Below are 70,871 nucleotides of genomic sequence, written 5' to 3'. Positions count from 1 at the left end.
TCCTGCTGGTCGCAGCCCACAAACTGGGGCACCTTCAGGGCGATCTTTCTGAGCAGATGACTGGGGGAGACGGTGGAGCCGGTGCCCGTGATGTGCATCTTCTTGAGAAAGTCGCACAGCGAGGCGGTGATGGGCCCGCCCTCCGGCAGCACCAGCTTCATTGTCTCCCCGTTAGCGCTGACTGTGACCTTTCGCCCGGAGCGGCTGCTGATGTCTAGGTAGTGCGTCAGGTAGTGGCACTGGCTCAGACACTGCAGCACCGAGTTCAGGTAACACGAGTTGCCCAGGTTGATCAGACCCTTGACCTTCGGAAGTGACTCGTTATCACAGTCCGCTTGAGCCTGTTTCTCCTTAGCGGAGGCGCCCTTGGAAGACTTGGGAGGCGGAGTGTCCTCCTTGGATGGCGTGGTCCCGGGACGTAGAGTTCCCTGCTTTTTCTTGACAAACTGCACAGCTTCGTGAAGTTTCTTATTACTCTTCAGTGACACTTTCTCGTTACATGTGAAACACCAGACGCCCCAGTCGGCGGCGGCGTTGACGGCCAGCGTGTGCGAGTCGGAGCGCGGCGTGTTAAAATGCTGCGTGGCGTGCCTCGCGCAACCCTGGTGGCCGCACTGCATGCACAGCCAGACGCCGTGCGGCAGCTGCGCGCCCGACGGCACCGACTGCTCCTCCCCATCCGCGGGTGCCGTGCACGGGGTCGGCACCTTCTTGTCGCAGGCGCCGATCCACCGGTTCGACTTCAGCTGCCGCTTAATGTCAGCCAGGCTGACGCTCTTGCCCACGTGCTGGCACATGCTTATACCATTGTTGGGAAGTCCCATGTTCAATGGATCCAGTATCTCCTGTTCTGCTGGTCTGGTCTGGTCTGGTCTGGTCTGGTCTGGTCTGGTTTGAAAAATGATTGCTTGCTAGGAAATGATTTCCTGTCAGAGTTTGGTGTCCAGCTTGATTTCGGGCAAAAGACGATGAACATTGACAGTTACGTCATTCCTCTACGGCCCCAGCGTTTGACCTGTCAAACCACAACTTCTTTAGTCAGGTTGACCCAAAAAGTTACCGTTAAAGCTCAGTCGTACGTTGAAATTTCAGGACAAGTGAACAGAGCTCAACTAGTTGACCAGGAATGCATCGTGCAACCTCTTCGCAACGCACCGATTCTCGGAGAGGAACCAGGGTTATGTTAAGTAGAAAGTGTAGGCAAGGTCAATCAAAATCATAGGATTCCGGTAGTCATAGTGAACACTACAGGTAGGGACTACACGTTTTCAGCCCGTTCAGTGGTCGGATTAGCGGAGGTTATTGATGATCCAGACGCGCGCATTGCCACTGTTGAGGAATTTGTTGAGTCAGAAAATGTCAAAGCGGGTCAGACAAATCAAACGACTGAAAGTTCAAACCCAGAGGATGTGCCTGAAACACAAAAAGCCGATCTATCACACATCACTTCACACGGCAGTCAGTGTGGCGCACGCTCGGACCATTGATGGTGACCGCCAACCTCATGTGCACTTTCAGGGAAGTGGGGTGGGCCCGTCTCCTGTCTCTGTGCCCCGGCGAGAGCACAGGGTTTATGACGGCGCTTGAGACCGTGCGAGACCACGGTGCGAGCGTTGTGTACAAGCGTCCTGAGAGCATCGCGCAGGCCCGCTACAAGAGAGTTGCCCTGGCAGCTATATTGGTGGGCCAGGTGGCGTACCCAACACTGCACGACCTTAATGGACGCTTCCGGACAGCGCCCCTGAGCGCTGCGCTCAGGCACTGGATCCGGGACAACAAGGGTCTGGTGTCTCAGGATCACGCCGATGAGCTCTCTGAAGACTTCCTTGAGAAGGTCGGCCGTCTGGTCCAGGAGATCGGGGGTGTGAGCGGCATGGAGTAAGCCTCCGCCGGAACCACTGAGTTAGAGGATCGGCCAGTAAGACAGCGGGGGGCCGCATTCAGCGGCAAGTAGTTTACTCTGGCCCGTTAACCGAGAAGGCAGCGCCAGCTGCTACGAACGTTTTAAAACTCTCGTATCACCTCTACGAACGTTTTAAAACTCAAACTGAACTTTGGTCTCTGATTTCTCGCAAACGGGTTCGAATTTCGGAAAACCGACTTCAGTCTGGGACATAGGTGGCTCAGCTCTAGTGAAAAACGTTTTGTGAATTTTTTTTCTAAGATAGTCCGTTACCCATGATCAGGTAACCAGGAGTGCCCCCTCCCACAGTCCCGGCGACGCACAGAGACCTTACTTTAACACCAGGTAACATAATAAATTGATCAAGTCGCGGCACTCCCTGCTAAGAAGTGGAAAATATAAATAAAATATAACGCATGCAATACTACTAAAAAATGTTAGTAAGTACGCCAAAAAGGAGGAAAGTAGTCATTGCCAAGTGAAGCAAAATGACTGCCCACTATACCAACACAAGCAACTATCATTTATACCAGTGTTAGTAATTAACGCAATACGCATTCATACTCAAGGTGGGGAAAAGCATGCCTGGTCATGTTCTTGCAAGGTTATTTTTATTGCCGAAACCCTTGGCTCCGTCCGGCTAAGCTAGGCTTGTTGCCAGCTTAGCCGGACGGTAGGCTGGCAAAAGTACATTAAAGGTAGACTGCCAAAATGGAGGCAGTCTACCTTTAATGTACTTCAATAGTGACGGAACAACTGCCGTCCTCGTCACATGCGCAGCCACCCATTTCCGGCACATTTGTTTCAGGTGACGCTCTCCCGGGGGTCGTCTACAGCTTTGACCTGTGGCACGCCACCAAGTTGTTCGGAAAAGAGCTCGATAAGGCGTCGGACACTGCAAAAACGAAGGCGCTGAAGCCATGGGTGCGTCACCTAAAAAACCACCTGTGGTGGAGTGCCGAGACCTGCGCTGGGGAGACCGATGTCATGCAGGTACGGAAACGGAATATTGTTTTTTAGAGGGTATTGTTTGAAACACATGTATTATCTGATGGCTACATATTATACATCACACACCCAGTGTTGTGATTTGAAACAGGCTTACTCCGCTTTGCCGAGCAACCCTCGTGACCTGGCAGGAAGCCACGAGCGTTCCGAGCGCTGGCGTGTGGAGATGCTAGATTTCCAATACGCATTTCCAGTGATCCGACCTTTACCTTCCATTGTGGGGCTACCCGACAAAGCGGGGTGAGCCTGACTCAAATCACAACTCTGCACACACCTCCCTGGCCACCCTGAAAGTGAATTATTGAGACTATCCACAACTAATGATTTGGCACATTTGTTTTCTTTCATACAGAAAAGCGTGGAAATGTCCGCCCACCATGTGTGCGGCGTGCACGCAACGCTGCTCAACCGCTGCCACCACGACAGCGAGGAGCCGGCCGAGCACCCACCGTACCTGGAGTACGGCAGCGCCGCCCACACGGCGATGACGAAGGTGTTGCTGGGCGACAAGCTCAAAAAGAAGCTGCCGCACCTTCAGATGGTTATTTTTCGAATATTTACAATTCTTTTATATTTCGACTGCCAATTCCGTTAGTGTGCCTACGTTTAATAAAGAGGGCAATCCTTCTCTTGATCTGGTCGAATCTGAATGACAGGTAAGTTTTTATGACTAAATCCATTTGGGCTTCTTTGTTCTCAGTCCGCTATGGAAGAATCCCAGGTCTCAGGTTCTGCTGCTGGTCAGACGGCCACACCAAGTTCGAGATCAGACGACTGCATAGAGATGCCGTCATCTATGCCATCGACGTCCAGGATGCCTTCGAGACCGACTTTAACGCCAAACCGGGCACCGGCTTCAACAACACCAAGTCTGGCAGCGGCTTCAACGCCAAACCGGGCACCGGCTTCAACAACACCAAGTCTGGCATAAAGAACGCAAACATTCGTATTCTTGGTTATTATACCGCGGGACCGGCGGTCAACGTCCAGTCATCTCGTGATGTTACAGACGGCGGTACTGACCACGTGCCTTGTATCCTTGTGCGCGGGTGGTGGACGGCAGAATACCAGCTCGACGGCTGTCACCTGGAGGTGGATTTTCCACCAGCGGCGGCACGGGATGAAATCCGCGATTATTTTCTCAGATGTTTTTGTTCTTGGTTAACAAAATATACTGAACTGAACTGAACTGAACTGAACTGGCAGTGGCTTCAACGCCAAGACGGGCACCGGCTTCAGCCCCAAGTCTGGCAGAGGCTTCAACGCCAAACCGTGCACGGGCTTCAGCCCCAAGTCTGGCAGCGGCTTCAACGCCAAGCCGGGCACCTTAAGCGTTGGACATCCATGACATGATCGATTGTAACTTTGTATATACGAGGTGTATACAATAATGATGTCTATTGTAGATGATTTGGAAACCGTAACCAAACCAAATACTGATCCGAATCATGGAAAAATAGAAAAGGAATGCCATTTTTACCGAAGTTCAATGGTTTTGTACAATTCAATTTATAATTTATAATTATTTTGTACCAAACCAAATACTGATTCGAATCATGCAAAAATGGAAAAGATTTTCTTTGTCACAGTTCAATGATTTTGTACAATTTGAATTATTATAAAAACAAATAATTTAAAGTGACAAGAATAATCTCATTTATTGTCATGTAGGAAAGGCTATATCCCATTTTTGGTGGCGGCTAAATAGAGTTTGCAGCGGAAGCTTATTACGTATTGATCAATCTTATTATGTAACAGCTGAACGCTGTGACATTTTTTTCAACATCAAAAACTTATCTTTTTCATACATATAAACTGCCTCACATAGTACCCTGTCTGCCAGGACGCCGGGGCCAAGGAGGAGACCGGTCACACGCCTACCGAGCGGCTGTGCCCCATCAAGCCGGCTAATGCCACAAGATCACATGTTCGCCGACGGTAGCGCAAACAAACCCCACCCGACGCCGAGCCAGCTTCAGACACCCTGGCGCCCTCACATCCTTTCGGGGCCTCTGGCCAGGCCAGCTGCGTCCGACGTCACTGGAAGTCAGCATCCGGCGAAACATCTGGTGCTGGCTAGTGCGAAAAGCACCGCGTCCGGCGCAGCCAAGAACCGACACCCGGCGGAAATCGACTGTGAAAAACGTCACGTCCGACCAGGAAACAGCGGAGAGGGGTGATATCCGAAGCCTCGGCCACGCCGGACGCGCTTCCTCTCGAAGCCCCGGTCAGGGCTGCCACCGGATGAAATTGCGGTAGCAAGACAGGAAAATCCGGCTTTGGTGGGCCCGGTCACGGATCTCGACCCCCAGCCGGAACCGGAAAACGAAAGGAATAAAACCGGGCCGCAGAGGAGGAGACACAGAATACCCGGGGAGTCTCTGCCGGCCAGACCAGTGGTGCCCTCTCTCTGACTCTACTCGTGCAACCCTCATCAAGAACAGCAACAATCTCCATCTTCGACGCCAAAATCAAGTGAGTCGCCAGCAGAAGGCTGCCTGCCACTCCCAACCCTTCAGCCATGCCCACCACACACGCATTCTCTCCCCCTCCCCATCTCTACCGGGCGTCTACCCCAATCTCGGTCTGCCGTCCCGTAGGGTCAGGCCCTGCCACCATTAGCAGATAGACAGCTGTGGGGTAGGATGATGGGAATCGTGGGATGGCGCCGCACTGCCGGAGTGCGGCAATGGTGCATGTTACAATTGCTTAGTACGAAATTCATAGAAGCTAATACATAAAAGACGATCAATGAGTTGAGCGGAAATCCCAAAAGTATTACGACCTGAATGCCAAGTGCCAAGTTGGTATCGGTTTGGTAAAACCTTGGTATCCGATTGGCATTTCTTGATTAGTATAAAATGTCCCTTCGTGTGAGGCAGTTTGGAACCATTCATGATGGTAATAATGAGCTGCTGTCCTTATTTGTTGCCAGGTGACTATTGGGCCATGTACAAAGATCCCAGCCAGACGATACTTGGGCATCGTCTGGGATGGGGATGCGGCGAAAGCGGTGCGGGACCTCCTGGTGGCGGTGTTCACCCGGGAGGTCCTGGCCAACTCGACACGCGGCGTTCACCCGGGAGGTCCTGGCCAACTCGACACGCGGCGTTCACCCGGGAGGTCCTGGCCAACTCGACACGCGGCGTTCACCCGGGAGGTCCTGGCCAACTCGACACGCGGCGTTCACCCGGGAGGTCCTGGCCAACTCGACACTGACCGGCACGGTCGGAAATGCCTACCAAGATGGCGCCAGAAACACAAGCTCCCGATAAATATTCAGAACTTGTGCCTTTTTTACCTCGGCAATGTTAGTTCTTGTAACGTGCTCCGTCCAGTGTGTTCGTGTATGGAAACCTTGCGCATGAAACTGTTGGCAAATTGATAGGTACTGGAACTTTTCCGTACTAGTCTCAGTCAACAGCTCTTGTCAGTACACGGATGTGGGTAAATGAATTAATGATTTATCTTCCATTCTTGCTGTTGATGTTGTTCTGGTGATTTTTGTGATTATCGTTCGATATTGTTCCGCTTCTCATTCGCACTAATTGCTCTGTTGAATTGTCGATCTCCTAATCACCTGTGATTTACACGCGCGCTAACGGCGGCGGAGGCGCGGCACCGCGAACACTCAGGTGACTCCACATTGCGCGCTCCGATCAGGTCGATTGGGCCGAGATCGTTGAGCGTCAACACCGACTGGGGGGTTTAGCTTTCCCTGCTTGGCCTCCGGGCGCCCTTCTCGCGCGGAGTCACCTCCCTGTCCCTCTTCTTAGGTATCCCTCCTTGCATAGACGGTCTCCATATTGCGCGCTCCGGTAAAGGCCCCGTGCCAACAACCGTCGCAGCGCCAACACCGACTGGGGGCTGAAGCATTTACTGCTAGGCGACCCCGGGTGTCCCTCCCCGCGCGGAAACGTCTCCCATCTCCCTCTTCGTCACCCTCCTACACATTAGCTTAAACGATACAGGGTTTTTCCCGCGCTATTTTGGCTTCAGCGCGGGGTTTTTCCCTCTGCAATAGGCGCCGGGTTTTTCAGTTCATAGAACTTTTTCCCTGGCTATTACACCCCACAACTGAACACTGACACCTTGCACAAGTATGACTGTGTGTATGAATGTTAATAAATACATGAACCAATGTTGTGTTTTCGGTTCCAGTACCTTCTTTCGGCACTTCGGCAACAAGTAAGTACTCCGTTAGCTTTGCCACACTTAAGATAGGCTCCCACGTTGTTATTTGCGCCCGGGTTAACATAAACCGGTTTAACGTAACTTTTGCATCCCGGCCAAAATTGCCGGGTTAACTGTCCAACCGCTCGAGACTGGCGCGAATGCTAAGTGTATCCATGGTACTGCTCTCTATTTGTAGGTATTCCAAACGCTTGCTTTTAACACGCGCAGTGGAAGGGGGGGGGGGCGGATTTCGCCCACCCCTCCTGTTTTTCGCCAATAACTCGCGCCGCAAGCATAATATCAATGTGAAATTTCGGCTACCTGTCCAGAATTGAACTGCGGATCTTCTCGTGCAAGAAGTAAGAAAATCGGTTCACAACTTTTCTAGTAATAGCGGTGTAAAGTCAAACATCCTGCCGCCGCGGCGGCGCGGCGGCGCGGCGGCCGGCGCTAGCCGTTACGCGCCGCCTGAATTGTAGACTGTGCCGGGGCGGGACGGTTCCGTCTTTACATCGCGCTCCTTACCGCTGATTATATTCGATTTGCGTCAAATTCAGTGAGAAGACTGAGAAATGTACAGGCAATCATATGGTCAAAGAATTTTGAAAATCGGCCGGTAACAACTTGAGTTATGAGTGTGTAAACACACAATTGTGATTGCCGCGTTTCCCGCGTCGGCCGAAGCCGCTTCAGCCGGCGACATCTTACCCTTCGCAGGCTTCTAACTGCCATATTTATTGTTGGATTATCTAGAAATTCACCATACATACTCACAAATGTTTGCCCTTTCGTATAGTGAAAGATTTTAAAAAATCGGCCGGTAACTTTTTGAGTTATCGGCGTGTAAACGCAAAAAAGTCGCTAATATGGCAGATTTGACCACATTTGACCTCATTTGACCTTGAAGATATTAACCTAGGGTCATGAAATTCACACACAACAGAGTTCCCCATGGCCCCCACCTACCCTCCAAATTTCGTCTTTCTAGTTTCAGTGGGAGCTGAGATCTTAGGGGAGGGGCGACATCCGCCCCCCCCCCCCTTCCACTGGGCGTAGTACTCGCAACCCTTCCACTGCGCGTGTTAAGACGCGTATCATTCGGTCATCTACCTCTCTCTCCGACCCCGGCTCAGCGCAGGCACGTACATACCTATTGACGCGCCTGATAAAGGAGGTGCAGTATTCCTCTGATCTTTACCTACGAGATTACTTCATATGTGTTAAGTAAGCGCAAGGTGTATAAAAACACTAGGTGACACCGAGAAATTCCTTCAACATGAAGGCAATGGGTTCAGGTCTTGACAGCTGTTGAAAGCACCATTTGCAAAAAACTTGCTCCGTAACTACATTACAGATTTTCCTAATACTGTGCCTACTATAATATTTTTTGTTTCTATATAGACAGATTTTTTTGGTATTCCTATCTAAATTTGTTCTCGCCAAGAAACTTGTAATTTTATGGCATTCCATCATGCCTTCAGTAATTCTCATATATCTCAGCACCTAGACGTACAAATTATATAATTTTGGGACTTTCTGAAAGGAAATTAATTTTTGCATCCAACGAGTGTGCATTTATTGGGAAACAACAGCATGATATGAAACCAGTAAAACGCCTTTTGGGCGAAGAACGAGCGAGCGAGATAGTGGGCCCTGCACGTGCAGAAGGGCGAGAGGGTACTTCCAACGGGCTTCTGCAAAGCACCCTTCTAACCGGTCGCTAGCGGTGTACCAAATTTGAACGCAATCGGCCCAGCCGTTCCTGAGATCTGGAAGCGGCATTCTGCACGTGCGCACGTGCAAACGGGGTCCAAAATGACTTTTGCACGGCACCCTTCTAACCGGTCCCCAACCGTGTACCAAATTTGAGCGCAGTCGGCCCAGCCGTTCTCGAGATCTGGAAACGCCCCCTGCACGTGCGCACGTGCAGTAGCACCCTAACCGCAACACATGGGAATGCATTGCCTGGTGGGTGCCTACCTGTATGCCAAGTTTCAGCGAAATCGCCCCAGTAATTACCGAGTTACTGAAATGGGAACAAATTTGGCACCTCTTATTGTTGTATTTTGCACGTGCAGTGAGGGTCACTCACATAGATGAAGAGTATCCGACCTTTGGTAGAAGGGATGCAGCTACCCTATAAAAATGACCGCAAGACAATTGCTCAAGCCGCTACTGAGATATGGGCCTCTCAAAATCATTACTTTTGCAAAACTGCTTGAACACCCTTGACTTTTCACGTGGCACGTGCCACGGCGGTCACTGAGATGTATCAAAAGTAGTCAATTACGGGGTAGAAGGGATGGGGCTACCCAGCAAAAAAGACCGCAGGCCATTCGGTCCAGCGGTTGCTGAGATATAAGCCTCTCAAAAGCGTTACAGGCCGGGCCGGGCCGGGCCGGGCCGCTCATACTGAGATTTTTCCGTTATATTGAAAAGACTTCGCTTCGCTCGCTGCGCTCGCTCGCTCGTAATCATAGCTCTTCAAAATGTCATTTTGTGGTGAAATTGGAGAGAGGTGGCTTAGACAAAGCCTTCGCATTAAAAAATCTAGAGGGAGGCGGCCTCTATAAAAATAAAAATTTATATCTTTATTCGATTATCTTTCAGCCGCTGGTCCCAATATAACTCGAGGATTTACGGAAAAAGGCGAATTTCGGCACTTAATGCTTTAATGTCGGAGTGAAAAACAGTAAATGGTAAAGAGGTAGGTGAAAAATGAGAGGGAGGCGGCCTCTATAAACTGTTAAGTTTGATAGACTAGCGCATTTTCTATCGATTGCATTACCTCCCGCAGCTAACTTTTTTACGGAAAATGGCTAAATTCAGTCTTAATCTTTTCGAAAAATCAATAACCCGTGTGTTTCAAAAGTGGTGACGTGCGCCACTTCCGTAAACGTACGAAACGTGCGACGGACGCCATGTTGCCCATGCTTGCCGTCTCCTCGATTATTTTCTCATATTGCCTGTGTTGCTGGGTGTGCTGAGCAGGGTTGTGCTTGACTCATGAGTCGAGTCAAAAATTTGACTCAATTCTGACTCAAATGAGTCAGATTTGAGTCGAGTCGGATAAAATGTTGAGCTGTTGAGTTGAGTCAGAGTTGAGTCGGGCAAAAATATTAAGGCGTTGAGTTGAGTCAGAGTTGAGTCAGGAAAATAACTTTTGACATTGAGTTGAGTCAAACATTAGGAGCATGAGTTAGCTGACTCAACTTTCTAGAAACAAGCTTTTCACTCCCCCCCCCCCGGTTAACAACTTCGCCCTGGCCCTGCTGCCGGATTTTTTTCACCCCCCCCCCCCCGCTCAACAACTTTTTTATCTGAGCCAATTTTGAGTCAACTCACTTGACTCTACAAAAAATTTGAGTCAAGTTTGAGTCGACTCATATTTTCATTGAGCCGCTTGAGTCATGAGTCGAGTCAAGGGAAAAATTAAGCTCCTTGTTTGAGTCAGAGTTGAGTCAGGGCTTTCTGAAGTTGAATGATGAGTCGAGTCGGCAAATTTTTTTGAGTCGAGCACAACCCTGGTGCTGAGTTGTGCTGAGTATAGATAAGTGGTTGCGATTGTTTAAAGGTATTATCAGGGTTTTTTCCGAAATTTCGGAGTTACTCAGTGAAACGTGTAGAAGAAGGTGGCTGAGGCCCCAATCCGAAGTCATTCGTCTCAAAATTGCCTAATTTCCAAATGGTGGGCCTCCAAAGTTGATCCGTCTGCCAGCCAGTACCTGGAGGAGGCAGTACCAAGTACTCGGATACATTTCCCTATAAGTCCATAGGCTTAACACTAGCTAGAGACTTCTAGTGATATTTTTTTATGCCAGATAAGGCCGTCGCATACCAGATAAGGCCGCAATGGCCGTTCAACGTTACGTGGGGAAATGGGAGAAATCTAAAGACTTTTTTTCTCTGACGTCTCCACTCCAATATCTCTAGCGCAACTGGCAAGCGTTGTTAGCATTGGCTCGTGTCGTCGTAAATAAGATTTGTTTGACGGATATTCCGTAAGTTGAGTGTGTTGTTGTAATTTCTGAGGCTGTATGAGTTGGACGGAATGGCGCCATCCCGCCATGTGCGAAATCTGTGCGAAACAAAGCTGTTCCTATTCATATTTGAATGTTCAAGACTTGTGGGCTTTGTAGCCAGTGCAAGTGCGTGTAGCTTCTGGATATCCTGTGGGTTATCAAAATAATTAGAAAATTATGTTGTGTGCTTTCAAACTAAGCTCATCCCGAGTGTAATTCAAGAATGTCTTAGTTCAAGCAATTAAACTTGAAAGTGATATAGCTCCAGCAATGAAGAAGCTTGGATGGAACGTTGAATCAAAGTTACCTATCATTTGTAATGTTAACGCTAAGTGCTGAACGTTACTAATAATTCGAGACATCCGTTGTAAGATGTATGACGCAGATCAACTTTGATCAAGTGAAGAAAATAGATTTCAGATGAAATAATGTCAATGTTCAAGGCTGAGCGACTGGCAGATTTCGGAGTGATCACGAGTGGCCTTGAGACATTCTGTTTCTGTAGGTAGGTACTCAAAATAAATAAATTATCATGTTGTGTGCTTTGAGGTTAAGTGTTATCAGTGGTGCTTCATGGTTGTGCTTTGTGGTTGGTGTATGGGCATATTTTGAGCACATTGCAGCATGATATTGGTGGTGTGTAAAGCAACTGATCTCCGCAGACTTTGCACTTACTTGCAAAGCCTGCGGACTGACTTTGCAGACTGGCTGACAATGAGCAATGCATTGCTGACTGATATCATTTATTCTGTGTTTGTAGCACAAAGTACAGAAGTGGCACATACATTGTTACTTTGAAAACCTGATGTGAATTTGATGTAGAAAATTGGTGGCTGACGTTGAGTCCTTACGTATTGTGAGTAGTGTACAGCTGGTGCATTGAGCACAGACTTGAGACCAGTGACGTTTGTATCAGTAGACTGTGTTTGAGTCTACTTAACTACCCTTATATGGCCTTGGTTTGAGTGTGGTGACCGAGTAAGCTGGTGCGTATAGGGGCATTCCAGGACAGCTCAACCACAGCCGAACACCCTCATATTTTTAAAAATTCTGAAACTTCGTGTATAGGATAATCTGACACGCTGGAGACGGCCCTGCCAATATTAGACCTCTCTGACTAAAGGTCACAGAGTTATAGCCTCCGGCATTTTGGAGAGGTCACCCTAAAGACCAATCTTTGAGGGCATATATCTCAAAGAAAAAATATTTTATATATGAAAAATATATACCGATGGACTCAAAATTTATCAAAAAAGATTTTGGCTATCTCGAATTTTTTTTTTTGAAAATTTTCAAAATTTTTGATTTTGTGACCAATTTTTCAAAGACCTGGCTCGACCTTTTCCTCATCGAAATTGTACTTTTCGTCTATAGACAAAATGTTTTTTGATCAATTTTCTTTCGATAGAAAAAAATAAAAAAAAATGGGTTCTGCCTTTAAAATATATTTTTCGCCACACATAGATGGCGCTGCTGACGCTGTTTTTCCTGAATAATTACTGAATTGAGATAATAAGATGCAGATGATGATCAAAGTGTGTTTCCCAACAACAGCTCAAACGGCGTTCGATAGCCCTGTCAAATTTGTCGAAAGAAACCAAATTTCGTTGACCTAGGGGTCACCGATGACGTCACAGGTCAGGTCAAAAATAAAATGTTTCACCGTTCACGGGGCTTCTAGGGAAAGCGCTATAACACCGAGTAAAACGCATTTTGTCGAAAATCAGCGATAAGGCGTCAGTTGTCTAGTACATATGTTGCTATTAGAGGTCACTGGTCATACCAGGTCAGGTCACAGGTCACAGGTCAGGTCACCAAAGGTCACCACATGAACCCAAGTTTACTAAGGTTGTGCGATGCATGTTTTATGGCCAGTTTTTCATTTCCAACTCAATGGTGTTGGTTATAAGACTATCAGGTACGGAATAGGTCACTTTCTGGTGGAGGTCAGCCGGTCAGGTCAAGGTCAGGTAAAAAAGGTCAAATTTCAAAGTTGATATTTTTGCATAAAATGGGTATTGATTCGATGCAGCTCGTCACGGGGAGTCTAATGGTGGTCTTTGTTTTGCGTTACGAGGTCTAGAATTGCTGAAAATTGAGTTTGAAAATTTAACGTCATCAATTTTGAAGTTTTTTTCGCTATAACTTGGCCAAAAAAGAGGTATCGATCTCAAATTTGGTATGTAGATAGAAAGCGGTAGGGACTATCACATATATTCCGTTTTTTCGAAATTCAAAAAACATTTTGGATTTTTCGGCTATTGTATTCAAAAAATCTATTTTTTTTTATTTTTGGGGGTCAAAATAAAAAAAATCGAAAAACCGAAATAGCAGTTTTGTAGCCCTCTTGATTCCACACCTTTTATTTATTATACATTTTTCTGTATCTCTAAAGCTGTAGGCCTGACAGCTCTTCCCGCGAAACCTTTTTTTGGGTCGAAAATGGCAGAAATGACGTCACTCTGACGTCATTAGCGGCCAACCTATCATAGCCTTTGGAAAAAAATTTTTGGTCACCATGTGCGCTAGCTACTCCCGGGAGGGTACTGAAAGTTTGGTGACGATCGGCGCAGCGGTTCTCGAGATATATCGAAAAAACCAAAGGGGGCAAAAAATGCCCCCCCCCCCACCGCCTCGAAGGTTAAATAGCCACTCAAAAGGGTCACAGTGTCTTATTTGTTGTTAGAAAACACGTATCTGTCATGAACTGTATCTTATCATCTAAATTCCGTAATAATATAGGAAAACAGCATCAGCAGCGCCATCTATGTGTGGCGAAAAATATATTTTAAAGGCAGAACCCATTTTTTTTTATTTTTTCTATCGAAAGAAAACTGATCAAAAAACATTTTGTCTATAGACGAAAAGTACAATTTCGATGAGGAAAAGGTCGAGCCAGGTCTTTGAAAAATTGGTCACAAATCAAAAAATTTGAAAAATTTTTGAAAAAAAAATTCGAGATAGCCAAAATCTTTTTTGATCAATTTTGAGTCCATCGGTATATATTTTTCATACCTAAAATATTTTTTCTTTGAGATATATGCCCTCAAAGATTGGTCTTTAGGGTGACCTCTCCAAAATGCCGGAGGCTATAACTCTGTGACCTTTTGTCGGAGAGGTCTAATATTGGCAGAACCGTCTCCAGCGTGTCAGATTACCCAATACACAAAGTTTCAGAACTTTTAAAAATATAAGGGTGTCATTTTTTAAAAAAATTGGTCGTTTTGTCCTGGAATGCCCCTATAGCCATGCAATAAGTGTTTTGAAATATATTTTTGGGACAGTATTGAAATGGTGTGTTTTGGCAATCTGGCATGGATGATGGAAAGGCACTAACTCAACTTCAGGAACGCTTCTTCATTATGCTCATCTAAGGCACAATCATCTATTTTCTCTTCGCAAGGATTGATTACTAATTCACTGTCAATTATAACCTGGCCCAGAAGGTTTCGCTGGGCCACACGGTTCATACAGATTCATCCACAGTGCTCAGCAGTGCATGTTTTCAGATTTCAACAGACTGTAATTGTTTCTGTATGTACATATGCATCATGCAAGGGTACAACAGATGCGGTATTTGGTAAGCAGTTGGCAGCAAGGTGGTGTTTGTACTTATTGGCAGAACCAGTTGAGCAGGACTAAAACTATCCTAGTTTCTCTCCAATTTACTCAGATCCGTCTCAACACATTGAACATATTGAAAGCGTCCATCCATGAAGATGTCTGCATGTATACTCATTTCCGAGAAGGCACGCTCGTCGCTCATCCATTGCCGAGCAGGCACGTGCGTGCCCATCGCCGGCGCGCATTAGCGCGCGTCCATGGCTGGGGCGCACGCGCGCGGCCATGGCCGGCATGCACGCGCGCGCGCCCATCGTCGGCACGCAAGCGCGCGCGCGTCCATAGCCGGCGCGCGCGCCGCGTCCTTACCCGGCGAGAACGCCGCGTCCGTACCCGGCGCGCACCCGCGCGCGTCCACAGCCGGCACTGACAGACCCTGACCGACGGGCGTGCTGCCGTCGGCGGTCCTGACAGATGGGCGGCGGGCCCGGTTCCCGCAGCTCCGGCAGCGGGCGGCAGCCATGGTCGGCATACACGCGCGCGCGCCCCTCGTCGGTACGCAAGCGCGCGCGCGCGCCCATCGTCGGCACGCAAGCGCGCGCGCGTCCATAGCCGGCGCGCACCCGCGCGCGTCCGTACCCGGCCCGCACCCGCGCGCGTCCACTGCCGGCACTGACAGACGGGCGTGCTGCCGTCGGCGGTCCTGACAGATGGTCGGCGGGCCCGGCTCCCGCAGCTCCGGCAGCGGGCGGCAGCTCCGGTGACTGTTCCGGCAGCTCCGGCAGCGAGCGGCGTCTCCGGCAGCGCTCAGCAGCGGCGCCAAGCAGCAGCAGCGGCTGAGCCAACAGGCGGCCGCGGAGGCACGCCCCCTCCGCCCCCCCCCCCCTTTGCACATTGTTCGTCCATGGAGATGTCTGCAAGCACGACCATTGTTGAGAAGGCACGTGCATCCATGGCTGAGCACTGAGCAGGCACGTGCGACCCCTTTGCACATTGTTCATCCATACATATCAATATAATTTACCTTATTGATTAGTGTGAGTCTTGCAAAATCTTAAACTCAGAAATACCACAAGGCAGGCTGCCTGGGTGAGTTGCTAATATGAACATAATGAACATTATACATTAGTGCAGTACCTATACATAAGTATCCATGCTGTGTGAAGGACTTGCAGTGTTTCATTTTTCAGCCTTTTTGGTGGCAAATCACACCTAATGGGGAAAATATTTTCATCCCTAAAATATGAATGACCAACTTTACTTCATCTCTGAAAAGAGTTTCATGTATTCCCAACAGCCAGTTCACTTGTCACTTGACAGTTGATGCACCCACATCCTTTTGTTCCACACCCTGTCAAGATCCTGACATGAAATTCTGGTTTATCAGCATAAAAATTGGCATTACACAATTTTGCAAAAATACTGCAGTTATTTACTTTCTTTTTTTCATCCTAGGATTTTTTCTTCATCGGCACACCCAACCAATATCCAATTTTAGAACACTGATGACTTGGCCCTCACGTTCATTCGTTTGGTGATTGCACATGGTGGCATGTGTACCAATTGTTCTCCCTAACCCTTCTTACAACTTTGACTAGCAAGTAGAAGCTGGCAAAATGCATGGAGCTTACAAAGCATGCTTATATGTAGATAACTGAGGATGATTCTCTCAATTGAAGCATGATCCGCACTCAGCAGCTTCTTCTGTTCTGTTCCACAAACTAAAACTGAAATGACTCAATTTTCCTCAAAATATATTCATTTATCACTCATAAACAACAAAAATATACACTAAGTAGGTACCAGGGCAATAAAAAACATACAAGTTACATATTTTTTCCATGTACCGTCCTTTCACAGCAACAATATGTAGAAACGCACCAAGACGTTAACGGAGAGCCCACCCATAACAAACTATAGTTGAAGCCGGGGCTCTGCTGCAGCAGCAGGGGTGACGTACAGGGCACAGAGGTCATGTCACATCATGTTGTACAACCTGTTTTTCGAAAGAAAAAAAACAGATCAACATTGATTTTGAAAAACTGTAGCCCTTTCGGTATTAGTATATATTAGGTCCGAGTGGACAATTGTGACGCTGTTGATACAAATATGTAACAGCAAAAATTTTAGGTTTTAGGTTAGGTTAGGTTGTAGGTTTGTAGGTTTTAGGTTTGTAGGTTAGGTTGTAGGTTTGTAGGTTGTAGGTTGGTAGGTTGTAGGTAAGTAGGTAAGGTTAGGTCAGGTTTGATTATGTTTTTCTTTTATTTCCAGGACATATAAGTATCATTTTTGGATTCAGGATGTCAAATAATGTAAGAATATGAAAACTTTATCTTTTAACAGCCACTCGGACTTAATGTATACTTTTACCGCGCTTTCTTCAGTCACTTAGGTAAGCTTTCTCGCAAGACGTTACATTAGATTCAACACTCTTGACAAAATAATCAGATTGAAACTTAGCTCTTGTGCCTGATGCACTTACATTTCAATTTATTGAAATAAAACACTCAAATTTACCCTTGAAAATTGTTCACATTTAAATGATATTAACATCAAGATTTTGATGATCAGCAAACAAGCTATTCAAATCACACCCATATAATAACTTTGGCAATGTTGATAACTCTTGCTGTCTTATTGAAAAGCAAATCTTCAATTTGTTCATATCCAAATCCAATGCCAAGCACTGAAATCTTGTTGCAAGGCCCTAAAAACAACAGACAAAAACAAAACAGTCTTGTGGAAATCGCCAGTGCGGTGCGGCGGCCTTGGCGAAATTTCCCAAGGCTGCTCTTTGTTTACATTTTAGCGATGGGCCAACTTGGCCGCCAAAGTACTTGTTTTGCGTGAGTAAGTACAATTTTGTCAATTTTGAAACGGCTATATCTCGCAAATTTTGGTACCGATTTACATTTTATGCATATCTTTAGAATCGGCAGAGTCTGGGGAGTTCATTGATTGGAAATTTATGCCGATTCCTTTCAATTTTTAAACCCTGATAATCCCTTTAAGATGAATATTGAAGGTACAAGACGGCGTTGTGCCTACGAGGGGCACGCGCGCATTGTAAGTGGTGCCATAGTTGGAGTGCCTAAATTGAAAAAAAAATCGATTCTAAATCTGTTGCTAAGTCTGTGGTTCAGGCGCTTGGCATGGGTGACCATGGAAAGCTGACTGGGCGATATCTCTGCCTGAAGTGCATATCCTTCGGCAGGTCACAGATCAAGCTCATGCAGGTGAGTGTACTTGGCTTGGTGCACCGGGGCTCTGCTGGTGCTGGGTGTGATGCGGGATTTGTAGGTTGAGGTATTGGTCGGTACAGGCTCTTGGGTATCAGTAAGGCAGACATTGCATGAGCGGGCACATGTGTGTATTTCATTACTGCCTACAGTCAATAGGTAGCCTACAGCCTATAACCAACAGAAAGTAGGATGCTTGCATATAACCACCTGTGATGCCTGCCTTACCCAGTCTGCAAAACGTGGCAGGGTTGGGCGAGATCTCATCGGGGCAGACACAGCGGGACAGCTCAGAAATTGGGGCAGCTTTTGAAAAGTCATCAACTTCATGCATCCATACGTACTGAGGAAGTACGCTATGACTAGGACGCAGCTGCGGGTACGTGAGATCCGGCGCCTCATCGGCGACAGTTAACGTCTCCGAAAGGAGCAGCCTACCTGCAGCCGGGAGGCCAAGCGTGCGCGCCTGTACGTGCATCCTGGTGATTAGACTTCAGCGTGGCCCTGCTTTGTGTGCCGCGCTGACTGTGGCGGGAGCCGGCGGCGGCGTGCCGCAAGACTTTAGCGTGGTCTCGCTTTGTGTGCTGCGCCGCTGCGCTGGCTGTGGCGGGAGCCGGCGGCGGCGTGCCGCAAGACTTTTATGGTATTGGTGATCAATGATCATTCACATTCGTGATCGTGGTAACCTCGGTTATTTGCCGTTTGTGAGACTGTTTGGCGCGGTGAGAACTGATATCTGCAGAGCTGAGTTCGGACCGAGCATGTTGGTTCTGCGCTGTTGGTTACTACTCTGTGCTCGTGGTAAATTCACATTATCATTTATACAATTAATGACAGCTCAACTTTCGCCTCAGTTTTGCGTGTGAGTGGTGAAGCTTGTTTCCGTTCTAAAGTCGTTAATGTGTGTTTTGTGCGCATATTTTTAACCCGGACTTCTTGAAGCATTGAGATGAATATACGAATTGCTGGGAGGGATGCAGATTTTTGGCTCCTCATCAAACTTCCGAATGGATGGTCGAGACATATTTTTTTGGTGCATTCTCCATCAGTAGGTCAACAAGTCACGTCGATGTCAGGTTAAGTCTGAGACAAGTCACTGCATTGGGTTTAGAGACCAGCTAACGTCATTCAATATTGGAGCGTCCGAGTTTTTAAATGTATGTGGAAACCACTGAACTCTAATGGTGGAAACCGATTTCGCTGCGTGTGGTGGGAGGGTGCTAGCAGCGGCCGTGAAACGTCGCTCACGACGACGTACAGTACGCCGGGATGTCATATAATTAAAACTTTCAGAAAGCGCGTTCTCTCGGCCTTCATTTACACTGGAGATAATAGGTGGAGAACCAGCAACATTTCAGAGTTATTTTATTTACAGAAGCAGTTATGCATCAAAGTCCCTGCCGTAAGTGTTGTGTCTATGCCTGCCGCTGGATATTCGGCATCAGGGATATACAGTTGCGGATGTAAAATAAGAAGCGATGCCAAAATTAGATCAACCAGGGAAGCGACTCTCTGCTAAATTCAATTCTATCCGTTTTCTCACAAATACGCCTATGCTTTACTACGCGGATAATATGCTATTTCTATTTACTGGCAAAGACTCAATTTATAATTTAAGCCTTTTGATAGCTACTTGATTATACATTGAATAACACATTATAATGATTATATTTTGACACAATGTAATAATGTACAGTGTCAATTTATAATAATAGAATTTGATACATTGGTTAAATTTAATGTGAACGATATGTACCGTACGCAACTGTTCAAAAGCAGCACACGCATCAATCAGCTGACGCCACATTCCCGGTGACGCTGCTCACGGTGCACGCCTGAGTAAGTGATATTGGCGTTTTTCTTTCGTGATGCGATGTAGAGCGTGGACGATAGGACGATAGACGATCGGACGATAGGTCCGAACACAAAACAAACACTATCAGAATGTGCCTGAAACGTCTCGTTAGTGGAATAAAAGTCTCGTTATATCGGAAATTCTACTACCTGGCAACTATCCCTATGTAAACAGGGCTAATGAGAGTGCGTCCGGAGTGGAAAGTTTACGGAGCGAGAACTTTCAAATTATGACGTGATTTGACCTTGAAAATAGTGACCTTAGGTTATCAAATTTGCATAGTTAAGAGTTCATATACAGTGTATAGCCTACCCACCTACGAAACTCCGCACTTCCAGGAGCGGAGATGGGAGGGGAGGGGGGCAGAATCTGCGCGCCTCCCCAGCAGGGCTTATTATCACCCGACCCTCTCCAGGGCGCAAGCTAAAAAGTAATTTCAGTAGTGCGAGATCATGATCCTCGCTCAATTTTGTGTTCACAGGCATGCATGGACCCCGTAACTTTTTACGGGCGTCCACGGTCTCTGCAGGATGCGAGCGTCCAGCTGGTTGCCAACAACGTGTACGCTCAGGTCCGCCAACTGTTGAAGTTCCCGAAGAAGGGCAGACGAGTTCGCTGGGTTCGGGAGAACATCCGTTTGTCAGACGTGGGGTACTTCCAGGATAAAACCCTGGATGAAGTGATTCGTTGGGCGTCGGTGAGGGTGTGTCCAGAGTGGTGGGTTCGGGAGAACATCAGTTTGTCAGACGTGGGCTACTTCCAGGATAAAACCCTGGATGAAGTGATTCGTTGGGCGTCGGTGAGGGTGTGTCCAGAGTGGTGGGTTCGGGAGAACATCAGTTTGTCAGACGTGGGGTACTTCCAGGATAAAACCCTGGATGAAGTGATTCGTTTGGCGTCAGTGAGGGACATGATGTGTCCGGAGTGGTGGGTTCGGTACACCATGAGGACGGTGACGAACTGCACGACAAGGCAGCAGTGGTCAAAGTGCGGCGGCGCCACCGACGTGAAACCCAGTGGGTGAAGACCGATGCAGGTCTACGAGGAGAAATACTGGACCGTGGCGTGTACCTTCTGGTGAAACTGTACCGACAGCGGCACTGATGTGCAGTATGGCAGGGCACAGACTAGGGCACATGTAAATCGGACATATGCATGGCCAAGTTAATGTTAGCTGGGTAGGAGGTGACTTGTGGCGGCAAAAATTCAGTCTGATGACTGAATCTGTGTGGCGTTTGGCAGCGGCCCTGTTTGCCCGCGTCATTTTGTTTGCTGTCTGACCATAATTCATGTGTACTTACGGATGTTTCTTTCTTCCTTCAGTTGGTCATCAGCTCATCGGCCGTTCAGCATGGACGTGCTCGAGGTCAGCGACCCAGAGGCACACCGATGGCTCTCGCGGCACCTCCGACGCTCGGCGCCCCCGCTGCACCTCCTAATAGGAGACTCGGTGGCGCGGGATGCCGGCCTGAGATCCAGACTGGGCCGGCACCAGTTCCTCAACCTGGGCAGAGGCGGCGCAACACGGGCTTCGACTGCCGATGAGCTCCACACCATCCTGGACCGCTGGACGTCGGAGGCGGAGAGACCGGGTGGCCGACGCCCTTCAGCTGCCCATCTGGCCGGCCATGACGGCGGCCTTCCCGGACCGCTGAGCAGTGAGTTGTGAGTGAGCGCGCCGAGTCGTGACACTCCGACACTCGACGAGTGTGTCGGAGAGTGCGGTGTGACGCTCCTGTCTCGCCTTTGAAGCCACGCTGTGAGTTTTTCTGCACCGGTACGGTGCTTTAACCGCTACTTCGTATCAATTCCCGTGATGAGACATCCACAGTCGGTCTTGCGGCCTCTGACCCCGCCAGATACACCTCCCCCTCCGGAACCACCAGAACCACCGTCCCCACCCTCCCCGGTATCGGATCATGTTCAGGATCCAACGTTCAATCCGTATGATTCGGACAGCATGTCGCTTCCTAAAGCTGTAAAATCAACGTCCTTTGTGGACGACTGGTCGGATTCCGACTGGGACATGGAAGGTTAACCTCCGGTCGGAGCCCGAGTAGCAACGCGACGTATGATGCAGGAGGGGCTACCGGGCCGTAGCACGGACGTGTGGGTGGAAGTGGGCACTGCCGCCGCTTCCCGCGCGCCCGCCGCCTCCACCTCAGGCGCGCCAACCGCCGCCGCCGCCTCAGGTGCGCCCGCCGCCGCCTCCGCATTCGCGCCCGCCGCTGCCGCCTCACTCGCGCCAGCCGCCGCCGCCTCAGGCGTGCCCGCCGCCGCCGACGCCGCCTCGCTCGCGCCCGCTGCCGCCACCTCACACGCGCCCGCCGCCGCCACCTCACGCGCGCCCGCTGCCGCCACCTCACACGCGCCCGCCGCCGCCACCTCACGCGCGCCCGCCGCCGCCGCCTCACGTGCGCCTGCAGTGGACAGCTTCCTGCCTGCAGAGGGCTGGACCACGGCAGTGGCACTGTGGTGCCCTGTCGTCGCCCGTGTAGTTCAGCGCGACCACCGGCGGAAACATGTCGCCCAGTGCCCTGGCGGCCAGGACTGCCCACTGGCCGGGGAGATGAGGACTATCAAGGACATCGAAGTGTGGTCCGCGCCGACCTCCAACACGGAACGGACGTGTTCCTGCGGAGAAGTGATTCGAAGCGGAGGGTACGGGCTGAGAAAGTGCCTGAGCCGGCACCTCAAACGCAACAAGGTTCATGAAGGGGATGATCAGGGAGAAGTGCTCATCAAGGTACTCAACACTGGGCACCGACTGGTGGCCAGGACGTGGGCCTGCGCCCAGGCCACTGGCCTCCCTCTGCTAAACGGCCCAGAAGTTCCGAAGCCCCCTGGCCCAACTCAAGACGGTGAGACTGCCGGTTCGTCTGAAGCAGCTCCAACACGCTACGTGACACAGCGGGAAGATCTGCATCGCTTGTCTGTGGAGCGGGTGGGGCCCTTCAGACCCGAATGGAGCGTCATGAACATTCCGTTCAAGAACGTGCACACGAAAAGGCAGTACACGCAGCACCTGACGCGCCTGCTACGTGCATCGAACATCCTGGATCACGACAAGCCTCTGGAGAGCCTCGACTTTCGGGTCTTGATGGCGGACACATCCTCGCAAGAAGCGTTGCGCAGCGCCCTGTCGGATTTTTTGAGAGAAAAGTATCCGACCGGGTATATGATGTGTATGTCGCTCAAGTGGGTGACCAAGATGATCGGGGGCCGGATCATCGTGGTTCCCGATGACCTGGAGCTGCGCTGGCAGGGGTACCTCGAGGCTTTCAACAAGCTCATTGACTATGAGCTGACGATGGCGGCCGACTCCAGAAAAGAAGCGAAGCGCGCCCGTCGGGACCGGAAGGTGCAATCCTACCAGAGCGACCCCGGCAAGGAGGGTCGCGCCAAGGTCCGAGAGCGGGGTCTACACTGGCTCCGAGAGATAAGAGAAAACTGGTTCACGGCGAGCCAAGAAGATCTGGAGCCAGTGGCGCGGCTTTTCGCCCAAGTGCTCTTCATACTATCCAACTTGTTCCAAGGCCAACGGACACAGGTGTTCGCGGAAGTAACAGTGGACGAGTTCCGCCGAGGCGAAGACACGGAGCTAGGACGCTTCGTTGAGCACATGGGCGGGAAGACAAAGGACCAACACGGAAGCGCGGTTGCGTTCTTCCTAAAGGCGGAAGCAGATCTGACGGCGTTCTACCTCAAGTATATGAGGAAGCACCTCCGAGACGCACCAAAACCACAAGTCTTCCCCATCCAACGGTACCCCGCCCAACTGGGCCAGTCGCGCCAGCTGCTGGCCATCATCGGCATCGGCGCATATGAGCTCAAGGCCATTATGGGGGTGGGGAGCCGCCGCTGGCACAACACCCTGTCGGTGGAGAAGATGCGGGCAGGGCAGCTCACGTATCCTGAGTTTGAAAACCTCTGCAGCCTCCGCCGCCACTCGGCCCCGACCGCTCAGCGGGATTATAGCATGGAGTCCCGCCGCGAGCGGGACATCGAGGGCGTGAAGCAGTTCGTGGCCATGGCAGGCGTCGACCGTGACACCCGCTCCAGCGTGGAGCCATTTGTCTTGGCGGACATCGTGGCGGAAGAACCAGTCCCCCACGACTCACCCGAAGACGCCTCTCGCCAAGAAGACGACTCTCCAGGAGCTGAATCCTCGCCTCCCCCACCGAGCCTCGCACCTCCGGCTACAGACGTGGTCCCACCAAACCCCGCTCCTCCGGCTACGGACGTGGCCCCACCGAGGGAGCATTTTGAAGTCATACACGCCCGGCTGACCACGGCGCCCGCTATACCCTCCAGGGGCAGGGGGCGCAGCTCCAACCGCCCGTGGAGCCTTTCTGAGCTCGCATATGCTAAAATGCTACTTGAGAGGGGAGTTCCGTCAACGACAACGGCTATTACTCACTGGATGCAAGAAAACGACTTCCAATGGAGCGAGGTCAGTGGGCGACACATCACTGCCCTCTGCCTCAAGCTCAAGGACCTACAGAAAAAGTGATGAGTGTAGAGGACTGATCAGTGTAGCACTGTAGAGGACTGATGTCCCGTCCTGGGCGCCCTGCCGCAGGTGCCCGGGAACCGGGCCCATGTTTGTCGGGCCTGGTGGGCCTACCCTGGCCCACCAGGCCACCTGGGTGTGTATCTGGGTTGGTGTTTGTGTGCATGAGTGTGTTTGCGTCTGTGATGATGTGTGAACATGTGTTGTTTGAGTGTACGGTATGTATGTTTTCGTTTCGCTCGATCTCGCATGCCGATAGATTATATAATTTCAGCGCGCTAGGTGCAACGGTCTGGCCTGTAGTTCACGCGAAGCGTCACCATGTCGGGACCTCCGTAACAGACAGAATGGGCACCCACCTCAAATAATAGTGCCCATTCTCACTAGAGGCACTGCACCTTACTAGAGGCACTACCGGCCCACACAATGCGCAAGCTCATGCTGGAATTTTGTCGGGTTATTATAGACGGACAAATCAGCACCGCGGGACCGGCGGTCAACCTCAAGTCATCTCGTGATGTTACAGACGGCGGTACTGACCACGTGCCTTGTACTCTTGTGCGTGGGTGGTGGCCGGCAGAAAACCAGCTCGACGGCTGTCACCTGGAGGTGGACTTTCCAGCAGCGGCGGCACGGAATGACATCCCGTAGGTTTGGAGTACCCAGGAGCGTACGGTCACGGCCATCCTCTGTGCAGGAACCCAGCGGCCCCTGTTTCGCATGCGGCAAAAATGGTCGCATTAGGACTACATGCAGCTACGCTACTTGTATGTATGTATGTATGTATGTATGTATGTATGTATGTATGTATGTATGTATGTATGTATGTATGTATGCATGTATGTATGCATGCATACATGTATGTATGTATGTAATGTATGTATGTGTGCATGTATCACCATGATGGACAATCCACATGGGACGTGGCGATTACTTGCCACGCCTGCGGCAAGAAGGGTCACATTATTAAGTTAACCTGCTTGCCGGTCAAAAAACGTGCAGTCCGGAGGAAGAGCCGAGTCTTCTACGGCTCCCGCTTCCTCCGGGGGTCAGATGCAATAAACCCCGTCGCCCAAGGGGGTACCACCGGCGCTGCCTGCGCGCTGGTCTCCGGTGCTGATGCGAGTTCAGGCACCGTTGCCGGCCCTGGTCCGGGCGCCCGCGCTGTTCACGCAGAAGCCGCCACGAGCGCCAGTACTATAAAAAATAGTATAGTACGCCAGTACTATAGTACTATAGTACTATAAAAAGTACTTTAGTACTATAGTGCCCCTTCCGTTGCCGGCGGGACTGTTGATTCATATCCCGACGCTCGTGATTCCCGTGCCGACCTCGCCGCCTCCGGCACCGGCTCGAATGCTGGCGCTGGCCCGGGCGCGCGCTCTCTTGGTGCTGGCGCCGCTCAATGCGCAGGCTCATGCCGGAATTTTGTCGGGTTATTATAGACGGACAAATCAGCACCGCCGGACCGGCGGTCAACCTCAAGTCATCTCGTGATGTGACAGACGGCGGAACTGACCACGTGCCTTGTATCATTGTGGGCGGGTGGTGGCCGGCAGAAGACCAGCTCGACGGCTGTCACCTGGAGGTGGACTTTCCAGCAGCGGCGGCACGGGATGACATCCCGTAGGTTCGAGGTACCCAGGAGCGGACGGTCAAGGCCATCCTCTGTGCAGGAACCCAGCGGCCCCTGTTTCGCATGCGGCAAAAATGGTCGCATTAGGACTACATGCAGCTACGCTACTTGTATGTATGTATGTATGTATGTATGTATGTATGTATGTATGTATGTATGTATGCATGTAATGTATGTCTGTGTGTATGTATCACCATCATGGACAATCCACATGGGACGTGGCGATTACTTAACACGCCTGCGGCAAGAAGGGTCACACTAAGTTAACCTGCTTGCCGGTCAAAAAACGTGCAGTCCGGAGGAAGAGCCGAGTCTTCTACGGCTCCCGCTTCCTCCGGGGGTCAGATGCAATAAACCCCGTCGCCCAAGGGGGTACCACCGGCGCTGCCTGCGCGCTGGTCTCCGGTGCTGATATCAGTTCAGGCACCGTTGCCGGCCCTGGTCCGGGCGCCCGCGCTGTTCACGCTGAAGACGCCACCAGCGCCAGTACTATAGTTCGTTTTTCTTAAGTTCGACACTCACTGTAATCGTCTCTTTGAACATAACACAAGAATTGCTAGCTGAATTATTGAGAAAACTGACTGATGCACATTGATTTCACAGACGATTAGTTTTATTCACAAGTATTTCTTCCTGGCTCTTAGTTTCCAGACTCCTAGCTCGTATTTGCCTATATATACAACCCCACAGGGAAAGAAGACTTGTCAGAAATTATAATTGAACTAGTCAATAAATCGTAAGGCGTTTAACAGAAGGGTATATTATCGGTGTTAAAAACTCATTTGGAAAATATTATTCGTATCTCCAGTACAATGTGCGCTAACCAGTTATTTAAGTAATTCAGCTAGCAATTCTCGTGCTTTGTTCAAAAAGATGTTTACAGTGAGGGTCGAACTTATAAAAAAAACGAACTATAGTGCCCCTTCCGTTGCTGGCGGCACTGTTGATTTATATCCCGACGCTCGTGATTCCCGTGCCGACCTCGCCGCCTTCGGCACCGGCTCCAATGCTGGCGCTGGCCCGGGCGCGCGCTCCTTGGTGCTGGCGAAACTCAATGCGCAAGCTCATGCTGGAATTTTGTCGGGTTATTATAGACGGACAAATCAGCACCGCCGGACCGGCGGTCAACGTCAAGTCATCTCGTGATGTTACAGACGGCGGTACTGACCACGTGCCTTGTATCATTGTGGGCGGGTGGTGGCCGGCAGAAGACCAGCTCGACGGCTGTCACCTGAAGGTGGATTTTCCACCAGCGGCGGCACGGGATGACATCCGTAGCTTCGTGTACCCAGGAGCGTACGGTTTTTTTCCGCTGGTCCGCCAGTCCACTCACAAACAGCAACATGTGTGCTACCTCAACTCAGAGTGTGCCGCCTGGTTCCGGAGGGGCCCGACTCACCTCTCCCGAGGGTCACGGGAGGGTCGACTCCCCGGAGCTTCCCATATGGGGTGTAGACGACAGCCGCCAGACCATAACGAGTGCCGCGGCCAGAAGTGAGGGTTCGCGAGTGGTCTCTGTGTCAGGACTAGTGACATTGCTCTTTTCAATGTGTCAATTTGTAAATTCCTTCATTTTGGCGGAGAGAATGTGACGATTCGATACCGCGTATCGGCCGGCGGGCCGATCGGCTGGCCGCCGCTGCCACAGCGAGCAGCGCGCGCAGCCTACCCGGCGGACGCTGGGCCACCATTGTCTTTCACCTGCTAGGACCCGCTGCATATGAGCTAGACTATCGCCCGCTGTAACAACCGGTGTCCTCTTCAGTCAGAGGATGAAGATCATGTGCCTAATGATGCCAAGGAGGAGTATGGCTGACATTGAGTTGCCCGACAGGTCTGCTATCCCAGAAAGGTTGGTGGGGCCAATATTCCATAGGTGCATCGGATCGCTCCTCCAAAGTAAGCCATAAACAGCGAAGCGGCTGAACCGATGAGGTGCACCCGCATCCTCGTTTGGCATCAAAACGGCCGCATCTCTCACCGGGGTCAGTCCCTTCCTGATCGCTGGGGAAATCCGCACCCTGATTGGGGAGGTGCAGGCTGCGAAGTCCATGTCATCTGGCGCGCTCCTGATCACCGCCTTCAGCCCCGAACAAGCAGATACTCTGCCCCGACTAGATTGCTTCATAGAAGAACCGGTGACCTGCGAACCAGCCCTGAGACAGAATATCATAGAAGCTCTGACACAGGCACATTCCCTGGCATAAGTCCCTGAGGAGGTCTTAACTCCGACCCCAGGACGTGGTCGGGGAACGGAACGCCGACTCCGTTCTAAAGATGGACGGCCACACCCAGGGTTGCGCCTCTCCTTCATTGGAAACGCGATCCCAAAGACCATCCGAGCGGGATTCCAAGATCTCCAGCTCCGACCGTGGATACCCAGCCCGCTGCTGTGCCAGCACTGCTGAAAGTGCGGACACAGTGCTAGGCGGTGCTGGACGGTGGTGGAACCATGCTGCCTCCGATGTTCCGGAAAGCATCCAAAGGCCAACTGCAACAACAGTCACCGTCGCATCCACATCCTGACGTAGCCAACTTCGTGTACTTTTAGTTCAAAGAGAGGGGCATACAACCAGGTAATGGTGCACATGTGAATTTGTGAATTTGGTCGAGTTATAATAGAAGGACAAATCAGCACCGCCGGACCGGCAGTCAAGGTCAAGTCATCTCGTGATGTTACAGACGGCGGTACTGACCACGTGCCCTGCATTCTTGTGCGCGGGTGGTGGCCGGCAGAAAACCAGCTCGACGGCTGTCACCTGGAGGTGGATTTTCCACCAGCGGCGGCACGGGATGACACCCCGTAGGTTCGGGGTACCCAGGAGCGTACAGTTTGTTCCGCTGATCCGCCAATTCACTTGTAATGTACTGAAATCAAAGTTGAATCGGCCAAATAACCCAGCCCTCCAACGGGCCACATATTCTCTACAAGAGTGCCAACACTGAATGTTCCAGCTGAAATACCACCACAACGTCTGGTGACTCGTGTGTCAGATGACATGACGAGAACTTCAGCTCACCGTCCAACACTAAATATGTAAATCCGACGAACCGTAATTACAATGACGGACGGTCGGGGTAAAGACAAGTCAACGTACGAGCCACCTCAAGAGACAGACTCAGCCAAGTCCTCTCAGAGCAGACAATGGCCGAGGGAGCACTCGTACCAAATGATGGAAAAAGAGGCCCTGGTGCCAGCATACAGCCTGGCACGGAAAAGTAGCACCCATTCTGTTGCAAGCATTTCCGGATTTACACTAAGAATGAAACAGTGCTGACTTCCACCGTACTGCGTTAGACGCCAGTTCAGTGGCGCCGATAAAGTTCTTTGAGCGTAAAAAAAGAAGACTGTTGGGTTCACAGGGTACGTCTGTTGGGTTGGTTGCGATTTGCACTCGAGAGCCCTTCCCCCGCTCATGTCCCTCCTTACGGGTCTCTCCTAAGACTGGCGCGGTCGGTAGGACGTCACATCATGCCTGATGGCGCCGGCGGCGAAGCAGCTGCGACGGCAGCGCCGCCGCTGCTACCGTCCCCGAGAGTGCTGGAGCGCCGGAGTCTCCCCCAGACGTCGGCGTGGCCGCCCTGGTGGTAGGAGACTCCATGGTCCGTCGGGCCGGCTTTGAAGCCTGTCCGCCACACCACCTTACCGTAGCGGCGCGGGACGGCCTGGCGTGGACGGGGGACTCGACTGGCTTCGTTAGCAGCTACTGACTTGGGCGGAGGCCGCACGAGCAGAGGCCCAGCGCACCGGGCCCGCCGGCGCCTGGGCCCGGTGTTGGCCTGGGTCGTAGGAAAACGACCAGAGGGTCGGCGCCTAGGTACGGTGGTGGTCTGGGTCGGGGGAAACGACGTCTACCCCCGCCAAGGTGGGATCCCAAGGTCGCCGGACGGCGTGTCATAGAAGATGAGCGCGCCCCTGGCGGAACTGGCACTGAATACAAGAAACCGCTGGTGTTTCATCAAAAGACGTCATGAATAGAATGAGGTACGTACCTATTTGGGGAGCGACTGTTCGGCTACACGCCAAAAGATGGGATTAATTAGCTCACCACTGGTTCAGATAGCTCAAATTAGCTCATCCTCCTTAAATCTCCAATTAGCTCATCCTGAGCTCCGAGCTCCAAATTAGCTCACCAATGGCTTAAAACTACTCAAAGCTAGCCACTGGCTCGTTCCGTTCCGTTTAACTCCAAAGATGTTAGTCCTAAATAAGGTCACCGTTGGCTCATAGCTCCAAAATAGCTCACATGATCACTATCATAGGAATCGCTTCAATTGAGTTCCCAAATTCCACTTTCTAGTCACATTCCACGCGGCACTTCCTATCTCGGCCAATCTGCAGTTCAAGCACATCAGTCACCTAGACGCAAATGGTTAGCGCACATCGCGCTGACTCTGTATGAAAATAGCATCTGTGGTTAATTGTCTAACAGTATGAGCAATGGTGTGCGTGAACACCCTCACCGAACTGATATCCCCATTGTGTGTTTTACCGAATCCCCTGATACCGAATCCCGAAGTGATAGATTAGCTGATCGCCTCAGCTGCGGCGGTGGTGTTTTCCGACGCACTCTGCGCACCACCACTGTCTCCAGCGGTGGCGGGGGCGGGGGCGGTTTTGGCGGTGGCGGGAGACACGCCAGGCTCACCCCCGCCACAGAACGCCGGTCTCTTCACACCGCTCCCCTCCTCTTCACCTAGTGTTTCACTGATCGGCCTTTTCAGGGCTGAGCCCGGCGAACCCACCGTTTCTGGCTCCATATCGATATCAGATGACGAAGAAGGGTTCATCGCCGGTGTAGCCGAGGGTTGCTCCTCAGCAGGTGATGAAGAAGACGTCCCCGGTGCTCCCGATGATGCTCCAGAGGTTGTAATTCGTCTAGGAGGCGTTGGAGGACAGGAGTCGGTGTGCGGGGGAGTGACTGCCGTCTCCGGAGTATCCGTGGAGTTGTTCGGGTGGTCGCCCTCAGCAGTCGGAGACTGGAGAAAGAGAAGGGGCACGGTGTTAGTGCCCTGATGTGCTCCGAGATGATGTGTGGTAACACATCCTAGAATGAATATTGATTACCTATGATGTGCCTTGATGTTTATAAATATAAAATATTTATAGGAAACCTGTAATATTATAAGATGCGAAGCTATTGCTGAGTTGCGACACAATGTGCCGAAAGAAAGCAGTTTTGAAGCAGCTCCGCACTTTGAAGTCGAAATTTGATATCAACGAAAGCAATTAAGGACGCTGATCCATGCAAGTGTAACAATACACAAATAATATGGAAAACCGAAAAATACAATTTCCCGTGGCTGGAATCGAACCCACCCTTTCGCACTAACTCACCTCATCGTCACTGCCGCGGTCCGAGTCCAGCGAGTCTGTCGTGACTGTCCGAGTCGTCAGGATCGACCAGCACCTCTGCTCCGGGGAAAATGTACCGGGACAGCAGCTGGTGCAGGTAGGCGCCTCTGTCGGAGAAAAAGACGGGAACGCCCGTCGGGTGAAGTCTGAGCGTATGGAACACCATGCTACGCAAAAAAGAGGTAGATAATTATGTTGCAGGAGCCAATTACATAATACTTCAGGCATTGAATGTACTGGGAATGAATACTGAGTTCAGGACGAATACGAATACCGCATTCAGTAATATTGAAGGAACAAACTCAAAAGTCCAAGGGAGAGGGCCGCTTTCCTCAGCCGTCTACACGCCTCTGTCGGGCCGCCGCGCCGCCGGTACCTCGACCGCCAGCCGCTGACCCCGCCCCGGGTCACGCGGCAGCGGCGGCGCCAGGCGCGCCCAGCTGGCAGGCGTCATGGGCGGCGCCAGGCATCCCAATACCGGCGGTGTTTCACTGGACGCTGCTACCACGCTGATAGCGCATTTCGCGAGCTGACGTCACAGATTGTGACAGTGTTGGAGATACGAGTTTGTTAATGTCTCCGTGGAAACCCAGTTTGACACGTGTGCTGGCAGCGCGCTAGCGGCGGCCGTGGAACAGGACGGGGGAGGTCGCAGACGCCCGTAGCAAAAACCCCTTTGATTAGTAATTCTCGCCAATCTCATGTAGCTCAAAATGATTCAGCACATTTTATTTACACATCAATGACAATGAACTAGCTATAAATTATCCACACCACTGAAAATTCAAAAGGTCAAGATGAGTCTCTGGAATTCTTGATTTCAAAAACGTCGGTAAAATATTAGCATATTAAAAAGCAAGCAAACAAACATATTTCTACTCTCAGCAACAACCATGGTGTGCCCAGTTCAGTGGACTACAAATATAACTGCCTTTTATACCACCACTAATCACCTGGCCAAACATATGGGTAATCTAGACCGGTGCTGTCTAAATACATAATCTAAAATCGCACCTAAACATTCCACCCCGCTCGGGATTCGAACCCGCACTCACCGGGTAGTCTGGCAACGACGCTCTCCTTCAGTTTCCTCTGCCAGCAGTGCCGGAGGGCGTCTGTGTCGTTCTCGTTGGTCGGGTCGGCCGGCGGTGAGGACGGCGCAGATGGCGCGGGGCGAGGGGGTAGTTCAGTGAGCTCCTTCAGAGGCGGAGAGAAGGACCCTCCTCCGCCACCGGTAAGGATCCCGGAGCATTAGCCGCCGAGCCTGCCAGGGAAGGGGAATCAGCGTCAGTGTTTTTACGGCTATAGGTACTACTTGATAGAGTATCATTATGGGTGAGCACTGAGCTGCAGGTACAAGACCACTACCTGCAAGGACATAGCAGCCACACAGAAGCGTGAAATGACCCTTATTGACTCGCAGACCCGGCACTCTCGGCCCGCCCACGGAAGGAACGTTCGGCTCTCGTTCTACTAAACAAGTGTAATATTTGTTAGTTTGACGTTCCACATCGCTATTAAAGTTATTCAGGAATCAGGATGCATGTGAAGAAAATTCATTGCCCTTCTAGATTTAAAGCAACTCTTTAAAGCAAAAAATACAATTACACCTCAAAGTTCAAAGCCTTTTAGGCATTTTGTCGGTATTAAAGCTAAATGCCACTGCTATCATATTCAAATAACAATTATCATTGCATTCACAGTTTTTAAGTCAAATTGTAAACAAATTATACAACAAATGTCAATGCATGAGGGTGAAAAAGGAATGCATGACACGTCCCTTTCCAGTGCATAAAAATAAGTATGGCAATCAAGGAAGCAGTATTGGGTGCACACTGCACATTGTTCAATACAGTTATAGATGTCATGTTAATCTTTATATTTTCAATTCCCTGTTTCATCAGGACACTTGTGAGTAGGAAAAGCATATTAATAAATGGAAATGCATGTCCACATTAAATTTTGGTAGCCCTAGAGTGGGTTAAGAACTCAACTCAATGAACTATACTGACTACAATCATGATTATAAGTCAACCTGGCATTTCATTTACACTATCATCAGCCCCCTATCACTCTCTAGGACGCCAGGTACATTTCCCATCACCCACCTTGAGCAGTTCCCTGAAGTACGGACTGCAGGCAGACAGCATCATCCTGTGGGCCCGGACACGCTGTCCCTCACAGAAGAGCGTGACATCCAGCAGCTCTCCTCCAGAGCGGAGCTGGTCAAACACGGACGTGACGCTGCCCTGGAACCCGTCCCATTTGAGGCAGAACTTCTGAGAGTCCATTCTGGAGGGCTGTGGAGCAGGGGGAGACAGAAATTGGTTAGTTCGTGAGAGGTGGTGTGGTTTGTTCTGTTCTGGTTTGTTCAGTTTGGTTCTGATTTGGTTCCTTCTGTGATCACTGATCCTGGTATCCACTCTCAACCAGTTCAAGACCAGACTGGATGAGCACTGGAACCGAATCAAATACTCCATCCTAGATTAGCTTCCACGAGAGTCCTCAGTTCCTGACTGGAAAAAATACACCTTATGCGGAATATGTCCGGCATAGTGACGGAATTGCGCCGAAAATTTCAGGGCCCGTCCGGCGTAACTTTGTATGCGCAGAATTCAGCGCATGGCGGCCACTGAACTTTTCGGTGCAGGGCGGCCGCATAATTTTTCGGCGGAAGGCAGTCACCGAATTTTACGACACGCCAGTCGATCTACCATCAGTTTCGCCCTGCGGGCAGTCTGGAGACGGTGCGGAACCAGACATCCCTCGCCCCGGTCGTCGCGTGCTCCGACTCGCAAACCGTTCTGAGTCTATTCAGAGGAGGAGCGTCCGCCCTGCAGGTGATGCTTCCACCCTGGGCGCGGAGATAGGTTAAACATCGCAGACCTTGTTAAACATCGCAGAGCATCGTGAAGTAATCCTGCAGTGGGTTCCAGGCTCCTGCCCACTGAGGGATCGACGGGAATGAGAGCGCGGACGACCTGGCGAGACAAGTGACTGCACTGCCCTCGGACGCCAGCTCTTTGACCCGGGGATTTCATTGTGCGGCCTCGTGTCAATGGTGCAACAAGGTCTGAGTCAGTATTCAAGCCACTCTTTGGGAGCACGCTGCAGCCCCCATCCTCGGAGACGACCGAGAGGATGCCGTTTCGGTGCACCAGATGAGGGCGGGACACTGGGGCCGATCGCTCCAGTACGTGCACCAAATCGACTGTCTCCACTCCGCGGCATGCCAACAGTGGCCGAACAAGTCATGCCCTGCGGCACTGTGCACAATGTGCCAAGAAGAGGCCGGCGTGCCGGAGCATGTGCTTCTCTGCTACCTGGCCCTCGCTGGTGCCTGCCAGTCTAAAACGCACAACTCCGCAGATTTTTGTGGCCCTGGAACTTCCGTCCCGGGCCTTGTTTCACGGTATGACACTATTGGTGCACACTACACGCCAGTGTCCCAAAATTGAGTTTTGTCTGGGGTGTCAGAGGGGAAAATTACCCACCAAAAAGAGGGGAGAGAGTGGAAAACTGCTGATTCGATTAGATCCAAAAAGAGTGAGAAACGCCATAAAACATGGATTTTATTCTAGGATGTAGAATGTTTGATGCTAAACCGGGCATTCACACAACCGCTCTTTCTAGAGGTAAAAAAATCGGTAAAAGTACCTATACATTGAGTCCGAGTGACTGTTAAAAGATAAAGTTTTCATATTCCTACATTATTTGACATCCTGAATCCAAAAATGATACTTATATGTCTTGGAAATAAAAGAAAAAACATAATCAAACCTGACCTAACCTTACCTATTTACCTACAACCCACCAACCTACAACCTAACCTAACCTAACCTAACCTACAAACCTAAAACCTACAAACCTACAACCTAACCTAACCTAAAACCTAAATTTTTTGCTGTTTGATATATGTATCAACAGCGTCACAATTGTCCACTCGGACGTAATATTTACTAATACCAAAAAATCTAGGTTTTCTTGGTTGGGAGTGGAAAATTGTTCTTAAAAATGGTGGTGAGAGTGGAAAATGGATTTCCTTTGGATGTCATTTCCCACCCAAATCGCCAAATTTTGAGACATTGCTACACGCATTGTGGAATTGAGTTTCCATAGTAACATCAACTAATTCAGACGCTTGAGCCCAGAACGCTCTGCCTGGTTGATATAACCTTGGTTGGTAGATGTGCACACATGCTTTACATAGAAGTGGCTTAATTTTGGTGCAAATAGACACCCAACTTTCAGCGAAAATCATGCAGAAATTTCGGCGCAAAATCGCTAACGCCGAATTTCGGCACTCTGCGATTTACAGCCGCCAGTTAAATGTGCACAGAGTGAGTGTAGGCCTTGTGTGGTTAAAAAACATCCTTATGCCTTATTTTGAAGTCTGATTTTATGACCATATATGGTCATCACCCAGCCTACTCCAGCCGTTGATTGGCTGATCCAATTTTTGTTTGGCTCCTCGTAGTTTCCCCAACTGATATGGTCATCAAAGGTATATTTTTTAGGGCTGTTCACGACATCGGTTTATGTGGTTTACATAAACTGCCCTCGGGGCACGTTCCCGGCTGTGACGTCACATGGTGTTTACGTTTACGAAACACAAGTGTTTACTTAAACAGTGACAACTAATAAGCAGTTGGACAATACTGTAAAAGGTGCAAAGAAAAGATAAAATATGTCTCATATCATGACATATTGCGAGACAGTTTTCATCACAAAATACCAACGACGCTGGACGCTGGTTGGCAGAGAATGATGCTCAAAATAGGTCTTAATTACAATGAAATAATAAAACCTACCATTCCAGTCCTCTGCAACCCGTGCAGGGTTATTTTGAAACTCATTCACCCACCTACCAGCCCCTGAACTGTCCGAATTCAAATTTCCTAACTTATACCTAACTCGCTTCACGAGTTTGCCGCACATCGCCATCATTGTCAGATAAACGCGTTTACACACCATGTTGATGCTCTGAGGCATCAACCGCATAAACGGTTTACGGCGGTCTGACGTCATTGACGGGCTGTGACGTCAGGATCAGGTCGACGCTGATTGGTCCTTAAAAAAATAAACATGTTTATGGTTTATTAAACGGGACAAACCGACGTCGTGAACAGCCCGGTATTGACCAATCAATTTTTCGATCTTCGCCTCGTAATTTGGACGACGGTGAAAACAGGGCGCCTGGGGCGATTTGATCAAGGTTCGTGAAATTTACACGTGACGTTTGGAATGTAGAAGGCCCACGAAGGGGGAGCAGTCCCAAATATCAAGTGACTAATATGCCCTGCGGCGCCCTGTTTTCACCGGCGTCCCGTAATTTCCCCAACTGAATTGAGCGGGCATTGCTACCACTTATGACGCACCCGTGACATTTGCAGCGCAAAATGACGGAGGCTCCGAGGGTTACCTTCGACCTTAAACTCGTTAAAATGCGGGTCAGAAATACGAATAGAAATAAAAAGGGACTTACCAATCACAATTAGCATCAAGAAACGCCCCCTACACCAACGTACACCAAAATTCAAAAATCACCACGAACGTTGCCGACGTGCCGCCCCTTTCCAACGTCGGCGTCAAAAGAAATTCTTACAGATAAGCATCAATCAAGCTTGGTATATAAAAACACTGCATAAAGTAAACTTAGCAAGAATTACACTTTCAATTTGTCAAAAGCAAATGACGTCATTTTAGAATATGCAATGCCTTCTTTTTTAAAAGTGTATGCATATTTAAAGTCACCAGAGAACAAGTTATTATAAATTACACTTTGATTAAAGAAATATATACTTTTCTTAAAAATGAATAAGTTATTCATAGAATTGTACAAATTGTCGTAAAGTTCTTTACAAAGAGCGGTATTTTGCCCAAGAGCTTTTTAATAACTCTATTCATGGCAAATTCTATGGCAAACTCACAATTTCCTTGTAATATTCTTTATTATTTTATTACTGCCTATTCTGCATTATTATCTGAAAAAAATATTGACGAATATTACAAAAAGTAATACAAAATGTGAATTGAATTTATTTCAATGAAACCTTGAATGAAACTTCCGGTCTCAAGCAGAAGATGAATGTAAGCGAATGTAAGCAACCAGGGTTACCAAAGCTTGGGATTTGTCCCAAGATCTTGGGATATTGAACCCGACCTTGGGACCTTGGGATTCAACAGCAAACCTTGGGATTTGTCCCGAGCTTACGACTCCCGCTAATTTTTACACATTTTTTTTAATCATTGGAAAAAGCAAAAGTATTAATAAAGACCAAACAAAGGAATCAGGAACACATCTAACACAACTTAATTGTTTTTTTTTTTGTAAACCGTCCTTTTTGGACGAACACAACCGAGCGTTCTTTCGTTTGGTTTCACTGTACCTTACCAAGCAACCAACGAAGCACGAAAGAAGCGCTAGTTCCAAAAAGCGCTAGTTTAAAACTATTGTTATAATTCCTATCGTAAACCATCGGACGCTCAACGATGCATTGGCATTGGTCAACATTCATTCATTTTGATTCATCATTCTGTGATCATCTCGCGGCTCGGTTCGTTATTATATACCTTGTGTTGTACCTATTGTTGATATTTTTGCGAGCTGTCCCAATATTTGTTCGGGTTATCGATGCTAGTCAAGAGCGTACATTTTGGATGGTTTTGCCGCCAGACTGAAACCGCGTGAAACGGGAAATAAACGTAAAACCCAGAAAGGTAACTTGCTGTGTCTCTGTACCTATGCCTGCGTTTGTAACTGTGCCAAATGCAAGTTATGTTAACGATATTGATTTATTTAGTCAACCAAAGATTTGAAAATACGTCAAATACACTTTATTTGCTCTATATTTGGTTTCTATAGACCTTGGGATGCACATTGGGCTTTGATCCTGTCGACCTTGGGATATGGAGCTCGATTTTGGGAAATTCGCGCGGCGATCTTGGGATTTAGAAAAATTCTCGTTGGTAACCCTGTAAGCAACAGGAAATCAACAAGAAGCAAGGAGTTCTATAGCCTTGGAAGCAACACAATTACCTATTGATATTTAAGCTATAAGTTCCTATAATATCGCGATTGTGTTGTTTTCGCACTTGCTGCGACCGTTGATCTAATGTTAAGATGGAAGTCGAAGATCAGAAGTTTAAACACATACGACAGTTCTTTGCCGAGGACGCCTGGGGAGCCCTAAGTGATCTCGAGAAGCAGGTTTATTGTAACATGAAGTCCAACTATGACAAGTTATCTGAACTTGGTAAGTCCAAGCTACCCATTTTTTACGTTTTTATATGTTTAATGAATCACTTATAAGTATATGTCTTGTGGAACCGAAAGACTTAACCCTACAAAACAGAACCAATCGCAAGCATTCCGTCAGTTTCTCGGTAATGTCAAATGTGTATCTCCATCAACGGTATCAGTATGGAGATGTCGTTAATCCACGGAAAAGGTGTGCTGAGGATTACGGAAAAGCAAGCTGCAAACATCTTGCCCAGTAGCGGTGGAGCACCTTCAATTAACCCGCGCCCCCGGCCCCGCTGGGGGGGGGCAGAATCTGCTCCCCCCCTCCCGTTTTTCGCCAATAACGTCTAAACGCGTTACGCTAGCGACGTCAAACTTTCAGTACCTTATCATACATCAATTTGACACATTCCCTGAAAATTTGAGCGAAATCCGTCAGAAATTTTTTGAGAAATTGACGTTTTAGTGACGTCATGTTCGCAATTTTCGCCTCAAAAACTGCAAAATTTCACGCGCCGCTAACATCTTCATTTTTAACGGAATCAAGACGTAACAAAAAAGGTTATACGTGATTCTTCTTTTGTCTATCAAATGGCTATCTCTTTTTTTTGAAAATTTTGGATTTTGGCTCAATTTTTTTTCTTCAAAAAACTGACTTGGGGGAAAATAATTATAAATCCAAAATTTCGAGTGTATCAAAAAACCGGAATATATGTCAGAGAAGTGGTCTATGTGCACCTACATACCAATTTTAGAAGACTCAGTTCAAAAATGTGGGGGTTATTCAAAATTGTATGACGTCAAGACACACAAAAAAATTCGAAAAATGACTTTTTGGAAGTTCTAGACCTCGTACGGAAACAAAAATAGCACCATTCGATTCGCCGTGGTGAAAAACTGCATCAGATAGACACCTTTTTAGGCCTTAACATTCAAGTTCAAAATTTGACCTCACTCGACCTGACCTTGACCTGACCTCGACCTGAAATTCATCCAGATGTGATCCATATCACTTATTGAGTGTGCCTATTGAATTCTATGAGTAAAATGACACAGAAAACATGTGTCGCACATGCTCTTTTCTATAGTTTGTTTTTGGTGACCTGACCTTGACCTTTGACATTTTATGCAACGAATATTGTCTTGGTAGTCTAAGAACACGTTTTGGGCAATCAGTCTCAGTCCATTCTTCGGCAACTACGGTGCAAGGCCGATACTGTAGAAACTTGCATTTTGTACCCTTGACCTGACCTTGACCTGACCTCTGACCTACTAAAGCAAAAAAATTGGGCTCTTAAGATCCGCCTTGTTGAGAGCTTTTGATTGCCGTTTTCCTCGTCTTTCTACGACCATCGGTTCGGAAGTTAGACAGGGGGCAGAATCTGCCCCCCCCCCCCCAGCAGGGCGTGTATGGCTGAATAGCCCAGCGGGGCGCGGGTTAAGGGGGGGGGGGGCACTGCCGACTTTTGGTCCCTTTCTTTCCATGCAACGCCCATAGGGCTAATGTTAAAATGCCAAAATCAAGGGGGGCACGGTACCCCCGTGCCCTACCCTTTCCGCCGCCTATGATCTTGCCGGTATTCAGTATGAATCATAAATTATGGTACCTACTACCTATGAAATAAACGAGCATTATTCGGTAGTTTGTACCTGTTGGTTCGTATCTCTATCGGGAGGATTGACCCCAAGCCCCCTGCCAGTTTCTTTTGGTAAATTTCTGGTAATACCTGGTAATTCCTCGAACTTTGCAGAGTGCACGGAAGTGCTCCACCCCCATGCACGAAAGTGCCCCATACCTGGGGCAGTTTTGTGCAGACGTTCAGAGCTAATAAGTCATTCTTTCTAATAAAGATGATAATTTTAGAGGATTAATTTTAACAAGGTAAATATATGCAATAGTTCCTTTCCATACTACAATCAACAATTTTACCATTGTACCAACCAAAGAGCAAATAGGTATATGGATTTATCCATTTTTTGCACGAATGTGCCCCAGTCTCCCCTAAAGTGTAAAGTGTAATAATCCCTAAGGAACGGCTGTTTGGAGAACCGAAGTTTATGATGCTGGGTGGTGAGGTGTAATTGCCTCATCGAGTTTTCCAGCCTAATTGCAAACGGCGCTGGACGGCTTTCAGAAGGTACCTATCATCTGATGGGTGGATGGATGCAAGGATGGATGAGATAGGGTAGGGTGGCGCGGGCATCGTTCACGGTTCGTCGGAAGGTCATCTCAGGCTCAAAAGAAACGGTATATACCATTCGAAAGCTGACGGTGAGCTGAATCCAAAAATGTACTTTTTATTAAAATCGATCGATGGCCTTTTTTGAAAATTGCGTTTTTGTAAAAAAAAAAAAACTATAATTTTTTATTCAACGGGCTGTCCCAGACATTATTGAAAATATAAACATGTATTTTTGAGTTCCAGTGAAAGCTGAACGCCAAAAGAACAATATTTAGCGGAGCAATATTTCCAAGCATTAATATGCGTCTCCCACAGCCGACAATAAGGCGCAATTACACAGCCCAGTGTCACGATGGACCAAAGTCAGCCACACAGAAGCGTGAAATAACCCTTATCGACTCGCAGACCCGGCGCTGTCGGCCCGCCTGACCGGCCACGGAAAGAACGTTCGGCTCTCGTTCTACTAAATACATGTCATATTTGTCAGTTTAACTGTCCACATCGCTATTAAAGTTATTCAGGATACCTGTGAAGAAAATTCATTGCTCTGTCATCTTCACATCATGCATTAATTTACATTTGTTCATGTCTACTTTGCTCAATTGAGCTTGGTATCATGCCCATATAAGGAAAATTGGCCGCGCTGAAAGGTCAGAGGTTGCACCGGCCTCAGCTCCGGTGGAGTGGGGGGTAGCGCCCGGTGGGGCAGGGAAACCTTTGACCGGTCGCACGGCCGAGCCGCTGTCACCAGTACAGCCTCTGACAGTGAAACCCCGCTCACTTCCCCTGCGCGGGCACTGAGCGCAGCTGGATGGAACAAAACATGTATAAGAAAAATGTAAATTGAAGCATGTTGTAAATCAAGCAGAACAGTGAATTTTCTTTACAAGTATCCTGAATAACTTTTATAGCGATGTGGACAGTTAAACCATGGATGAAAGAATCTCCTTCATCCATGGTTAAACTGACAAATATGACATTTGTTTAGTAGAACGAGAGCCGAACGTTCTTTCCGTGGCCGGTCAGGCGGGCCGAGAACGCCGGGTCTGTGAGTCGATAAGGGTCATTTTATGCTTCTGTGTGACTGACTTTGGTCTATCGTGACATTGAGCTGTGTGATTGCGCCTTATTGTCGGCTGTGGGAGACGCATGTTAATGTTAGGAAATATTGTTTAGCTAAGTATTGTTCTTTTGGCGTTCAGCTTTCACTGGAACTGGAAAAAAAACATGTTTATTTTTTCAAGAATGCCCGGGACAGCCCGTTGATTAAAGAATTATTAAGTCTTTACAAAAATGCAATTTTCAAAAAAGGCCATCGATCGATTTTGATAAAAAATACATTTTTGGATTCAGCTCACCGTCAGCTTTCGAATGGTATATACCGTTTCTTTTGAGCCTGAGGTGACCTTCCGACGAACCGTGTTGGAGCTTCTCCGTGGGGTGCTTGAGCTAGCTCTGGGCAGGTAGTTGGTCTGATTTTACCACGGACGTATAAATAAACTGGACTGACAATCCCAATGGACCTCCTATGGAAGATAGTGAAGCCGACAAGGCGCCATTTTACGTTGCCAAAAAGCCGTGCTCTGGAAGGTCATCGAGCCAATACAATTAGAATTGCTTCCAAACGGATGATCGGATCGAGATGCTGTTGGTACCGTTCGACGGGTAATTCCTTGAGGCAGGTGATGATGGATGTCACATGTCACCCGGTGTCACATGGCGCGTGCCACGTGCCGACAAACTTACAAAGGGCAAAAACCTTTAAGCGACGCTTCAAATCAAACGAAGGGCGGCACAGGTGCCAAACTCACAGGTCACATGTCCCAGTGTTCGACCACTAACTTATGGTATGCTCGGCACCAGGGGGTGCAGAATGCACGCGCTAGTGGCGAAAAACATGTTTTGAGGATGCATCCTCCGATTCCGGAAAACCTTGACCTAGGCACACCAAATTTCGCACACTGACACTACTGGACACGCACTTTAAGGTGCTGTACAAATAGGCGTGCTGGGGTACACGGTGCACGTGCTGTGCACGTGTAAACCTTTTGATGTTGCACTCCAGGTGTCACATATGCGGGTAGGGCGGGTAGCGCTGGCAAGCTCAAAGTCCCAAATTTACACAGGCCACCCAGAATGTATTACAGCATAGTTATTGAGCATATCCATCTCCTGGTGGCCCCCAAAGGTGCGCTCTGCACGTGCAAAAAATTATCCGCGCCGGGCGGTGGGGATGATTGGACACCCTATGTGGATTTATGTAAATATCTCGAAAACGGCGTTGAGTAGCGCCACCGTTTTCGGCACACCTTTTCATACATCTTTTTCACACATGCTGCGTAACTTTCAGACTTAGGTCACTCAAGGTTAGGTCACCAGGTTACGTCCAAGTGGCCTTACCTTAGGAAAAATTATAATGCCCGTCATAGCAACACAGACTATACAATCGGCTTAAAACGTGCAGCAATTGATAAGATCAACAGTATATACGTAGAGTACCTACGTATATACTGTATATACGTATATACGTAGCCTCGAAATTTCAATATCACTGACCTAGGGTTCTGTTGATTTTGCGACCTCAGACCTGCAGCACGACAAATCATTTATTTGGTCAAATTCGGGCTCCTGAACTTTTTTCTACCCAGCAACGCAAATTTACGCCTCAATCGCCGGCCAGCGCAGCATAGGCATCTTTGTTATCTACGTTGTTTGCGCCTCCAGTAATACTGTACCGCAATAACCATTATCTTCATCTTTCATCCATAAATGGCAGTAGCAAAGCGCCTGCATCTATGCTGTGCCGCAGTGCTCTTACAATACGAGCTGAGCAATGAGCATTGAGCAAGCAAGTGATATTGAAATCATAGGCGGCGGAACGAGGGGGCACCGGGGCACCGTGCCCCCCTTTGATTTTGGCATTTTAACATAGCCCTTTCCATGCAACGCCCTATGGGCGTTGCATGGAAAGAATGGGACCAAAAGTCGGCAGTGCCCACCTTTAATTGAAGGTGTTCCGCCGCCACTGATTGAAATTTCGAGGTAGAGGTAGGTACTCTACGTACAGGGTGTCCAGAAAAAACGGATACTATTATTTTTTGCAGTAATTCCGAAAATAAACACCTTACATTTTAAAATGGCACATGCTTGTATTCGCCAAAATATGGCAAAACAGACAGCAGGTGCCACATGGCATGTAAACTCTTTGGTTAGTTGCGGCAGCTCCTCAAAGCAGATACTCAATGTGAGCGGCCTTGCGGCGGATCAGCTCCAGCACTAGCACAGTCTGCAGGTGACTGATGGTCATGTTGACCATCTCGGAGGGCAGGCAGACAACTTTCCAACGACGCATTACAGTGCTCATGAGTTTTGCCAAATCTTGCACTATAAGCACATGAATTTGGAACAAAATCGGCACGTGCGTTAATGAATGCGAATTAATTTCCGTAGTATCTTTTTTTCTGGACACCCTGTATATACTGTTGCTCTTATCAATCGCTGCACGTTTTAAACCGATTGTTCAGTCTGTGTAGCTATGACGTGCACTATAACTTTTCCTAAGGTGAGGTCACTTGGACGTAACCTGATGACTTAACCTTGAGTGACCTAAGTCTGAAAGTTACGCAGCATGTGTGAAAAAGATGTATGAAAAGGTGTGCCGAAAACGGCGGCGCTACACCACGCCGTTTTCGAGATATTTACATAAATCCACATAGGGTGTCCAAGCATCCCCACCGCCCGGCGCGAACAATTTTTTGCACGTGCAGAGCGCACCTTTGGGGGCCACCAGGAAATGGATATGCTCAATAACTATGCTGGAATGCATTCTGGGTGGCCTGTGTAAATTTGGCACTTTGAGCTTGCTAGCGCTACCCGCCCTGCCCCTACCCCTACCCGCATATGTGACATAGAGTGCAACATCAAAAGGTTTGCACGTGCACAGCACGTGCACCGTGTACCCCAGCACGCCTATTTGTACAGCACCTTAAAGCGCGTGTCCAGTAGTGTCAGTGTGCCAAATTTGGTGTGCCTAGGTCAAGGTTTTCCGGAATCGGAGGATGCCTCCTCAAAACATGTTTTTCGCCACTAGCGCGTGCATTCCGCACCCCCTGGTGCCGAGCATACCATATGTTAGTGGTCGAACACTGGGACATGTGACCTGTGAGTTTGGCACCTGTGCCGCCCTTCGTTTGATTTGAAGCGTCGCTTAAAGGTTTTTGCCCTTCCCGACTTTGTCGGCACGTGGCACGCGCCATGTGACACTGGGTGACATGTGACATACCTCATCACCTGCCTCAAGGAATTACCCGTCGAACGGTCCCACCAGCATCTCGATCCGATCATCCGTTTGGACGCAATTCTAATTGTATTGGCTCGATGACCATCCAGAGGACGGTTTTTTGGCAACGTAAAATGGCGCCTTGTCGGCTTCACCTGAATGGAGGTGGTTGCGGGTCCAGTTTATTACGGAGCGAGCGAAGCGAGCGGAGTCTCATACTGAATTAAGGGAAAATCCTGAGTATGAGCGGCCGGCCGGCCGGCCGTGGGGACGCTCTTCAAAAGCTAATATCTTAGGAACGGGACATCCGATTGACAAGCGGTCTTCTTTACTGAATGTCACTTGGACGTAAAAGTTCTGTGGTGTGATGGCCACCATGCGTTCTTGCCAACCACCGCACGTGGCGCGTGGTAAAGTTGGACATTTTTTAAGAACCCCCAAAATTGCAACCTCAATAACGGCACAACGGCTGGGCCGATTGAATTGAAACTCGGTACACAGTTAGGTCTCCATCAGATAATTCATCTGCATGTGTTAAGGTTGGGGTGCTGCTGCACGTGCGTACGTGCAGGGGTCGTTTCCAGATCTCGAGAACGGCTGGACCGATGGCGCTCAAATTTGGTACACGGTTAGGGACCAGTTAGTAGGGTGCCGTGCACAAGTCAGTTGGGACCCATTTTGCACGTGCGCACGTGCAGGGTGCCGCTTCCAGATCTCGAGAACGGCTGGGCCGATTGTGCTCAAATTTGGCACATCGCTAGAGACCGGTTAGTAGGGTGCCGTGCACAAGTCAGTTGGAGGTACCCCCTCGAAATTTCGCACGTGCAAGGCCCACCCTCCCGCTCGCTCCGTTAGTCGCCCCATAAGGCGTTATACTGGTTTATACGTCCGTGGATTTTACCCTTCAGCTTTCCGGATTGTTTTAGGCAGGTAAGGTGGGGGAGGGGAGTAAAGGCCTGGCTACACTATGCGCTTTCTGCGTGCGTTTTTTGCGAGTTTGCGTGATTTGCGTAATACCGTTCAAGAAAAAAAAAAAGTTATTGCTAATATAACTTCTTTAATATTTGTATGAAAATTAATAAAACATTTATATTAAATGAAATTTTATATGAAAAACATACCACAAAAACGTAATGCCGTTTCTTTCTAGAACGATATTACGCGAATCACGCAAACTCGCAAAAAACGCACACAGAAAACGCATAGTGTAGCCAGGTCTTAAAGCTCAGGCTAATCCTTCAGGAAATTACGTGCGTGACCTACGTTTTGTCGGGTTTTGCGGGAAGTCGGAACGCAGATCCAGCTCAGCCAATAGGAAATACACAAGATCAGCTACGCTGGGATACGCTGCGGGACACGCAGCTATTCAGTCAAAGAAATCACGGATGCACAGTACAGGAAATGCCGGATAGTCAGGATTGTCAGGATGGTTCACTTCGTGCCTACCGATATAGAGGCCAAAGCTCCGAACTTTTTTGCAGAATCTGCCTGCTTGCGTGAGATGACAGTTGTTGGCGCACTTGGTGGCGCACCGTATGAGTCCAGTTGAAGTAGGTAGGTAATTGATAATTGTTATTTTATTTTGTATGATTGGTTCGTGATAAAATGGCAAAATAAATATGTTTGGTATTTAAAAAATCATCAACTAGCAAACTTGCACATTCGTTAGGATAGCGCTCAGTATGATTAGTTGTCATGCTTACGTCGGCGTACGATATTTCACGGAAATTCTGGGATACCGCAGAACCTGATATCACGCGAGTCCCGGAAGTATGGATCTGCAGAACACGCACGTACTTTACTGGGTGGTCACGTGTAGCCTGAGCCTGAACATATAGTTTAAACCGCCGGCCTCGGTTTAAATTGCTTTCAGTGAGCATGGGTGCAGGGGCCGATCGATCCCCTATGTGTCAGCGGCTGTGAAAACATCAAAACAAGCGAGAGTAAGATTATGATCGTCTTATTTATGCAGATCTCTGGGTACGGAGCGAGCGAAGCGAGCGGAGTCTTACGTAGAATAACGGAAATTTCTGAGTATGAGCGGCCGGCCGGCCGGCCGGCCGTGGGTCACGATTCTGCGACGCTTATATCTCAGCAACCACTTGACCGATTTACATACGGTAATTTTTGTAGGGTAGCTAGCTTCATTCCTTCTACCAAGTATTGGACTATTCCTGATGCATGTGGGTGACCCCTAATGCACGTGCAACGTGCAAAACGAAGAGGTGTCCATTTTGTAATTGTTGCAATATCTCGGTAACTACTTGGCCGATTGCCCCAAAAGGCGTTATACTGGTATAAGAGTTTGCTGTTGTGTTCGGTCCGGGACTGGCTGTGTAACAGGATTTGGTTTGATTTCCCCGTGCTCTGGTGATCTGATTCGGCCTTCGGTTAGGCAGGGGTGCACCACCAAGATAGGCGTACCTAGTGGTTTACATTTGAGTTGATGCCAATCAATCCCCGTAGTTGTGTACGATTAGCCAAACTGTTCATCGGTCTTGTCACCGGAACAGTGCGGCAGTCGTATGTGGGAAGAAGGTATGTATAGTCGACTACAGAATGATGTTCCACTTTTCACAAGCAATTATTTGCCTGGAGTGGTAGGCTGTGCCGCATCACACGGGCTGAGTTCACAAATTATAACTTTGTCTTAATGCTCAACATCGACACGCTTAATTGCGTGATAAACGGCACAACTTAGCGCTCCGGTCAACTCATAGCTTCTGAGGAGTGGAACATCATTCTGTAGTCGACTATACTTACTTTGTCCGCCACGCCGTAAATGTGTTAGCGTCACCCTCACACACATAAAGGCGCACGAAAACTGCTGTTCGTGGGTCAGAGTACCTATAACTGCCCAGTCCTCCATTTAAGGTTGGTTGAAGGCTCCGCCAGAAATCCAGGAGCAGCAGTTAACCCTATTCCTGGCGGGGGGGGGGGGGCTCAGGAGCCCCCCCCCCCTGAGGTTTTTTGGTTATTTCTCCCAAACGCGTTGAGCTAGGAAGCTCAAATTTTCTGACTTTTCCTAAAAGGCTTCTACGCAACATGTCTGAAAATTTTGAGTTGATCTGACCTCAGGTCAGGTCACCAGAGGCGGTTTGGTGACCCTACCTCAGAAAAGTTTGCAATCACGCCAGAGCTAGAGTTTTTGACCGATCGATTTCTTCTCTTCAGGCTTTAGTTAGGGTACCAGTATGTGCAATTTGTATATCTCGGAATTTTGATATCGGTGACCTAAGGTCAGGTCAGTTTCGCGACCTCCCCATTATAAGTCAATGGGGGAAAAATCAACTCCCTGTTTTTACCACTAAAACGGGTCGGAATGGCCCCATATACCATACATGACTTCATATACGATCAACCTTCACTACCTTGAGGTCTGTTTTGCTGTTGGGCAGCTGTGAGGTCATGTGACGTCATCAAAGGTCACCAAAGGTTTTTGGCCAATAACTCCGTACAGGAACAAGATACAGACGCGTAGATGGTCTCATTGTGTTCAGCTCGTCAAGACGCATCGAATGATATACATGATGACCTCGAGGTCACGTGACCTGAGGTCAACCTTTGACCTTGACCTTGCGAGGTCAACATATATATCATTCGATGCGGATTGACGAGAGGATCACGATGATGCCCTTAGTTTGTTCCTATCTTGTCTAATTCGAAAGTTATTCGAGAAAAACTCTCTCCATATCTAGTGCCGCCATTTTGACTTTTTCGACCCCTGTGACGTCATCTTTGACCTGACCTGAAAATGACCTTAGTAAAAATTGTAGATCTTGACCGTGCGTATCCGATGCCGTTTACCGTTTGTCGCTATCTTGCTTCGTTCTCGAGATCTCAGGGGGGGGGGGGCCGAATCGCCCCCCCCCCCCCCCCCGCCAGTTTCTTGTCCCGGCGGAGCCGCCAGGAATAGGGTTAAGTGTCCCATTGTCGGCTGAGTGCTTGTGTCGGTCCCCACACAGGCATCGCGGGTCACCCGCCATCGTTCATGCGCGCCCCGCCGCCGCCGCCGCCGCCCCGGCCGGCCCGACCGAAGCGTCCTCGACCAGCGAGGTCGGCCGATGATGGCGACGATGACTGGAGCCCGTCGCGATGCGTCCGGCCGGTCCAGCGGCGGTCGCGTTCCACCGTGCGACGTGGCGCCGCCAAGAGCAAGTTTCAGCCGCCGGTGAAGAGGACGGCGACGGTGACATCGGCTGAGGTTGGTGGGGAACTGTTGGGGTGGTGGTGGCTGTCTTCTCTGCAAAACACGGGGCATGTAACATTGTAATCCGGAGAGGTAGAATAGCATTTTACATTTTTACATTTTACACAGCATTTTGCATTTCAGAGTTGTGTTTATTGTAGGACAAGGTAGTAATTACTTGCTGGTATTTAATTAGGTAGTAATTTACACCCATGCTTGCTAGTTATCAAGTCTTTTCCCGTTCAACAATATACCCGAGGCTGGAAGGTCATCGTTTGGCTTTCTTGGAGTATCTTATCAGCACCTGTCACTATATTTCAGACGGCGCCCACTGCTTCCTCGGCCGTGTCCGGTGAGCACGTCCAGTCGGAGGAGCGGCGGCAGGTCACCACAGAAGAGGCAGCAAAGGAGGCGGACCGGTCTCGGCACAGGCCGCCGTCGCCGCCGTACGATTTCATCGGCTTTACGCTCGAGGATCAGTTCAAGTAAGTGATGACAGCGAGTGTTATTGTGAAAATTTCAAGATACCTATCTATATCTAGCGATAGCTATAAAACTAGCGATATTTTGCTGTTATTACGACTGGCACTTTCGGTTTGCATTTTAGCGTATTGTCTGTGGTCGGATATCTACTGTTTGTTTGGGGGCCGATTTACTTTTCGCACACTTTCTGCAAGGCATGATTCAAGGGCCTTTCTTTATCGCCAAATAAATGAGCCTCTAAGACCATTTTATGTATGGTTTGACGCGTCTTTCAGGGCCCGGCACGCTGTGGACACGAAAGCCGAACTGCTGTGGAACCACATCATTGCCGAGTTCAAGGACTTGGGAGAAGGTAAGTGCCATCATCATCATTGTCATTGGTATGAATAGCATGTCCTAGACACCACTTTACGGTCACGATCGGTTTTGGCGTTTATCGTGGTACCAAACGTTTTGCCCGTTACTTTACGCAAAACCAACTGGATGTTATTCCAGCTGGTGCTGTTGTGGCTACGTATGTTACATTGAGTGTGCGGGCATGACGTGGTGTAATGTCAAATTCCACAGAGCCTCCCGAGCGGGAGGTGTTCAAACGCCGCCGGAACACGGTCAACTACCGGGAGGAGGAGGATCTGGACGACGACGACTACATCTGTGAGTAACCAGCTACCGTCTCATAAGCAAACAACACTAAACCTGTCAGCCTCCACATTCTGCTGTGTATTATAAGGTCATATCTGCCGCAAAGCGTGTTCCTTGTTTCCGAGTCTTCGGTCTTTTTACAGGTAGAGATTGTTATGTACGGACTTGTGGGTTTGATTTCGGCCACTCTAATCGCCCGAGACACGGCCGGCCACCGGGGCTGACCGGTCGTCCCCTCCTGAGCCAATACAGTTGACCGACACGAGAGCTAGTGTGTGGACCGGGAGCCGGGGCGAATCGGACAGAGATAACCTCTATTTCGTGTTGTTCCAGTCTGTGACGAGTGTGACCGCGAGTGGGAGGGCGACTGTCCTGTGCACGGACCGCTGGAGGTCGTACCCGACAACAAGGTACGGAACTCTGGAGGGGACCGCTAATTCGCTCGCTCCGTCTGTAAGTCTGATGGCATTGTTTGTGTAGCTTTGAACTCCCGATCACTTCATAAATCATGCGATGTGTTCTTATGTAAGCTACAGCTTGCGCTCCCATTGCTCATTATTTTATATCATCTCGCCGTAAAAAGTGGTTCGAGTGCAAGTGGTAGTTACTCTCTTCGTCATGCTACTATGGCCGTTAAAGGATTTCAGTTGAAAAGTGTTCGTTTTTGGTCTTCTAGCAATCATTTGAGTAATTTTTGCGGTTACCTGGTTATTGTGATCACCGCAACACGCGTGACCACACAGGTCCCGTTCGACACTGGCGATCCTGAGCGAGACATCAAGACCCGTCCCGAGTTCCTCAACCCGGGCCGGTCCAAAATCCCCGGAGCCAACACCGGTATTTAAAAACACCATTATTTATCCTACTCATTTGGATCCCCTGATTTATGCCTTACAATATTTTATGGCTATTTTGATACAGAATACTGCTCTTGGAGCGTCAATAAGTCGCTGTTGTGCAGTGTCCTTAGTTTCTCAGTCAATTCCGTACCACCGTATTGAATTCCTGTTGCTGTCATATTGTATTCCTTATGGCGTTCCGACTGCTTTCATTCGGCCCTCACCAGACTGAGCCGCAGCTGTGTTTAGTCTATGACAGTTCACCAACGTTACCCCTGTATTCCCACGGCCCATACAGGCATTTGGACGGAGAAGGACCTGCCGGCGCGGCTGAGGTTCGGTCCCTACGAGGGCATCGTCACCGCCGACCGACGCCAGGCCACCGACTCGGGCTACAGCTGGGAGGTGAGAGAGCGGCGGGTCTGTGGTGGGATGTATTTTCGAAACTAAATATCGATCGCGCTTATCGGGAAACAACAAAAACGGAACCAGCTAGGGAAATTGAGAGATTACCATTTTTGAACCAACTCAGATATTTGCATTAGTGTGGTTCATGAACAGAATAAAATGAAACACCAAATCCCCACGTCGTATTACTGGTTTGATGTTAGAAAAGCTGGTGCCAGATTGACATTGCTGTCATGGATGAGAAAGTAGAGCCTTCAACATCTCTGTAATGCTGACACCCTCGATAACTAGTGACACTTGTTACGGAGCGAGCGAAGCGAGCGGAGTCTTTCCTTATATTAACGGATTAACGGAAATTTCTGAGTATGAGCGGCCGGCCGGCGGGCCGGCCGTGCGGACGCTTTTGCGAGGCTTAGGTATATCTCAGCAACCACTTGACCGATTTACATGCGGTAATTTTTGTAGGGTAGCTTCATTCCTTCTACCAAGTATTGGTCTATTCTCGATGCACGTGGGTGACCCCTTATGCGCGTGCCACGTGCAAAACGAAGAGGTATCAGTTTTGTAATTGTTGCAATATCTCGGTAACTACTGGGCCGATTGCGCTGAAAGTTGGCATGTAGGTAGGCACCCACTAGGCACTGCATATCCATGTGCCAGAGTTGGGGTGCTGCTGCACGTGCGCACGTGCAGGGGTCGTTTCCAGATCTCGAGAACGGCTGGACCGATGGCGCTCAAATTTGGTACACGGTTAGGGACCAGTTAGTAGGGTGCCGTGCACAAGTCAGTTGCGACCCATTTTGCACGTGCGCACGTGCAGGGTGCCGCTTCCAGATCTCCAGAACGGCTGGGCCGATTGTGCTCAAACTTGGCACATCGCTAGAGACCGGTTAGTAAGGTGCCGTGCACAAGTCAGTTGGAGGTACCCCCTCGAAATTTCGCACGTGCAAGGCCCACCCTCTCGCTCGCTCCGTTAGTCGCCCCAAAAGGCGTTATACTGGTGTTGTAAGTACGTAATTAAACGCTAAACGGTGCTTGAGGTGATGCACACTAACGGTTTTGCAGATCAAAAAGTGTCGCCGCGTGCACCACTACGTGAACGCCGGCGACTCGAGCTCCAGCAACTGGCTGCGGCTGGTCAACTGTGCCCGCTTCGAGCAGGAGCAGAACCTGATCGCCTTCCAGTACAAGGGCCAGATGTACTACAGGTAAGAAGTGCATCTTGTATGGCATATAAACAGATAACCTGGTAGTTGATCAATTTTCTTACTGGGGTATCAATCTTCTTACTGGGGTTATTGAACAGAACGATGGTCTCTGGACTCCATGGACTACAAAGAATATGTTCTTGTGCCAGTAAGACAATTAATGAACACTGAACATATCTTCTCCAGAACGTACAAGCCGATTGTGAAGGGCTCCGAGCTGCTGGTCTACTACGGAGACGCCTACGCCCGGGAGCTCAACATCAACGTGCAGACGTTCAGGAAGGCTCCGGCCGCCGCCCCGCCGCCAGCAGCCTTCGTGTCAGGTGAACAGTCGAATATAAGTTTGATTATGGATTTATCCTTTCGTCGATTTCGACTGCGCACCGCATAAGCTCGAAAGCATTGAAGCAGGGCTGCGGAGTCGGAGTCGGAGTCGGAGTCGGTCGGAGTCGACAGTTGTGACCGGAGTCGGAGTCGGAGTCACCGAAAATCTGTCGGCTCCGCAGCCCTGCTAGGTCTGCGGAGTCGGGAGTTGGAGTCAGTCGGAGTCGACAATTCTGCCCGGAGTCGGAGTCGGAGTCGGAGCTGGTTTTTGAAAGCCGGAGTCTGAGTCGGAGTCGCCGAAAATCCATCGACTCCGCAGCCCTGCATTAAAGCATTGGATGTGTTGGACGTTTCACTGGGATGGTCAAAATGGCGCGTCAGGAATCTGTTTGAAAGCGACATCGAAGTGGTCGTCAGTTGCTGTTGTTGCTGGGTTAGGCTCCTTTGGTGTATTAAGATTTGAGACCATTTATAATATCGCTGAGCCTGGGCCACTTTTACCTACACTACAACGAAATGGGCTGCACTATGGCGAATATCATGCCGCGATTCAATATATGAAATCACTATGCCGTACTGTGGAAATCGCCTGCACTATCACTGAAATGGGTGCACTGCCGCCTAAATTGGGCGTGAAAAGGTGAATGACATATGTTAACATTCATTCCATTCATTCATTACCTTAATTACCTATATTACATTACATTACACACACGTATTCTATGTTTGGCGTAACTTGGATGTTGTATTGTAATGCATTCAATGTCATTCGCCAGGTGGCTGCTCCACGGTCCGCTGCGTCCACTGCGACTACGCCTGTCTGGGACAGGAGCGGCTGGACAAACATGTGAAGACACGGCACGGTCACATCGGCAGGAACGGACGGTTCAAGTGTGAGTGGTGTGAGTACTGTACGAACAATGCGTTTAATTTGAGTAACCATCGCCTCACCCACACGGGAGAGCGGCCCCACCGCTGTGACGAGTGCGGCAGGACGTTTAACCGGCTCAGTCATCTGACCCGTCACCGCCGTACACACACCGGCCAGAGACCGTTCGTGTGTGACGTCTGTGGGAAGGCGTTCATCCGGAACGGTACCCTAACAGATCACAGACGGATCCACACCGGGGAGAAGGTGCGTCAGTGTGAGCAGTGTGGCGCCATGTTTAACGTCCTGTCCCATTACACCGCACACATGCGGTCACACAACGGAGTGAAGCCGCACCGGTGCCAGGTGTGCTCGGCCCGGTTCGTTACACAGGCGAACCTTAACACACACATGCGGACTCACACGGGGGAGCGGCCGTACGGGTGCTCCTTCTGCCCGGCACGGTTCACGGTTCAGTCGCACATGAAGAACCACGTCACCGCCCGGCACACACACGACTACCGACACAGGTGTGAGCGGTGTGGTAAGGGATTTGTGGCGCCCTGTAAACTGAGGAAACACAGTGAGAGGTGTTTGGTGACCAGCTGATGTGTGTGTGACTGTACTGGCGGGATGGTTGTTACGAGCCTGTTGTGATTTTATATTGCATGCTATTGCCTCTGGATCAACTTATTGTAATAATGTCACTGTTGGGTGTGATCGCTGATTTAGGGCGTTGGTGCATGCTGCTTGATCAATTTTGGATGAAATCGCACGCACACGACTCGATGACATTGCGCTACGGTATTAAATAACCTTGTGATTACTGATTAGTTGTATTCATCGTATTACTGAACCCTATGGATAAATGGTTCGACCATACTGCAGTGGTATGCCTCATGGAGTGTTGTGTTGATGTTTTATAGTTTCATCTGTTCAATATATTTGGTGTTAGCACATCTCGGCTGTTTCAAAGCTGTTCACACACCACTGACTGTGCTAACTTAGTCTATCCTATACAGTCTCTATACGGCTGGACAGCCGTGGTGCACAGTGCCGGTGCATTACCGTCCGGCCGTTCATGGTGACCTGTCTCGGTGCACCTTGCCGGCGCCATACCGCCCGCGGCACACCGTCTGTGTGTGTGAGTGGTCATACCGCCAACTCAGAGACGGGTTATATCACGGGAGACCCGGACCCTGACGATCTCGGCTGCGTTTGGTTATTCATATAAAGTCTCATCACTGATCAGTGAAAGTGTCGCCCGCTGATTGTCACTAAGTCGATCAAATGTCACAAGTCATCACAGTATAGGCCGGTATACGAATGAGGAGTCATCGTGACTGGCCAGTCATCGTGATCAGTCGGCTATCGAGTCAGCATGTCCACACTACATCATACGGAAACCTCCAGGGTCAACACTGCTCAGATAAGTCAATTTCATCCTCCGGCGGCAGCTTCATCACCGTGCATCTGGCAGAAATAGACTCTGTGTTGCTGCTCGAGACTGAAACAAATGGGTCTTGATTCGTGTCATGGACCTCGTTTCATAAAGCGAGTCCGTAACTTACGCTGGTTTTTTGTCTTGTTTTGCAAAAGCATGTGAAGCGATAAACGTATTTCCCCTTCTTTCTTCTGTTCTTGCGTGCAAGATAAATAAATTTAACGATCCAAACTATCGTCATCGCTTCACATGCACTTGCAATACAAGACCAAAAACCGGCGTAAGTTACGGACTCACTTTATGAAACGAGGCCATGACGTCATGTCACGTGACTGGAAAGCGTATGTGAGTGAGCCTTCCAGTCTGAGGCACGGGAGGTATGGCCAGGAAACTGGGGGAGGGTGGTATTTGCCGCTATATGTGAAGGTCTCCGTGTTCCTATGGACGGCTATTATCAATGGCAGATAGTGGGATTACGTATTGTTCTCGGGTCGTTTTCTGCACCAGTTGTTCCCCGGATTTCCAGTCTGGAGCTTAGCTGATTATCTACTTCAGTGAGCGCCTTGGCTGAGATTGTCTGCTCACTCGGTGGTCTCGAGTGGTGTTTAGTGGGGTCGGACTCGACCTTGCACTCTCCAAACAAAACAGCCCGGACATTCGAAACACACTGAACGATGACCTTGGTTCTGTTACCGTCGATGTGATTATGTTTTGCTCCTGGCTCAGTTACAAGACGTAGGGCGAGGCGGTATAGGACGGCACGGCACACTGGGGTTAGACGGACCACCAGCCTTCCCGGCTGAACCGCTGCACTATGTTTTAACTCTGGACCAAAACTGGCCAGGGCTCATAACTAAGAAACTATATGAGATACAGACGTGTTTTTGGGCTCAAACGAAACGTTGGAGACTAAGGATCATTTAAAGTGCAAAATGTGTCAGACCAGATGCTTATGTACTTGTTTATGACGTCACACGTGTCACGAAACATATAAAAATATTGTCATGTTCTAGCCACGGTGACTATGTTCTAGCTATGAATGCACGAACATTTACAATTTGTTCGTATTGTTTTTGGATTTGTAGGTATCTATAAATTTAGAATAATCGCAAGTCTTAGCAAGGCTCATCGACGAGGCAAGTCAAGTTTGGGGACATGACCTAGTTAATTAGTGTTGATGACCTCAGGTGACCTTGAATGTTCTTATACTTATAACACTTATTCATATAGGACCTACAATCTTTATATTTATTTCAAAAACATTTTTAAACGTATGTTTTGATATCAACTTGATGTTAACCCGGTCTCCACTTTAGTAAGTCCAGAGTCTTGTATGTTTTACGTCACATGACGTCAGGGGCGGATCCAGCTTATCCGTTTGGAGAGGGCATTGAATGTTTCCGACTAGAGATGTCAATCGGATACCAACTTTTTGGTATACCGATACCAAACCGATACCAACTTGGTATTTGATATTTCAAGGCGAGTGCATTTGGTATTTTGTTGGTATTATGAATCCTCACTAATGTAAAAGAGGCTGAGAATTTGGTAAAAAGTTGGTATTTTCCTCATATTCCCAAGTCGGTTTGGTTTCGGTATTTTTCCATGGATATTGTTGGCATTTGGTTTGGTATCGGTATCACGATTTTCCGTAATTGACATCACTATTTCCGACCCATTCGGCGACCCCGACCCACCGCCGCGCCGGTGACTTTACAACGCTTCACTACGTCTGCAACCTGCATGCGTGTAGTTCAGGGATTTCCATCTGTTATCAGCATACCGACCTAAATAATGAGCAGCGAGCGGTCAGCTCCATCCCTCAGAATGGTTGTGACGGAAAGACCTGCTTTTCGTCCAGATAGGCATAGACGCCGTATTATGTTTATCATCACCAAAAGCTTTGGGAGCGGAAAAGGATAGTCTTGCCCACACGACTCAGCAATGGGGAGGGCAAATACCCTCTATGCCCTTCACCGGATCCGCCATTGCATGACGTGAAATGGTAGAATGTATCCCAAAACTTCTTACCAATTCCTATTGTATGGTGCGTTATGTAACATGCAACGTGCACGTAAAAGCACTTAATTGCCATACTAACTGACGCTTACTGCTGCAAACGGATACTTTTTCATAAAGGTGGACAGCACTAATGACACCATACCACCTACATCGAACGTATTAATACTGACTGAAGAGGCCGATGGTAACCCTGCCGATCATCGTGATCAGCGATGCGTGCTATGGCCGGTCTCATACAGTCACTTTTCAGTTCACAGTCCCATCGCAAACTGGGCACAATGAATATTCTATTGCGCTCCATCAGGTACTAAGATATGTTTATAAACTATCAAGCAAGCATGTGTAGCGACCATACAGCTCCAGAGCCCATCTATGAGTTTCCTGCAATAGCCATGGAGTGGAAAGTTCCTGTTATAGACCTATAGGTACTATTTACACCGATAATGCTGTTGATGTTTAAGAAATGTATATTTCATAGGAATGCTAGCTATTTTTTGAATGAACAACTGTCACTCACCGACACTGTCCGGTCTCCGGTTCCGGATACCCTTTGTTTTCTTCTCGCGACACATGAAAATGCAACTGGCACGTGTCGTGGGGGTCGTGCCGTCAGCTGATTACGCCCCAGGGTACGGCAGGTCGCACACAGGTCGGCGACCTTCCATTGGCCACCAACTCGTCACAATAGACGAGAGAATGAACGAGGAGTACTAGCATTTTCCCTTAACGCACGCTAGAGCCCGTCCCATGGCTCAGCAGGAACAGACATGACTCATTCAAAAAAGTGTTCACCCCCAACACCGGCGCACTCAGGCGCAGCTGAAATTTTGAGGACATGTAGACAACTCCTTGACCTACAGTGTGGTGGTAGTCTGAGACCGTACACTAGCGTACAATTTTTTGTAGCTCTAAAAGAACATTTACATTTTTCAAAAAAGTGTGCCAATGTAAAGGCTGACGAAAATCAATAAATGTAACACCTATATGCATTATAATTATATAAATTTTGACTCATTACAAAGCCAAAAGTTTGCGCTATCGTTTGGTACCCAAATTATATAGTTTTGTCAATCCAAAGCTCGAAGATGTTGACGTGAAGCAAGGCGACTGTTTCTGCGCTTGTTCGCCGAAGTTAGCTTTTGAGAGTTGTCTGACTTTGTTGAACTTTTTCAACCTTTTTAAAAGTAAAGAGAATAAAAGCTTCCGTCGTTAAAGATGCTCTGATCATTTTTGAACACGATAGTGGCCAAATGAAAACGTTTAAAAATAGTCGATATTTCGGGTCCTGGCCAGTTTTTGGCCAGAGTTAAAACACGGTGCGCTGCTGCTACCTGCTGCACTATGCACCGACTACCGTTATTTTCCCGTGCCGAAGGCCGCATTGGGGTCATGGTGCCAGTGCGCATGGGTTTTCATCGACCGTGCTGCCCGTGACGAGAGGAGGCCGATGATTTTAAAGTCCTATGTCATTGGCTTACCTTCCAGGTCAAGTCAATGACCCAAAAGAACTGCTATTCTGGCGCCGCGAACGATCTCCATTCTCCAACTATCCCAAACACATATAATCGTGATTTTATGCACTCCTTGCAATGCGTCACTTTTGCAATGTTGACCTTGCGTGACGTCATTAGGGTCATATTAGTTTTTCGTCTATAACTCCCGCTCAAATTGAGCTAGCGAGTCGGAAAAGTAACCAATGGACTCAAGAAAACCTGCCAAATCAAATAATATGCGACGTGACCTCCTTCGACCGACTTCGTGACCTGGGGGCGCTGACCTGACCGTGACCTGAGGTCAACACCGTAAGTTGACCTCACCCAAACAAAAAGTACCTATATCATTCGACGCGCCTGAGCGAGGCGAACACGATGCTGCCAAAATCGCGGATGAATTTTTTTTAGATGCGCGGAAAAAAACAGGCTTAAAACCCTCGCCGGCCGAGGGGGGGGGGGCGGGTGCCGCCCCGCCCCCATAGTTTTTTTTGCGATAGCTCCAAACACGCTGGCGATAGAGAGCTGAAACTTGGCATAGCTGACCTTTGATTCAAGCCGGATCTTTTGACAACAACCGCATTTTCGGGTCAGGTCAGGTCACTGACCTATGACGTCATAAGTGAACCTCTGCACGGTCTTCAGATGTCGCAACTTCGCAACGCCCTCACTGCCAGAGGAGCTTTCACAGGGAAGTGAAACTTGCAGGATCTAGTATCCATTACGAGTCTCAGAACTTGTACATCTCGGATTTTTCCTAAAGGTCATATGAGGTCAGGTCATTTTCGTGACCTCACCACTATAAGTCAGTGGGGAAAAATGAAAACTGCTATTCTGGCGCCGGGAACGATCTCCAACTATCTCAAGCACACAGAATCGTGATTTGATGCACTCCTTGCAAGGAAAGATGCGTCACTTTTGCAATGCTGACCTTGCGTGACGTCAAAGGTCATTTTAGTTTTTCGTCAATAACTCCCGATCAAATTGAGCTAGCGAGTCGCGAAAGTTACCAATGGGCTCAGGAAGATCTGCCGAATCGAATGATATGCAACATGATCTCCTTCGACCAACTTCGTGACCTGAGGTCACTGACCTGACCGTGACCTGAGATCAACACCCCAAGTTGACCTCACCCAAGCAAAAAGTATAGGTATCATTCGACGCGCCTGAGCAAGCCGAACACGATGTCGCGGTTCTGCGGCCGTTTTTAGCGAAGTTATTCACCAAAAACTGAACCGTACCTTGGGGCACTTGACCTGAACTCAGAGGTCACCGGTTGACCTAGGACCTTAAAATCGGCTATCAATCTCTGCGTCTTGTAACGGCGCACACGCTCGTTTTTTTCCGCGACGCGCTAGCTCCACCAGGGGCGAAACGGCGAGGGGGTGTCGTACGGGCCCCCCCCCCCTCCGTATGTAGAAAACCAAAAGGTCCGGCGAGGGTTAACCCTCGCCCGTGGGGGGTCGAACGGGCCCCCCCTATGGTTTTTCGCGAATAACTCGCGTAAAAAGCGGCCGATCGCGACAAAACTTTCAGTACCCTCGCGTTCATCAATTTCACATCTACCCTGTAAATTTCATGACCCTGACCCAAATGACCTTTGACCTGTGACCTACTTTTCGAGACCATGTTTGGCTGGAATCGCGATTCTGCGCATGTCGGCTCGCATTAGCCGCGTGTTTGCAGTCTTTTCGTGGTTTCAAGCGTTGAAACATGTGATATGATGTTGCCCCCATGCATTAGGGTGGGTGTCAAGGTCACCTGAAGGTCAGGTCAGGTCATTGACCTTTGATGACCTCGGTTCACTTTTTCGAGTTTTACATGTTCTAGGCCAGTTTGTGGAGCTGAATTCGAATTTAGCAACCATATGAACATTTACGAAGAAGTTTTGGTGCCTTCGTAACATGTTACGAAGCTGTCAGAGGCGGTTGCCACCTACTACGAATACCCTTACTGGTTGACCTGACCTGACATGACCCGACCTGGCCTAAATACATGAAGACATCATCTGTGATCAAAACTAACTTGATATTCGTGATCAGCACCCCGAAAAAAACCCATAGCAGCCACACTTTACGACGTTCTAACAGGTCCCGATTTTCTCGCCTTCGGGGTCATTGACCTGACCTGCAAGGTCAACCAATGACCTAGGACCTTAAAATTGGGTATCATCGGCTTCCTCTTGTCACGGGCAACACGCTCGTTTTTTCCGCGAAGCTCTAGCTCGATCAGGGGCGAAACGGCAAGGGGGGGTCCAACGGACCCCCCCCCCCTTATACGTTCGCGGCTGGAAAAACACCAATACGGGCGAGGGTTAAGGCAAGTTTCTGCTTCGGCCTTCGTTTTTTTCAAAGCCAGAGTTGTATCAGTCAAGTGTTTCACACTACATATGTTCATTAGCATATGAAGGCCTAAAAAGACTGCGTGTCGGTGAAGTCTGCAATAATATATCCCCTGCATTTCACGATTCAATTAACAAATCACCAGGAGTTTGCCTTATTAGTTACCTTGGTCGTTCAATAATTCATTTCTTGTCTCAGGTTGAAACATTAAGCCTACAGCTACCGAAAGTTTGCACAACAAACCAGCTACTTAACTTCACCACACTCCGTTGTGGCTTAATAATGAGAGACGACGTTCACTCGGCTTTCACCTTGCTAACGACAACTCTTCCGCTAGATGGCAGGACTGAGCTTCATTCATGGTCGAACAAAATGACATTCAGTCACATGGGTGTCGTTTTGTATAGGCATGGTAGGGCCCGAGCCCTACCAATAATTTTGGAAATTTAACATTATGCCTATGGCGTTGCGTGGAAAAAATCGCTTTGAATTGGCAAAAATTTACATTAGAGCCCTACCAATAATTTTCGGAAAGTGTCGCCCCTGTTCAGTCAGTGTAGTCACTGACACAAGTCAGGGTCGGCCAAGGCCCTATAAGAGGGGTCGGCAGCCGCAGTCCCAGAAATATTGTAACGAGAGTACAATTTTGATTTTCAATATTCGAAACTGAACGAAACTGGTACGAAAACTGGTATGATATTTTATATCGTGGAATTTCATGTACTTACCTACTCTCCATTAACTGGCCAATGTCGGTAAAAAGGGGCTCCATCCACTGAAGCACCGCCCTTCGTAGCTTATCTCAACTAATTATAACTAATAAGCCCCGCAAATGACAGCTGTATGCGTTCCATTTCAATTTAGGAGGATATTAAGGTCGTTTTAGGTTTCCTGTTTAATCTCCTTCGCCGTGATAAATCCTTCTAAACAGCCCGTTTTCAATAAACTCATCAGTTCCGCCCTACGACGACCATACCAATCAGCTCAATACCGACGCCGTCGTAGTGATGACACCGTCGTTTTCCAAGGTAGCCATATAAGGCTCCTGTTGAGCCGCCGTGTTCCAGTGCGGCTCCCAACGTCGTCGTGGTAACAATAGCGCGCTCCTCTATCCAAGCCCCGTGTGGCCAATTCCGTTCGTCATATTTCCTCGCTCATTAAAAAACAGAGCTCTATCCTGCTACCCGAAGGTGATCTCCTGGAGATACATCCATTTTCAGTGTTCTCTGAATCTGAAGAGCCTTGTACCATTTTTAACCGCGAATTCTCTTCATTTGATCTAAATCCTCGCTAAAGTTTTCAACCAAAACCCACTTCACCTGTCGACCGGCGGCCATGTTGGCGTCTGTTCTTTTCGTTATGTTGACGGTGGCTGACGGACAACCGCAGCATAGTCTCGGGAGGATGTGGCTGCTCGGTGTCGGCCGTTACCAGCCTCAGCTAAGCTTCATGTATCTACCACCACCGCAGGAGGACCTGGAGCTCAGAGGTGAGAGTGGGAAGCTCACTGGTGAGCATTTGGGAACTCACAGGCAGGCTGTGAAACCCAGAAGTGAGGAGTGGAAACTAACAAGTGAGCAAGTGGGTACAGGTGAGGATATGGGGCTCTATTTGTGAGAATATGGGGATATGGGTGACAATACAGGTTCTGTAAGCGCAAAATGAAACATAAAACATTGTGTAACATGAGATACAGGCTACGTCATATTAGATTATGGTGTAGCTGGATTTTGTGTTTTGATCTCGTCTCAGACAAACGAAGAAACCGCCAAGAGGTTGTGATTTTTTTTTTTTGTGTATGAGCCCCGCGTTAACTATATCACTAACAAGTAACGACAATTAGAATCGATACACCGGAGCTTGTACTTAAAAGCCTTCTTTGTTTGGCTTTAAGATGCAGATGTACAGGTCTCGCGAGATTAAGCGGTAGGTTTTGCACTATTACATTTCCGGTTATATCTCAGAAACTAATCTATCTACGGTGAAGCCATTTTACACGACCATGTGCGGCTTGTTACCCAACAAGTCGATCGCATCTTCAACACTTAAAAGACGACGAAGATATAGCCTGAAGTACACTAAATTTTATAGGTGCAAAACCTACCGCTAAAACCCGCGAGACCTGTACCTACTGTCGGATTAATGTCTACCTTTAACAAAGTCTATCCTTACCTTTAGCAATGTCTACTTTTAGCAACGCTGTCTGTTCCAGAGGCGTTTAAGAGGCACGAAGTTATTCCGGATGTGATTGACGAGGCGCCCAGGAGCAGACTCACGGTAAGAAAATGTAATACAGCGTACTGCGTAATTTCAATGTAGGTTCCTATTCTACAGGCATGCTTTTCCTTTAAGGTACTATATATAATAAACCTAACAATAGGTAAATACGATGATGCAATATTCGTGAATGACATGCTTATGACTAAATATATATTTTTCTTCTTGACGTTTTAATCGTCTGCTGTGTTTTGATGCTAAAGAATAAAGAATAAAGAAAGCAGGGTTAATTGCGTTGTTATTTGGAACTGCGAACGACGCCGCGCCGCTCTGATTTTTTTTTTAACGGACAATAAGAAAAGACTGACTATTCTTCAGCTGGGTGCTACGGTAAATTATCACGTGACCTGTGCGCGTGTTTCAGGTGGAATATTGTACGGGAGTTTCGGCCCAGCTGGGAAATCAGGTGACCCCGGCAGAAATCAGGTGTCAGCCTCACGTCACCTGGCCGGCCGAGCCGGGAAGTCTCTATACGCTGGCCATGACGGGTGAGAGCGATGGGAAAAGAGAGAGAGAGAGAGAGAGAGAGAGAGAGAGAGAGGGAGAGAGGGAGGGAGAGAGAGAGAGAGAGAGAGAGAGAGAGAGGGAGAGAGAGGGAGGGAGAGAGAGAGAGAGAGAGAGAGAGAGAGAGAGAGAGGGAGGGAGAGAGAGAGAGAGAGAGAGAGAGAGAGAGAGAGAGAGAGAGAGAGAGAGAGAGAGAGAGCCGTAGCATGGGTAGTTGTTTTACGTGTACGACATACTAGATATATTAAATATAACATTGATTTACCGTTTAAATACATCTTTTATGCTGTGATGCACATTTAAGGCCGGCCGGCCGGTTGGTATCGACTGCGGCCTAAGATAGAGATGATACAGATAAGATAGATGGTTACCTCATATAACTTAGGGTACGGACAGACAGACCATAATCGTAGGTACGTCATACATTTTACCCTACCTACATGCATGACTAATGACAAATGAGAAACGAAGGTGTATTCAGCTTACGAAATAAAGTTTTACTTCAGAAAACAGGTCCCTACACATACATGTAGGGACCTGTAGACAAACATTTGTCTTTCATAATGAATGTTATTTTTGAAATAGCCGTAGCTCAGGTGATATACATCACAAAGTTATTGTCAATACCCGAATGAAATAACAAATCATGGGAAATTATGTACACATGACTCGCATTTAGGTACCTTTCATCGATTATTGACTGTGTCGCCTCGCTTTCGGACACAGATTTCGGCCCGCTGACGCAAATAGTGCACCACGCGCTTCACATCCTCCGCGCACAGCATTGCAGCAAACCTCTCCACTGTGACCTGTAGCTCTATGAGGGTCACTGGAAGGGTCTCTGCTTGGGGCCTCCAAGACGACTGTCCAAAATCAGAAGTACATCGGCGAGAGATCAGGGCTCCAAGCTGGCCATGGCCGCTCAGTGAGACGGCTGATCACTCGTCTGTCAAAGTTGCCATCCAACCACTGGCGCCCAGCCGCCGTTGTCACTTCAGCGCCGTCCTGCTGAAACCAGAGGCCTTGTCTTTGAACCCCGCCAGGCACATGAGGCCAGAATTTTTCCTTGAGCACTGAGCAGCCTCAGATAAGCTGGCCCGGTCACTGATGAGCCAGAAGCGAACCAGTGGACGAAGACACGCCCGTCGACCACGGCAGCCCAAAACATGACCTTTCGTGCGTTTTGTTTCTTGCAATCAACCGTGAGTCGTGACATTCTGGAATATGTTCACAAGCCTGTGATCATTTTAGAGCGGACATTGTGCTTCTTTTAAAAGTGTCCCCGAATCTTACGGTGGACAGCCGTGCGCTTCAGTGAGCCGTTTCCCACGACCACCCAAAACGCCTACGTGAAAAAAAGAGCTGACCCGTGTTATAGGGGGAGGCATTTCATGTCCGCACAAAAGGGAAGTTTGGTGAAGTGTGGCAGTTTTAATTACATCAACAGAAATTCCAAAAAAAAAAAATGCAATAAGGTAAATACAAAATTCATGGTTTAATTATTTACGAACACCTTCAACTTCGCGTTTTAAAAATAGCATTCATTATGAAAGACCCTGTAGACAAACATTTGTTAAAAATTCCAGCGTATTTTATCAGTTATAATCACTACGTTTCCATGACACGTGTAAATCGATTTAGCGAAATTTCACGTGCGTTTTTCTCGGAAACTATTAACCTCATGCAAAAAAATGAGGGTATATATGGTTTTAGCTAGCACCTAATCTATGTTTACATTTTTAAATTAGGTACGCCTAAATGCTATGATGGAGCAAATCCATTTTTCAAAATCGGCTTAGCTTGTGCCATGGAAACGTAGCCATTGATAATTAAAATTCAAACTTTTCCAGACCCGGATGTGCCGAATAGAAATAACCGATCTGAGGGTGAGGTACGCCATTGGTTGGTGGTAAACATTCCGACCAATCAGGTGAAGGCAGGTGACGTCATCAGCGACTACATCGGCTCCGGAGCGCCCGAAGGTTCCGGTGAGTTGCGCGGACGGACGATAGGTGGCAGCACGCGCACTTTGTTTTGTCAATTATGCACAAATTATCTGTGTCAGCTATTTTATATAGGAATAGGTATTATTAGAGCGGTTATTTTATATTTTTTTTTTTTCAGAGGTTACATTCTGTACCGACCGATGCATGCATGCGAGTATATTGTGAATATCAGTGCACTCCGTGAAATACCTACAGGGGTGCTGTTCGGTGCTTGTAGGCGGCGGAGATTACCCATTATGCGCCGGCTCAAGCGGAATTCTCCCTTTGTTCGAGCAATGTGTTGGTAAATGCAGTCTTTGCTCTATAATGAAGATTCTTAAAGAGATTATTTTCACCTTAAAAAAGTTAACGGATTGGCATAAAAGTGATGCATCGTGGTTCAGAAACAGCTAAAATGAAACCAGAGTTCACAAAAAGTAGTAACAGCAAAGTTCATTGAAAAATATTCACCATTTTCTTTTTAGATATTAACTTTTATTTTGGGGGCTCCGCTGTCCCTATGGCGTCATTTCCTTTAACTATTTCCAACCTTAACCCGCGCCCCGTAGGGGGGGGGGCAAAACAGCTCCCTGTCCTTTTCTGTCAATATCTCCTAAACGGCTGGAGATGTCGCCACCAAACTTTCAGGATCCCTCCGGGCATCAATTTTACACATTGTGACTAACATTTTTCCAGAGGCTATGATAGGTTGGCCACAAATGACGTCAGAATGACGTCATGTTCTGTCATTTTCGACCGAAAAAAAGACCTTTGCGAGAAGACCTGTCAGGCCTACAGCTTTGAAGATACAGAAAAATGATCAAACATAAAAGGTGTAGAATTGACAGGGTTACAAAACTGTTATCTCGGATTTTTAATTTTTTTAGTTTTGACCCCCCAAAATCAAAACAGTTTGTTTGGACATATTAGCCAAAAAATCCAAAATGTTTTTTGAGTTTCGAAAAAACGGAATATTTTTGATAGTACAGTCCACAGCAGAAGCAATATGTGGTTTCAGTCATGGGTATGTTCTGCTTCTGAAGCCTAGAAACGATTAGCAAGACTGCAACGAGACTTTAAATGTAGCTTACATGTATCTTCACCCTTGCAGCTACAACTTTATCTATTGACGTCTTCTTTTCAATCAGTCCGCATTTAAAAATCGTCGGTCAAAGCCATCCGTTGAGATTGGTAAAACCACACATTACTTTAGCGGTGGGCTGTACCTACCGTCTTCTATCTACATACCAAATTTCAGATCGATGCCTCGTTTTTTGGCCAAGTTATAGCGAAAAAAAAACTGTTCAAAAATGATGACGTCAAATTTTCAAACTCAATTATTTGTGGCAATTCTAGACCTTGTAGGGCAACACAAAGACCACCGTTAGACTCCCCGTGACGAGCTGCATCGAATCGATACCCATTTTATGCAAAAATATCAACTTTAAAATTTGACCTAATTTGACCTGACCTTGACCTGACCTTCACCAAAATGTGACCTAGGCTGGCCCCAAGGGCCGCTTTACCCACATAATCGCATTTGTCATGTAAAATGGACCATAAAACATGTATCACACGACACTTTCATATTGTGACCCCGGTGACCTGACCTCGCTGTGACCTGACCTAGTATCAGTGACCTCAGATAGCAAAGTATGTGTTTGACGAACAATGTACCATCGATGGTTTTCAATAAATTACCAATTTACTCGATTTCACAACACATTTCTTGAAATGCCTGTGAACGGCGAGAATCCGACCTTTGACCTGACCTGTGACGTCATCGGTTTGACCTAGGTCAATGAAATTTTGTCACAAGGTAGTTCCCTGGTGGGGCTATCGAACAACGCTTGAATTTTGAAAATCGGCCGGTAAATTTCCGAGATCTCAGGGGGGGGGGGGGCGAAACGGCCCCCCCCCCCCCTACGGGTGGTAGGGTCCGCCGATAGCAGGTTAACATTACTTTTGAGCTGAGATAGCCAAAATGGGGTCCCTGGCTTCTGGCCTGCACTTACCGGTTTGAGCACTCACAACATCGGAAATGGAATAGCAGCGTGGTAGCAGCGTCCAGTAAACCACCTCGGCCCTGGTGCTGCTCTGCCCCGACCACTACCGGCCACTTCATGAACTAACAGTTCCCTCTCTCGCCGCCAGGTGTGCACCGCTACATCTTCCTGCTGTACCGCCAGCCGGGCCTGATCTCGGCCGACCCAGAGCTCCGCCAAACCTTCCGTCAGGCCCGAGGGCGCTTTGGGTGGAAGGTCAGCCAGTTTGCACGTGAGAATGGTCTCGGTAGACCGGTGGCCGGTAATTTCTTCAGGGCCGAGTTTGACGACTACGTGCCTGTGCTTTATGCCCAGCTTAATGACTTTCCTTGATTCCTTGATGTTTTATGACACTTTCGCACATGTTTTCTTATGCTCGAGAGTGTTGATCGCCAGGGACACTCGAGTCACTGTATCAATGTGAGTTTATGTTCTTGTTCTTGTGAGTCCACCTTTCTTTACACATCCCTCAAGCTGCATGTAGTTTCGCAGCATACACCCACCTACTTTTGATGGTATCTATCGTGTTCCACCCGGGTGTTCGTGTTTTACCAGTTTCCCGTACTAACTCACTTTTCGTGTTATCTGGATGATGGTAGAGCATTATTTTTAGATTAGTGTTTATACTTGTTTAGAATTTGATTCCGATCCATCATCACAAAAATGAAAATAAAACAAGTTAAACAAAGTGACTAGGAGGTGATATATGTTGGTACTAGGCAGAAACTAAGCTGTACGTTTCTTTTTTGCATTATTGTCAACTGTGTTTTATTGTTTGCGTTACAAAAAGCAAATGTTCTAAAAATATAACGGCATGATTCACGGTAAAATTTCCACAAAAAGTTGGAGCAATGTGTCGTTTCCGTGCTTATTACGCCATAAGCAGAACGTACATACATACAACTAGGAAGCCATGCCTAGTTGAGAAATAAATGAAACTTATACAATCAAAGGTGCTTTTGAAAGATAGTGATGTATGGCCGAGATCACGTAGGTGGTCCCCTGAAAACTTAAGTTGCATTCTCGTTGCGGTTTTTATTGTTTGGTCCATGCGTTTCACATCATACTCTGCCGGTGCTGCTTTGCAATAAACGATATGTTTAACCCGCGCCCGGCTGGGGGTCCTGGATTTCCACGCCCTGCTGGGGGGGGGGGGGGTGTTTGAACACCTCCCCTTGTAACTCGGCTCCTGGGCCACGTAGCGATACGCGGAAGGCGGCGTTCGAAAGAGCGTCAAAAATGATGACGAAATCACTTCGGTCAATTTTTGGTCAGGTCAAAGGTCAGGTCACCAGAGGTCATTGAAGGCAAAATTTCGCCGATTTCCAGGTCAAATGTCGAAAATTTCCAAGAAGCCAACGCATAACTCGGGAACCAATAGAGCTACAGCGCCGCGGAAAAGCGCATTCGATAGCCCTATTAACGCCCTTTCTGAGTAATTCTCTCAGATTTGACCTAACGTCAACGGTTTTGACTGCAGGGGGCAAAAACTGCAAAAATAGCCGATTTTTTTCGGAAACAGTTTTTCTGCAATACCCTTTGACCCAAGCCTTGTACGAGCTTACTTTTACCGGCATCGTGTTCCTCTCGTCAAGACGCATCGAATGAACTATAATTTGACCTTTAAAGGTCAACTTGAAAATTTGACCTCAGGTCAAGGTCATGACCTGACCGGAAAGGGTCATGTTGCATATCAGTCGATCCGTATCGTCGAGCTGAACACATCTAAGGCGTTTTCATCGCTCTAGCATGCCTCTATCAAAAGTTATTTGCGAAAAACTGTTAGATACCATTCGTGACCTAAGATGACCTCAGGGCATAAACAAGGGTCACGGACACCATTTTCATGTTCAGTGTGTCTAAACCACTTGTAATTCGGTGTTTGGGAGTGTTTATAATGTCTTGCATCCAAAAGAGGCGCATTTCAATTTTCTCCCATTGACTTATAATGGCGAGGTCGCAAAATTGACCTGACCTTAGGTCATTGATATCAAAATTCTGAGATATACATTTTGTACATGCTATTGCCCTTAGCAATCGCTGAAAGTTTCAAAGCGATCGGTCACTCGGTGTAGCTATGACAGACATTGAAAGTTTTTATGAGGTGAGGTCACTTCAAGTGACCTGGTGACCTGACCTTGAATGACCTTGGTCTGAAATTTTCACAACATGTGTAGAATGGATGTATGATAAGGTGTACCAAAAACGGCGGCGCTCCGCGCCGCCGTTTTTGAGATATTCGCGAAAAACCACAAGGGGGGGTGTTCAAACACCCCCCAGCAGGGCGCGGGTTAATTGTGCGTAGTTACGTTATTTTGCATTGTGTATTGGTTCTCCTCATGATACCACAAAGGAACATCTAATTTAATCAACGCAAGCTCAAGTCATAAGGGTCTCACCCCAGCACTTAGCATGAGTTCTGAACGAAGTCGATAGTCCAGCTTTCGAAACGTATTCATGGCTATCGATTCACTAAAATACAAATAGAAAATGTTTGGACAGATACTATTGCATACTTATGTACAGTTGAGATGGAGATGTTTCTCTCATAACAACGATGAGTACGTAGTTGAAATACGTACATTGCCTCATTTACCTAACTTAAATGGAGTAATAACTCTAAGTCTCATCTGAAACGTTTTTTTTTTTACCTGTGTCCTTGATCACTGCTTTTGGAGGCTTACTTTGCTCGACATAGGTGTTTCTTTCGTATTACAATCTTATTTATGTGGCCCTGAGCCCCAGCCCAAGAGCATAATTATCAGACCACATCATGTATTGGCTACTGCATGTGAACATTCATTAATCACTTAAAATACTCCACATC

At 48.3% G+C, this 70,871-nt stretch overlaps 4 protein-coding genes and 1 long non-coding RNA gene across 5 annotated transcripts in view; 2 read left to right on the top strand and 3 right to left on the bottom strand.

Moving 5' to 3' along the window:
* The window catches only part of LOC122383084 (ubiquitin carboxyl-terminal hydrolase 16-like), a 2,709-nt gene extending 1,912 nt beyond the window's left edge, over window positions 1-797 (bottom strand). The window contains exon 1 of the mRNA XM_043369201.1: window positions 1-797. This exon is cut by the window's left edge and continues 1,912 nt beyond it. Within this exon, the coding sequence (XP_043225136.1) occupies window positions 1-797 (797 nt within the window).
* Window positions 798-29,709: 28,912 nt separating this feature from the next.
* On the bottom strand, window positions 29,710-33,560 carry LOC122383083 (mucin-7-like). Its single transcript, XM_043369200.1, has 4 exons — window positions 33,378-33,560; window positions 32,325-32,466; window positions 31,252-31,376; window positions 29,710-30,893 (listed from the first exon to the last, which is right to left on the bottom strand). The coding sequence occupies exons 1-4, from the start codon at window positions 33,558-33,560 to the stop codon at window positions 30,441-30,443; spliced, it is 903 nt and encodes a 300-aa protein (XP_043225135.1). The 3' UTR covers window positions 29,710-30,440.
* Window positions 33,561-38,237: 4,677 nt separating this feature from the next.
* On the top strand, window positions 38,238-54,895 carry LOC122383075 (histone-lysine N-methyltransferase PRDM9-like). Its single transcript, XM_043369180.1, has 11 exons — window positions 38,238-38,525; window positions 48,940-49,178; window positions 49,485-49,648; window positions 49,922-49,998; window positions 50,214-50,300; window positions 50,622-50,698; window positions 51,032-51,125; window positions 51,426-51,532; window positions 52,601-52,743; window positions 52,930-53,066; window positions 53,844-54,895. The coding sequence occupies exons 1-11, from the start codon at window positions 38,393-38,395 to the stop codon at window positions 54,542-54,544; spliced, it is 1,959 nt and encodes a 652-aa protein (XP_043225115.1). The 5' UTR covers window positions 38,238-38,392; the 3' UTR covers window positions 54,545-54,895.
* A 7,403-nt stretch (window positions 54,896-62,298) lies between these two features.
* Window positions 62,299-69,134, top strand: LOC122383090 (protein D3-like). Its single transcript, XM_043369210.1, has 5 exons — window positions 62,299-62,722; window positions 63,446-63,510; window positions 63,875-63,998; window positions 65,865-66,002; window positions 68,154-69,134. The coding sequence occupies exons 1-5, from the start codon at window positions 62,569-62,571 to the stop codon at window positions 68,375-68,377; spliced, it is 705 nt and encodes a 234-aa protein (XP_043225145.1). The 5' UTR covers window positions 62,299-62,568; the 3' UTR covers window positions 68,378-69,134.
* A 1,213-nt stretch (window positions 69,135-70,347) lies between these two features.
* Window positions 70,348-70,871, bottom strand: part of LOC122383088 — a 9,201-nt gene continuing 8,677 nt past the window's right edge. Inside the window, exon 3 of the long non-coding RNA XR_006256775.1 lies at window positions 70,348-70,871. This exon is cut by the window's right edge and continues 328 nt beyond it. This is a non-coding gene — a long non-coding RNA (uncharacterized LOC122383088).

Source organism: Amphibalanus amphitrite, unplaced genomic scaffold (genome assembly GCF_019059575.1).
Source record: "Amphibalanus amphitrite isolate SeventyFive unplaced genomic scaffold, NRLGWU_Aamphi_draft 000154F_arrow, whole genome shotgun sequence".
NCBI classification, from domain to species: Eukaryota; Metazoa; Arthropoda; class Thecostraca; order Balanomorpha; family Balanidae; genus Amphibalanus; species Amphibalanus amphitrite.
This window is presented reverse-complemented; position numbering and strand designations above follow the sequence as displayed.

What these genes read in the sequence shown, in the direction of transcription:
- LOC122383090 (XM_043369210.1), top strand. Translation starts at nt 62,569, where the DNA reads ATGTTGGCGTCTGTTCTTTTCGTTATGTTGACGGTGGCTGACGGACAA. An exon ending in CGCCCAGGAGCAGACTCACG is followed by an intron (nt 63,511 to 63,874) that starts GTAAGAAAATGT and finishes CGCGTGTTTCAG; the next exon opens with GTGGAATATTGTACGGGAGT. An exon ending in CTATACGCTGGCCATGACGG is followed by an intron (nt 63,999 to 65,864) that starts GTGAGAGCGATG and finishes AAACTTTTCCAG; the next exon opens with ACCCGGATGTGCCGAATAGA.
- LOC122383075 (XM_043369180.1), top strand. Translation starts at nt 38,393, where the DNA reads ATGGAAGTCGAAGATCAGAAGTTTAAACACATACGACAGTTCTTTGCC. An exon ending in AATCCCCGGAGCCAACACCG is followed by an intron (nt 51,126 to 51,425) that starts GTATTTAAAAAC and finishes CGGCCCATACAG; the next exon opens with GCATTTGGACGGAGAAGGAC. An exon ending in GCCAGCAGCCTTCGTGTCAG is followed by an intron (nt 53,067 to 53,843) that starts GTGAACAGTCGA and finishes GTCATTCGCCAG; the next exon opens with GTGGCTGCTCCACGGTCCGC.
- LOC122383083 (XM_043369200.1), bottom strand. Translation starts at nt 33,560, where the DNA reads ATGGACTCTCAGAAGTTCTGCCTCAAATGGGACGGGTTCCAGGGCAGC. An exon ending in ACTTCAGGGAACTGCTCAAG is followed by an intron (nt 32,467 to 33,377) that starts GTGGGTGATGGG and finishes CCGCCTCTGAAG; the next exon opens with GAGCTCACTGAACTACCCCC. An exon ending in ACCGCGGCAGTGACGATGAG is followed by an intron (nt 30,894 to 31,251) that starts GTGAGTTAGTGC and finishes CTCTTTCTCCAG; the next exon opens with TCTCCGACTGCTGAGGGCGA.